Raw genomic sequence first — 72,089 nt, 5'->3', positions numbered from 1 at the left:
TGAGGTAAAGGCTCTGAAAAACCAACTAGAACAGAAAACAAATCAGGTAGAAACTCTGCAAAACCAACTAGAGAAGGAAAGAAATCACAACTATTTGCTACAACTATCACATGCCTCACAACATGCAGATACACCTAATGACACAGAAGAAAAGGAAACATATCACATAAAGCAGATATACCCACAGAGAGAATTAGTACACATACAAAATTGTGGGGAAAATTGCTGCTCAAAAATGACAACTCTAATTAAAATGGAATATAGATACCTGAATGACGAGGATTTTGATCCCCATATAACCTCCAAATAAATACCATACACTGCTACTGAATTGGCCAAATGAAAGAAAGAATACTCACGTCTCCCACAAGAATCTGAGACCGAGTATGTTTTTAGAGTTTCACTCACTAGAGGAGATCAAATTGAATTAAGTGAACAAGAAGCCAGTGGATACTGGGGGCCTTTAGCCATAACTGGAACCCCAGGCCAACTCCTAGAAAACATTCAAAAAGCTGCCTGCTTGCAAATTATACATTAAATACAATTCACTGCTGGCCATAAATCACCTATGCAATTACCTGTAAATGTAAAACAATACCCTCTTACCTCTGGTGCCAAAGAAGAGATCAAACCGGTTATACAGGACTTGCAAAACTCCCCCGTATGGCCAATCCAAAAACCCAAACCTGACACTGTAGCTGTGTACCAATACATAGATGACGTATTGATAGGAGGAGAAGAAAAAGAAGAAGTGAGGGATGTGCAACAGAAAATAATTTCCCACCTAGAAAGCCCTTACTTGCAAATTGCCTCAGATAAAATTCAAAAAGCTTCCCAGGAAGTGAAGTTTTTGAAGACAGCCACTACTGGGACTGCCGCGATGGGGTGGCCCAGAAATCCTCAGTAACAGAAGGAACTGTAAAAAATCTGGCAATAACAGAAACTGAGAACTTGGGCAACAGCGATGACAAACCTGCCTCAGTAATTAAAGTAGCCTCTGCTTTCTCCCCCAAAAAATCTTTGTTCACTAATTCTTCATTCACTAATGCTTCTGCTGAGCAAATTATTGCTGGGGGACAGGGTGACTCTTGGGTTGGGGCGCTGATGGTTATTTGGGGTGTTTTAAAGCTTGAAGTGCAGAGTGCCTCCTTTGTTTGCAGCTACACTGACTCTTATGCTGTGTTTAAAGGAGGTACAGAGTGGCTTCCTTCTTGGCAGCAAAATGATTGGGAAGTTAACAGAATTTCTGTCTGCATAGTTCCATCATTTTAACCTCCTGCCTCTTTGTGGCAGATTCTGTTGTGTTTACTTTTCACAGAATAACGCCATGGAACATGAAGATTAATTGCTGAATCCCTCATCAAACCTGTATACAGTTACAGCACAGGACCTTACAAATGTATTTTATTTTGTGAAAATTCAAAATCAAAGTTGAACTGTTGTACAATTTTCCCATAAAATTATGTGTGGGAAAAACAATACAAAATATAAAGGAGAAATTGATGTCAATGTTGTAACACCTACTACCCAACCACCAGTTATACTGAGCCTGAAAAATTTTAAAATTCGACCCTATGTAATTAAGAAAACTGGCCAACAGCAAATATTGTTTAATTCGGCATGGTCTTTTAAACAAGTCAAATTGCCAATGTAAAACAATGTCTCAGTAATTCAGCCAGCTTGTTCACCTTTTCTTGGGGTGGACAAACAACCTGGTTGCAAAACCAGGAGGATCATTTCAAGAAACAAACAAGTGACATAACAGGTGTTGCAGGAACAGGATTGGGAATTTTAAATAGCATTGATTCAGAGGTATTAATGAACAAATTGGCTGCCACCACCAGAGACCTAACCAAATTGAAACAACCTCTGCAATCCTCTTTAACAGCCCTGGGGACACAACAGTGGTTATTATCAAACATTTTACCAAATTGGGAAAAGGCAAATGTAAATTATCACAAATTGATAATTGATGCTCTTGGTACTGCTCAAAACAACATATCCTTAGCCCTCAGCTGTATCCAGGCACAGCTTTGGATGCAAACAGTTGTTGCCTCAATTATAAGGGAAGGGGAAGAAGGCATCTTCCCTACTGAAATCCAGACAATAATTTGGGACAATGCTAATGATTTTGAAAGGAAGTTTCAGTCCTGGTGGAATTTGGAAAACTTTACCTACAACCCCAGTACAAACACAGCCACAGCCTTTGTGTTGACAATACGCAATGCTTCAGTGCATTTGATATACCCCATCATTGCATTAGGATTGAATCACAATGGAACTATTCTCTATCCTTTCGAGCATAGAGAATGGGCCCGTCAAATTGGTGAGAAATGGGAAACTGTTAATTTGGAATCTTGTGTTGTTCGGGAGCAACAGGGTTTCATTTGTGAAAGCAATGCCATTGTGGCCCAAGACATCTGTTTAGACACAGAGCAAAATATCTGTCATTTTGAAATGCACCTTGATGAGACTCCTGCAACAGTGCTGGTGTACATAGGAAATGGATGTGTGTGTGTAAGAACTGCTTGCAACTTAGTGTTTGTAGAAAATGTAACAGTGGATCTAAAAAATAATTTAAATTTTTGTGTTTGTAATTTTACCGCGATCATGGGCTGTGACTTTTCCTATACTGCTCCGGTTATGTCTTATCACCTTTTGCAATCCAATTTTGCACTGATTCATCAGTTAGTGCCTGCCCCCATCGGGATGAACCTCACTTTGATTAAACAATTGTTGCTTCACCAGGACTTAATTGGGATCTTAGGAAAGATCAAGAAAAATGGGCAGAAGACCCTGGTGACAGTTCATCACGATGTGAAAGAAATACATCGGGTTTTAGAAAGGGTAAAAGGGGATGCTGAACCCAGGTGGTGGGATACTCTTTTTGGGTGGTCACCTACTGCTACCGGCATCCTAAACAAATTGTGTCATCCCATCATTGTGCTTTTGATTTTGGTTTTAATCAGTTTTGTTTTGTCAGTCATTCTATACATCCTGAATTGGAGAATGGTAAAACGGCTGACACAATTGGCATCAACAATGGAAGCACATAATTTGATCACTACTCCATCTGCTAAAGATACCCCTAAAGTTATTGACACCAGACAAATTACACGAGCAGTAAAAGTCAGGCCTTTAACAGCAAACTGATTAGAATTGTTTGTTGCTTGTTATGATTGGTATGATTAGTTTTAGTAATGTTAAGCTTTTGATTGAAAATGGTTTTGGAAAATAATTGTTTTAATCATAAAAACATATTATAATGGATACTGATTTGTTTTAATTTTAATTGTTTTAATTTTAATTGTTTGAATGTTATTTCATTGATTAATTTTGATTGTTTGAAAGTTATTTTACCTAATATGATTGTGATTTGTTTGAAAAATTATTTTAATCAATTTTGTTGTGATTATTTTGCTTTATTATTTTTCTGTTTATTTTCCTTTTCCTTTTCCTTTTCCTTTTCCTTTTCCTTTTCCTTTTCCTTTTCCTTTTCCTTTTCCTTTTCCTTTTCCTTTTCCTTTCCCTTTTCCTTTTCCTTTTCCTTTTCCCTTTTCCTTCTTATCCCCGGTTTTTTGTTTTCCCTGTCCCTGTTCTTGGGATGTGCTACCAAGAGCAGGTCCTGAAGATGCTGCAACATCACAAGATAATGCTGATGGACTTTCTCAGCGACGCTCGTTGGTCACGGGGTGATGTGAGAGTCCATCTGAGCCTCTCGTGTGTTTCTGCCCAACGACCCTCGCCTGAGGCCTGCACTGCCCAGGGATGGGAGGAACGCCAAGTGACTGTTCCGCAAGTGATGCCTACCAGGACTGGTTTCTCATGACAACTAGTCACGGAGCACTTACTCAACAAAGCTCCCACAGATGGAAGAACAATGGACTGGTCAGTATGGGCTACCCTGTGTGTGTTCATAACAACAAAGATGGTTTGGTGTTCCTTGAAGCGTCCTGTTTCCACCTGTTCCTCAGCGTAACGATCTCCACATACAATAGTCCATAAATCTTCCCACCTTTTGCCCAGAAACCACTCGCTTTGGGAAAAGACTATATAAGTGACTTTCTCAGAGGAGACCCCCTGAGATCTCCGCAGACAACAACAGACATCTATTGGCTGGCTCCACGAGGATTTGTCTGCCCGTCTTGGTAGCTATAATCCCGACCCCCCTTTCTGTCTCTCTCTCTCTCTGTCCCACTATCGCATTTTGGTTGGCACTAAATAAAGTGCATTTCTGTAGAAGTAAACTGGTTTTGTCCCCTGCTGTGTCTTTTACGCTCTGAGATCCATAAAAGAACCAGTCACGACTCCCCCTCGGGTTGGGCGGACTGTGACAGCTCCGCATCAAGCCTCTGATCTCTAAAAACACAGCTGAGAACCAGAACCCAAATGGTGAGCAGGGAGCTTTCCTCCATCCTTCTCCTACCTGGGACACAGTGCTGCATCTGCCGCCCCTCCCCACCCACCCCCCCCGTCCCCCGCACCCTTCCCCATCACGTCTGCTGCCTCCACAGCTGCGTGGGCCCTGCCCTCCCTTTCACCACTGGGACTTAATGCAGGCAGAGTGTGTCTGCAGATGAAAAAAGGGACTGGAACTAAGTTATTTGCTCTCTTTTGTTGTTCATTTTCATAGCTGCTGTTATTTCTGTTTGTCCGATTAGATATATTTATAAACAGCTGTTATTCCTACCCCCTTATAACTGCCTGAGAGGACCTGATTCAAAAATTATAGTACTCGGGAGGGAGAGGGTTTAAATTCTCTATTTCAAAGAGAAGCTGCTGCTTTTATTGGCAGATACCTGTCCTTCAAATGAGGACAGATTTTGGCAACCCAGATGTGGGGCAGAGGGCATTGAGGGGAGGGTAAAGAAAGGAATAACAGCTCTTGAGCTACCTAAGGTTTTGTGTGTTAGGTGGCAGCATGTTGTCCAGCTTAAATCTGGCTTGGGCTCCATGTGATCACAGATATATCTCTTCCATTTGAAAGCCCTTATCTGAATATGGGTCCCTTCACCAAAATTGCTGTAGCTATTATCCGATTCATTTGGTGGGTTGATTATGTCAAGAATTCATGGTTTTTCAATTTTTTCTGAAAAGTAGCCATATGGATCCAGAGCTATCGAACTTTGTGTGTTTCTGGGGTTACTTCAGTAATGCTACTTACTGTGAGGAAGTGATGGCAGGGGAAATTTTCTCCCAACCCATCAACCAGTTTTTTAATTCACCTCACCAGTTTTCAAGGAGTTAAGATGTGTTTTAAATGCTAATGATATCATACAGTGGCTGGTGTTGCTGATAGGCCTGTTCTACTTAGCATTCAGAAAAAGGGAATATTGGCTTGGATAACAACTCTGATACCTACCCCAGGAAACAGAGGTGCTTCCCCAGAGCCTGACCCTGCCCCATGGACTAGAGATGCTGCACCAGAGCCTGATGCTGCCCCACAGCCCACTGCAGAAATGAACCACCCAAAGTGGGTGGGGGCTCTAGGGAAGGATATAGGCCAGATGTTGAAGGAGCACTTTTCCCCAGCTGGTGAGAAACCCTCCCCCTGCCCTAAAGAGGGAGAGTCTGATGCTGCTGTAGTGGAACCCGTAGATGTTACACCTGTACAGGTTCCAGCTGGATCACAGGGGCAGCCACAGCCAGCAGCAGTCGCCCCTGTGGAAACCAGAAAATCTAAGATTAAAACCAGGCACCTAGATAATAAGGATCAGCAAGAAGGGTCCTCACAACCAGCAAGGGAGCCAGAGGTTGAGATAGTTACCGAGTCCCTCTCATATGATAGTCTCTGTAACCTGCGTAAAGACATTGCATGGCCGGGCTGTGAGCCTTTTACAACTTGGTTACAACGGGTCTGGGACCTTACGGGAACAGGTGTACAACTGGATGGAACTGAGGCCAGGAATTTGGGACCCTTGACCCAGGATTCAGGTGTGGACCAGATATTCATAAGGGAGTAAGGCCTCCTTTCCTTCTGGCTTTTAATGAGTGCAAGAGAGAGGCTTGTCAATAAAGAGAGAATGCAGGAGCACCACCATAGAATGCACTGGAAGTCTCTTGAGGAAGGGATCCAGCAGCTGAGAGAAGTAGCAGTATTAGAGATACTCTTTGGGAGGGATGGACAGCATGACAATGACCTTGATAAGGTCAGGTGCACAGGGCAGATGCTGTGGAATCTCCCAAACCTGGGGCCATCTCAATATACCACTTCTATTGCAATGATTAATGCTGATAACCACCCAGAGACAGTGGGTTCTGTTGCCAACAAGCTCAGAAAATTTGAGAGCATGATGAATGGCCCAATGCAGGCTAATGTCTCTGCTGTGGTCAAGAGCCACCAAGAGGAGGTGAGGAAGGAGGTGAGGAAGATCACTGCGGCACCAGTGTGAGTCACAGGCCCCAAATTTAGAGCATAACTCCCCACAGCTAGGGAGAGAGGGTACACCCCACAAGTTGGCCTGTGGTTCTTCCTTCTAGACCATGGGGAAGATATGCAAAATGGGGATGGGAATCCCACTTCTGTCCTGGCAGCAGAGGTGTGTGAACTCAGGGAGGGAAACACTAACTGCAGGAGCGACACAAAAGTGAAGGTAGCCTCAACCTACCATGACCAAGGTGCAGGGTATTACAGAAGGGAGGATGATCTGTCGGATCCCCTGCAAGGAACCTCCACTATGTATGCCCAGGAAAGGAATAATAACCAGGGCTTGAGGGGCTCTGCCTTTAGCCAGGGACAGGCATAGGATAACAGAGTCTATTGGATGGTGTGGGTGCGATGGCCTGGCACATCAGAGTCACAGAAACATAAGTAATTAGTTGATACTGGTTCACAGTGCACCGCAATACCATAAGAACATGTGGGGGAAGAGCCTGTTTCCATTGTTGGGGTGACGGGGGGATCACAGGAATTCACTTTGCTGGAAGCTGAGATTAGCCTGACAGGGAAGGGGTGGCAGAAACATCCAATTGTAACTGGCCCAGGGGCACCGTGCATTCTAGGCATAGACCTCCTCAGGAATGGCTACTACAAAAACCCAAAGGGGTTCAGGTGGGCTTTTGAAATAGCTGCTGTAGCAACAGAGAGCATTAAGCAGTTGAACACCTTGCCTGGACTGTCAGAAAAGCCATCTGCAATGGGTCTCTGAAACGTAACCGACCAAGAAGTGCCAACTGCCACCTTGACACTCACCACCAACAGTACTGGACAAATCGAGATGCTGTGATCCCCATCCACAAGATGATCCGTGAGCTGGAGAGCCAAAGGGTGGTCAGCAAAACCCACTCACCCTTCAACAGTCCCATCTAGCTTGTGTACAAGTTTGATGGAGAATGAAGATTGAATGTGGACTACCGTGAGTTGAATGAAGTGACTCCAGTGCTAAGCGCTGCCGTTCCAGACATGATGCAAATCCAGTACGAGCTGGAGTCCAAGGCAGCAAGGTGGTATGCCACCATTGACATTGCCAATGCATTTTTCTCCATTCCTCTGGCAGCAGAGTGCAGGCCTCAGTTTGCTTTGACCTGGAACCAAGTGCCCCAAGGGTGCAAACACAGCCCCACCATCTGCCATGGACTGATCCAGGCTGCACTGGAGAAGGGTGAGGCTCCAGAACATCAGCAATGCATCAATTACATAATTGTGTGGGGTAACATGGCAATGGAGGTATTTGAGGACAGAAGATCATCCAGATTTTGCTGGGAGCCACCTTCACCATCAAGAAAAGCAAACTCAAAAAACCTGCCTGAGAGATCCAGGTCCTGGGAGTGAAGTGGCAGGATGGACGGCACCAGCTCCCCACTGAGGTCATCAATAAGATCACTGCAATGTCTCCACCAACAAGCAAGAAGGAAACACAAGCTTTCCTAGGTGCCATAGGCTTTTGGAGAATGCACATCCCTGAGTACAGCCAGATTGTGAACTCTCTCTACCTGGCCACCTGCAAGAAGGACGATTTCCACTGGGGCCCTGAACTACAGCAAACATCCGCCCAGATCAAACAGGAGATTGCTCATGCAGTGGCCCTTGGCCCAGTCAGGACAGGACCAGAGGTAAAGAATGTGCTCTACTCTGCAGCTGGGAACCATGGTCTGTCCTGGAGCCTTTGGCACAAGGTGCCTGGTGAGACCCGAGGCCGACCCCTGGGATTCTGAAGCAGAAGCTACAAAGGATTTGAAGCCAACTACACTCCCACAGAGAAGGAAATCTTGGCTGCCTATGAGGGAGTTCAAGCTGCCTCAGAGGTGATTGGCACAGAAGCACAGCTTCTCCTGGCACCCCGACTGCCAGTGCTGGGGTGGATGTTCAAAGGAAAGGTTCCCTCTACTCACCATGCCACCGACGCCACATGGAGCAAGTGGATTGCCCTCATCACGCAGCGCGCCCGTATTGGCAACCCGAATCGCCCTGGGATTTTGGAGATAATTACAAACTGGCCAGAAGGTAAAGATTTTGGTCTCGCTGATGAAGAGGAGCAGAAGCAAGTGACCCGGGCTGAAGAAGCTCCACCGTACAACCAGCTGCCAGCAGATGAAACACTCTACGCCCTTTTCACCGACGGTTCCTGCCGCATTGTGGGGATGAACCGGAAGTGGAAAGCTGCCGTATGGAGCCCCACACGACAGGTTGCACAAGCTACCGAAGGAGAAGGTGGATCGAGTCAACTTGCTGAACTCAAAGCTGTTCAGCTGGCCTTGGACATTGCTGAGAGAGAGAAATGGCCAAAGCTCTACAACATCCCCAGTCCCTGGGGCAAAGGCAGGTTCTGGGGCAGCATCCCTAGTCCCAGGGGCAGGTTCTGGGGCAGCATCCCTAGTCCCTGGGGCAGAGGCAGGTTCTGGGGCAGCATCCCTAGTCCCAGGGGCTGGCTCTGGGGCAGCATCCCTAGTCCCTGCGGCAGAGGCAGATTCTGGGGCAACATCCCCAGTCCCTGGGGCAAAGGCAGGTTCTGGGGCAGCATCCCTAGTCCCAGGGGCAGGTTCTGGGGCAGCATCCCTAGTCCCTGGGGCAGAGGCAGGTTCTGGGGCAGCATCCCTAGTCCCAGGGGCAGGCTCTGGGACAGCATCCCTAGTCTCTGGGGCAGAGGCAGGTTCTGGGGCAGCATCCCTAGTCCCTGGGGCAGAGGCAGGTTCTGGGGCAGCTTCCCTAGTCCCTGGGGCAGAGGCAGGTTCTGGGGCAGCATCCCTAGTCCCTGGGGCAGATATCAGAGTTGTCGTCCAAGCCAATATTCCCTTGTTTTTGAATTCTAAATAAAACAGGCTTATCAGCAACACCAGCCATTGTATAATAACAGTGGCAATTAAAACAGATCTGAAATCCTTGAGAACCGGTGGGGTAGCCTCAAAAAACTGGGTGATGGGTTGGGAGAAAATTTCCCTTGCACTCGTTATCTCACAGTAAGTACCATTACTGAAATAGCCCCAGAAACACGCAGTTAAAGTACTATAGCTCCGGATCCATGCAACCGCTTCCCAGAAAAAATTAAAAACCCATGAATTCCTGACATAATCAATCCACCAAACGAATCGGATAATAGCTACAGTAACTTTGGTGAGGGGGCCCAAATTCAAAAAAGGGCTTGCAAATGGGAGGGAGATGGCTGTGACCACATGGAACACAAACCAGATTAAACCAGACAACATATTGCCAGTTAAGAGAGCTGTTATTCCTGTCTTAACTCTCAACTCAGTGCCCTCTGTCCCACGTCTGGGCGCCAAAATCTGTCCTGGTTTGAAAGGACAGGTGTCTGCCAGTAAGGGCAGAAGTTTCCCTTTGGAATAGAGACTTTGGTTCCACTCCCCTCCCCCAAGTATTATAATTGTTTGAATCAAGGACTCTGAGGCAGAGATAAGGGGGGTGGGAATAACAGCTCTTTTACTAATATATCTAACTGTACAGGCAGAAAACAATAACAGTTAAAATTGCTAACAGAACGAAATAGATAACTCAGTGTCAGTTTCTTGAGATGCAAGCACGCTGTCTCTGTGCTTAGTCCACAGCCCGGATCTGCCGAAGGGCAGGCGGGAACGGAGGCAGGAGGGAGGGGGGTGGGGCGGCAGTGGCCACGCCGGTCTCAGGTGGGAACAGGCTGGAGCGGTGGCTCCTCGCTCACCGTGTGTGTCCGGGTGATCAGCTGTGTCTGGAGAGGCAGGAGGCTGGAACGGGGCAGATGCAGGGCAGGTGATCACAGAGGGTCTGGCTCTCCTGTGCTCGGCCACGCGGCTGAAGATCCCAGGCGTCCTCCTCCGAGCTCGCTGGAAACACGAGTGCCCTCCTGGAAGCCTCAGAGGCCCCTCCGGGAGCCGTTCCCACCCACCCCTTTTGTCTGGAGTCATCAGAGATCCTGGGTGTAGCCCGGCCAGCTCCATTGGCATGATAATGGGAAAAATTCTTTCAATTGACACAGTAACAGAAAAACACTCAACCCCCAACACCCTTGCATCTGGCCTTGAAATAAAGAATGCCTTGCTCCGTTATACTAAAATTATAGTTTACTTTCTTGACATTTTTGGTAACAAATGTCCTTATACAAGTGGTTCAGCTAGGAAAACTCCCCTCCAGGGAAGTACCTGGACATACTCATGTAAGCCTAAAGGTATTAATCCCTTCTGATGTGCCTTAATTGTCTCAACTGCGCTGACCTAAGAGGCACTTGTAATGTTTTTGAAGGTGTCTAAAGTTTCCCGGAAGTGCCCCGTGATCCACAGTATTACATCATCCAGTGTAAAACTCCCTGCCCTGGGGGAGGTACCTAGGCATTCCCACGTAGCCTCAGTGTATATTAACCCACTGGACTTAGTGTTTCATGGGTTTTCCCCCATTTCCAATGGGTCAAGACTGTGAGCACCACTTTGACCAATGAACATCGAAATCGCAACAATCAAGTCTTGTCACTGGATCCACAGGTAGTGATTATGTGTCTTTCTAATCTTATACGTTCTTTTCCCTTATATATTTTCTTAAGTGTTATTTTTATGTTTTTATATTGAATTTCTAACCAAAATGGCTACATTTTAAAATTTGCCAAGTACCTTATTCTACCTTAATGTTCTAAAGATTGCAAGCAAATGTTTGTTATGGAACCTCCTGACAATGTTGCTGTTTCTCCTGTGCACCGCCCAGAGTAAATCAACCTACACCTAAACCTGCCAAGCAGACTGGGGCATAACAGTGCCTTACAGGGATTAGCCTGCAGCACTTTTTAAACTATGATGCAGGCACCTTTTGGAAAATTTAGAGCTAGCATGAGGGGAGAGTGGGAGAAATCTCTGCAAAGGAAGAGCTTTACTCACTGGAAAATCAGCATCAAGAAAGCACAAACAGTTGATGATTATAAAATATTAACAGCATACTTCACATACTTTGTTTTTTTAAAACACAACAAAGAAGTTTTGTTTCTCTTGGTATAAATAATTATCAATATAAAAGTTCTAGGATTAAAAGACCCTAACCAACCCCACATCACACACTTCTTTGTTTATAAAGAAAATTTTTAAAGCCCCTCATTCAGGGTTCATAATGTTCTGAAATATCAGCCTGCTGATTTTGGTTGAATGAACAATTTCTTTAGCCTCTGATGGCAGGGAGAAGATAAAGGTACTAGGAGCTACCTTTGAACCACACCCATGGATCTGAAGGCAGCACAGTGCTTTTTTGACAGCATGCCACAGGACCCGAGGAATTTGAAAATTCTCCAATCAAAATCTAATTCCAAGTTGCTTCTCTCCAAGCCTTTTGATAAAAGCACTTACCAAGTAATTTCTTATGGGAGTGTTACTAAAATATTTTTAATTGTCAACAAAAGTTTAACAAAAGTATACTCTATTTCAGAGTTTAGCAAATAAGTTGCTTTTTCTGATTTATGCAATTATTTTTGCAAAACTGACTGTGCAGCATGTGATCACAGATGCCATGAACACTGCCTCACCAGTAAGCTGGAGGTGCACAAGAAGTGTGGGACAGCTGACCCCAACTGATCAAAAGGGATATTTCAGACCATATGGCTTGTGCTCAGCAATAAAACTAGGGGGAAGGTTGGTGGGGGTACTGCTGCTCAGGGACTGACTGGGCATAGGGCAGTTGGTGAGCCATTGTTTTCATCTGCATCACTTGTCTTTCTTGGTTTTTATTTTTCTCTTTCTGCTATTTTTTTCCTTTTCCTTATTATTAAACTGTCTTTATCTCAACCCTCAAGTTTTCTCCCTTTTACTCTTCTGATTTTCTCCCCCATCTCACTGGGGAGGAGTGAGTGGCTGCATTGGTCTTAGTTGCTGGCCTGGGTTAAATAAGTGTCAGTCATGGAGGTAAATGAAATTTATAGAAGTGAGCATCTCTATTCATAGACAGCAATAATATACATGGGAAATAATTCCACCAAGGAGAAAACAAAACTTTATACATCTATTTTCTAATTGCTCATATTCTGCTTTCTCACAGCTAGGCAATGGCTGAGATAAAAACTGAACCAACAAAGATAACAGTGAAAACCATAAACAGATTTTAAATCAAATATTAACAGAAGACGCTGTCTTTAAAGCAATTCTTAAGGAACATAACTTTTAATCTATACATTTCCATCCAGACAGGTTTCAGTTAAGGGGTCACAGGTCCTGCTAGCAAACCTGCTTCAGCACAGGCTTCTCTCTCCACAGGTCCTGCCAGAAGCCTGCTCCAGTGCGGGCTTCCCATGGGGTCACAGCCTCCTTTGGGCAATTGCACTTGTTCCAGGATGTGGTCCTCCATGGGTTGCAGATGGATTTCTGTTGCCCCATGAACCTCCATGGACTGCAGGGGGAGAGCCTGCCTCACCCTGGGCTGCAGGTGCCTGGAGCACCTCCTCCCCCTCCTTCTTCCCTGACCTTGCTGTCAGCAGTTATTTCTCTCACATAGTCTCACTCCTCACTCCTGGTTGGTGTTGCCCAGCTTCTTCCCCCCTTCTTAAATTTGTTGTCCCAGAGGTGCTACCACCATCACTGGTTGGCTCGGCTTTGGCCAACACCAGGTCTGTGTTGGAGCCGGCTGACATTGGCTCTGTCAGACATAAGGGAAGCTTCTGGTGTCTTCTCACAGAAGTCACTCCTGCAGCTCCCCCAACCTTGCCACATAAACCCCCTACAATCATAAAGTAGTTGTAGAATACAGGTCTCTTTCTTAAATTCAGTAGATTACAAAGTGTCTTAGGAACACAGTGCATGTGTTCTGACCCACAAACAGTAGGAATTCACCAATTAAGTCTTATATGGTCCATTATGCATTGAAAAATTTTTTAAAAGCCAGTTTTCTAACAGAGCAAAAAGGAAGATGCTCTGAAAAAAAAGCAAGACTTTTTATGATTGCTTAATAGTTATGGTAAATTTATTTTCTTGCTTTTCTGACAAAAAGCCACACTAGAAAGTTAATTTTATATTCTTTATTGTATGCCAAAGTTCATTAAAGATGGGGTTTTGCTTGTATACAAATTGCTCAAAATTTGTGTCTAGGTAGAGATTCATCAGCAATCTGACTTATTTCAAAGCATAGGCTTGTTAAACTAGGCCACAAAAACAATACTGTGTACAAGCAATAACTGAAGAAGAGCTGCAGGTTCAGGAGTTTCCAAATATTACACATCTTGTGATCTCATCAGGAAATTTAAAAAAAAAAAAAAATAAAAGCAGTCACAATATAAAATAGCAGCTCCATGTAGCTTTTTCAAGTTTTAATTTTATTCACAAAGTGTTAGTTCAGTTTGCCTCATTCTTTGAAGCTTCATCAAAGTTTTCAACAAGATCTAGAAAAAGAAAAATGTTGAAATTCAAGTCTGACCTACTTCAGCTTTGCCAATTTCCTCACCCCCCCCCAAAAAAAAAATGTTCCCAGTCATATAAAGTGGTTACATGGCAAAAAAAAAAAAAACAAACCAGCTTATAAAATACAAACCAAGCAACATTTTAAAGTTTCATGGTTCATTCTTCTTGTTCAAATAAGCAAGTTTGAAAATGTTAATTATAAAGCACAATTTTAAGAGCATTTAATTTCACCATATCCACAACAGAGCAGTGATACTGAGAAGGCAGTTTCTTAGCACTCTTCCTATTGACTATTAAATAATTATCTTAGCCATAGCTATTATTCCTACATGGGACAAAAATGCTAGCTCAAACCAATAATACATCTAAGTCTCATATGGTATTTGAAAACAATGCCCAGAGAAATTCTATAAAAGAATCACAGAATGACCTGAGTTGGAAGGGACCTTAAAGATCATCTCATTCCAACCCAGACATGGGCAGGGGCACCTTTTACTAGACCAAGTTACTCCAAACCCCTTCCAACCTGGCCTTGAACACTTCCAGGGATGGGGCAGCCACAGTTTCTCTGGGCAACCTGTGCCAGTGCCTCACCACCCTCACAGTAAAGAATTTCTTCCTAATCACATAATTACAGAATCGTTCAGGTTGAAAAAGACTTCCAAGATCGTTGGGTCCAATGTTTGACTGAACACCACCTTGTCAACTAGACCAGAGCACTAAGTGCCACGTTCAGTTGTTTCTGGAACAATTCCAGGGATTGGGACTCCACCACTTCCCTGGGCAGCCCGTTTCAATGCTTAACCACTCTTTCTGTGAAGAAATTCTTCCTGATGTTCAACATGAACCTCCCTTGGCACAGCTCGAGGCTGTATCCTCTCATCCTGTCATTTGTTACCTGGGAGAAGATACCAACCCCCACCTTGCTACAACCTCCTTTCAAGTAGTTGTGGAGAGTGATAAGGTCTCCCCTGAGCCTCCTTTTCACAAGGCTGAGCCCCCCCAGCTCACTCAGCCACTCCTCATAAGACTTGTGTTTCAGACCCTTCCTGTTATGGGTTATGTTTTGACTAGCTGCTCTCCCTACCCCCCACCAGGGAGCTGCCGGCCCCTCCCCCGGGCTGTTTTATCTAGGCGGGTGTTTTTCGGCTTTTGGGGGCTTTTCGCTGCTGCTGCTAGCTGCTCGCTGCTGCTCGCTGCTTTCGCTGCTGCTTCTGCTGCCCCCCCCCCCCCCCCCCCCCCCCCCCTCCGCTGCTTCTGCTGCTTTCCCCCCGGCTGCCTAAACGGCCCCTCTCCCTCTTCCCCCTCCTCATCCCTAAGATTTGCACCGGCTCCAGAGGAAACGGATCTGAACTTCGGAGACCACCTCTGGAAGTCTGCCAAAGAAGCTCTGCTGCCCTTCCCGGCAAAGATCTGCCGAGTTCATCTCATCTGGGTCTGTGCTAGGAAGTGTTTCTTTTCTATTTTGTTAATAAAAAGTTTTTTCCACTTTCCCCTGAAGAAAATTCTTTCCGAGCTTGGTGAAGGAAGGAATTGTAAGGGGGGGAGGGGGCCCTTTGGAGGTCTTTTTCCTAAAATTTGTCCTAAACTTGGACACTTTCCCAGCTCCATTGCCCTTCTCTGGACACTCTTCAGTACCTCAATGTCTTTCCCATATTCCCATATCCCCTTATCCTCTCATTCCATGCCCTTGTAAAAAGTCCCTTTCCAGCTCTCTTGCAGCCTCCCTTCAGGTACTGAAAGGAATGATTAGTCAATACTCTTACTGTTCTTGGCCCAATCTTATACTGCATATTTATGTTTCAGCAAAATTCACTTCCTTTTCTTCCACAGCATGCTTGTTCTTACCTGGAACTTCGTCATCATCATCACCACCAGTAGCGAGTGGTGCTTTTCCATCCATAGCTGCAAGAGTAAGAAGTTCAAAAGCATCAGTCAAGCTCATCATAAGCATCTTGATTACAAAGGTGCTTTACTTGTTTTTTTGAAAATATTATCAAAGTCTGAGCTAAATTGCAATTCTCTATTCAGTTCCTCTGCTGAATAAAAATCTACAACTAATTATATGTTACTAATAATGCTCAAACAGACCAGCTGAAAAATGAGAAGATGCATGCCAAACAAGTTTACTAGTCACCATCTTGGTTCTAGATATACAGAGTGCCTTTCAGAGTAATAATTTTTAGCTAAAAGCAGAGACTGATTTTACCATTTTCTCTTAAAAGCAGCTTGGTTTATTGATTACTCAGTAGTCCTTGAGGCTTACATATTTTACAACATTAGTAAGTTATAATAAAATCTTAGGATCTTATGATCCTAAGCCTTCAAGAAAACTAAGGTACAACTGTGAAGCTGCAAGTAGACACATGACTAGAGGCAATTAAAATATTGTTCCCTGGCAAAGCCAGAAGAATATGGAATAGGATACACAATTTTATACTTCAGTGGTTAAGGTAACCACATGTCCTGGTCCACATCTCTACTGACTCAGTAATTTCTTAACTATTCCCATTATATTTGCCAGCACTAGTGAGACTTAACCCTGTCTGTTGTAGAAGACCAATGAGCATCTGTGAAACTGAAGCAGTATAATGCTAAGAATAGATATCTCAAGTCCTGGGGTGCCCATGCTACTACTTTTACTGCTAATTAACTGTATTACCTTGTGAATATGAGACATCTTAGCCCATGACCTCCATTTAATCCTAATTAATCCTTCTCAGTTTTCAAGAAAAGCATGAGCCAAGAGATGGGTTTATACTAGACTTCTGAAATTGCTGTATCCCAATTTATAGAGAACGAAAATAGATGAATGCATAAACTTTGTTCTGAAAGGGCTTAAGGACAAGGTCACCACTGTGAGTGACCCATGGACGTTTATGGTGGAGCAGATATCCACCTGCAGCTTGTGGAGGACCGCACACCAAAGCAGGTAAATGTCAGAAGGAAGCTGTGACCCTGTGAAAAGCCTGTGCTGGAGAAGGCTCCTGGAAGGATCTGCAAAGAGAGGATCCCATGCTGGAGCAGGTTTGCTGGCAGGACCTGTGACCCCATGGGGGAACCATTCTGGAGAAGCTTGTTCCTGAAGGACGGTACCCCATGGAAGGGACTCACAATGGAGCAGGGGAAGAGTGAGGAGAAAGGAGTGATAGAAACACAGCATTAGGAACTGACCAAAACCTCCATTCCCCATTCCCTTATGCCACTCGGAGGTAGAAGGTAGAAGAGTTGGGAGTGAAGTTAAGCCTGGGAAGAAGGGAAGGGTGGGGGGAAGGGGTTTTAAGATTTGTTCTTATTTCTCATTATCTTACTCCAATTTGACTGGCAATACATTCAATTAATTTACCCAAGTTGAGCCTATTTTGCCCATGATGGCAATTGGTGAGTGATCTCCCCTGTCCTTCTCTCAACCCACCAGACTTTTATTATATCTTCTCCCCATCTTGCTGATGGATGGGATTGAGAGTACATCTTGGTGGGTACCTGGCAGCCAGCCAAAGTCAACCCACCACAGCAATCTGCAGGCAAGCTTAATATGGCAGCATTTAGCCAAGCTTTTAGCACAGTTGAAAAATGGGCAAGCATGGGAATGTTTTTAAAGGAAAATGGACATGTAGTAAACAAGCTAGAAAATGGATATGAACACTTTCATGAGCCCGAGCTAGGCCAGTAGCTTTGCCCTTGAAGTCACCTTCAAGGAGAGATAAGAACAGCTGCTGCTTAACAAGAAAACAAGGGATGAGACAAGAAGTGTTGTAACCCAATACCAGAGGTATAAGAAATGCTTTAACCCTTTCCTCCTGTCCCTATCCTATTGGCAGACAGCCAAATTCCCCTCCCTGACTCTTTCCTAGAAATGACCGTTATATGAGATCCTCCTCCTCTTTTGCCCTGGGACCATGTGGAGAGTTAGGGATATGCGAGCGGAAGAATTCGAGCTGTACGGTCAGTTAGGACCCCTTCCCCCCTCGCAGTGAGACCTTTGCTCCGTGCCTGGCCTCACCCAGCCGGACGTGAGCAGAAGGAAATGACACTAACAGCCCAAGTTATAAAAACCCCTGTGACCCTTCAATAAACGCCATTTTGCTGTACACTAAGTTGGTGTCTGGAGCATATGGACCGAGGGGACCTGGGGTTTGGGCCGCCGTGCCGGGCTTAATCCAGAACCAGGTCACCACAACAAGTGGTGCCAAAACCCGGGAGACCGCCTGGGGTTTGGGGATCGCCTGGACGAGGACCCGGCGGCTGCACAGCTGGTCTAGTGCAGTGTGGGGAGACGTCCCCGGAGCAGCAAGGGGCATGGAAGCTGTCACAAAGGTCGTGAGATCCACACGCAGTGGGGCATAGAGTGTAAACTTAAGGATTTTATTCTCGCAGTGCAGAGACTGACAAAAATAGGGGCTATAGAAAGCCCGGTAGAAATTCTCCATCCAGAGATATGGGATAAATGCACGAGGACTCTGGCCGAGGAAACCATGTCATGGGCTCAGGGAAAACCCTCAAATCATGGGGCAGGGTTCTCTAGGCTCTGCAAAAGGCTCGACAAGAGCAGGAGACCTGGAAAGGAGATTTATTAGCCGCGCCGCAGCTGGGGATCAGGGCAGCCACGCAAACCGCAGAGGAGTTTGAACCGATCGAGAGCGCGGACCCCGGAACCCCCTCCGCTACCCCTGGGACAGGACTCACCACCATCGGAGGGGGGGGAGCGCGCGCGCACATTTTGGCAGGGGCTAGCAGAGGAGGCGCGGAACGCTGTTATAATCTCAGAATCTGAAACAGTTGATAAAAAGCCACCCCCGCTATATGCGTTTGAAAATGGCGCCAGAGCGCGTGATGGGGGCTGGACCAGTGATGCAGGGGGCGGACATGCAGAAGGCTCACTAAATGGCGCAAGTTCGGGCGAGTAGGGAGAAGGGGTGGCCCCCGAGAAGGAGCTTAAGACCAGTCAAAGAGCTAATTTTAAATCAGGTCCTTATAGGGAAAGAACCTCTCCCAGCAGGAGGTGGGGGGAGCACAGAAGGAGGGAACAGACCGACCCCCGGAAGAAGGTGCGGGGGCGCAGCCCTACGAAAAGGCTCAGCAGCCCGGAAGTGTCCAGTCAGTCGGCTTTCAGCTCGGACTCTGACTCGAGCTGGGATGGGCGGCTGGGAAGGTGGTCAGAGGATGACTCTGACACCGATTCAGACTGTAACAAAAAGAGAGCAGTGGCATATAAAATCACTAGCAGCAACGCTCTTGTGTGGGTTAAAGGGATATCAGAGAAAGATCGAACCCCATTTACAGAGTAGAGGAAAATAAAAATAGCTTGCGCAGAGTTGACTCGGTCGGCCACTCTTGTGTTCCCAGTTCGAGTGGGGGGGGGCAGGCGGAAATGAAAGAACCTACTCGCCGGTAAACCCGAAGGACGTGCAGGCAATTGTCAAAGCGATTGCGGACAGGGGAATTAATTCAGCTATGGTTTCCACACTCATTGATAGCGTTTCTGGAGGCGATTACATGCTCCCCTTTGATATCAAACAGATTTGCAGGCTGATTTTTGATGGAGCGGGGATGATAGTTTTTAAACAAGAATGGGAGGACAACTGTGTAAAGCAGCTAGCCTTAGTAACAGAGGCAGACCATCCACTGCACAGCTCCATCATACAGAGGCTAATGGGCACAGACCCAACCATGATCACCCCACAAGCACAAGCAGAAGGCCGGCAGGCCCATGAGGTCATGACAACAACCTGTGCTGCCCGAGAAGCCATCCGTGCTGATTCTAAAGTAATAGCCAAACCATCGCCATGGTCCACTATAAAGCAAAATGAGAGTGAGAGCTTCACTCAGTTTGCGGACCGTCTTCAGGCAGCATTAGATTCCTCTGCATTACCTTCAGAGGTGAAGGGTCCTGTGCTGGCAGACTGCCTACGCCAGCAATGCAATTCAGCCACCCAAGGACATTTTAAGATCACTTCCATCTGGGTCCAATCTCACAACCATGATCAGACATGTTGCAAAGGAAGAACACCTAACTCCCATCCAAGCAGCAGTTCATACTGCAATGACCAGTGTGATGGCATGCTTCAGGTGTGGCCAGGCAGGCCACATAGCAGTAAACTGCTCCCAGTCAGGACGCCCACCAGCAGCTGCTCCGCCACGCCAGGGGAAGCTTAGGGGACCGTGCTGGGCATGCGGAAAGAAGGGGCATTTAGCTAAGGAATGCAGATCCAAGCCTCAGGGAAACGGGAAGGGGAGGGGGCAGCCGGGCCACACCCAGCCCCTCCCTCCTGGAATACGCACCTGCCCAGCTACAGCAACCCTCAATGGGGCACGGGGCTTCCACACCCATTACCCCCTCAAGATATGACCAACTTTGTCGCCCAACCAGTAGCTCAATCAAACCTATCTGCACCTCAGGAATACCCAGAACAGCTCCCTGGGGATGAGGCGTCTGGGTGGCTTTGGCCATGAAAGCAAAGGAAGCGAGACCCATGGGTGGCCTTTGCTGTGAAGGTGGGTAAGCACCCACTGATCGTGTGGGCAGTGTCGTCTCCACAACAGCTTCGACAACTCGGCCCTCTGCCTTCCCTTTTGGGTGGACACAGGATCAGAAGTCACCGTCATCCCAGCCATACACTGGCCTCTAACATGGAAGTTAGAAGAAGCCCCCATGGTGAGCGGAGTTGGAGGGATGACCTGAGCCCGCATAAGAACCCAACCAATAGCAATAACACTCTGCACCGAGAGAGGACCAGGAAGGACTATCATCTTTACGACATAGGTTATGTCGGACTGCCCACCCTTGTTGGGGAGAGATGCCCTAGCCATGCTGGACATTGGGGTGATAAATTTATTCTAAGGGCCACTGTCACATACCCGCCATTGCCCATCAAACTAACTTGGAAATCAGTCAATCTGGTTTGGGTCGCACAGTGGCCCTTGTCCAAGCCTCGAATGACTGCTCTCCTTGAGCTAGTTGGCCGTGAGCTACACAAGAATCATATAGAACCCTCCACGAGCCCATGGAACACCCCAATCTTCGTAACACCTAAACGGTCCGGCGAAGGCTTTCGTCTCCTGCATGACCTGCGAGAAGTGAACAAGAGAATCCAGCCGATGGGCCCAGTACAAACTTCACTGCCCATGAACTCCATGATACCGAGAGGGCAACCTTGCTCAGTGCTTGACATCAAAGACTGCTTCTTTTCTGTTCCCCTTCACGAAGATGACAAGGAGAGGTTCGCCTTTTCCATTGTCTTTCCAAACAGCGAGCGGCCCAACCTACGCTTTCATTGGAAAATGTTACCCCAAGGAATGATCAACTCCCCTACCATCTGCCAGATCACAGTAGACCGAGCGCTAGCACCAGTCGGGCAGAGTAATCCAGCTGCGACCATCATCCAGTACATGGACAATATTCTGGTCGCTGCACCATCAACAAGCCAAGTGGACCAGCTGGTGTCAACCATCTCCAAGACCTTAAAGACAAATGGCTTCGAAACATTGAGCGCAAAAATAAAAAAGGGGCCGTGCGTAACCTTCCTAGGAGTGGGAATCACAAGCTCCTACGTAACCCCTCCCCAGATAAAAATCCGCCGAGACATCAGGATGCTCCATGACGTGCAAAATCTAGTAGAGCCCTTGCAGTGGCTCTGCAACATCGTCCTGATTCCTCCCGAGGTCATGGACCCTCTAAACAACCTCTTGAGAGGAAAGAACCCATGGGAGCAGAAAACCCTGACACCAGAAGCGATAACCTGGCTCAACTTTATCGAAAACCAAATGTCAGGGAGCACACTCACCAGATGGGATTCAAGTACACCGATCGATCTGTATGTCCACTTTACAAAAAAGGGGGGAGTGGGATCCTTAGCCCAAGGACTCCCCCGACAAAGCCCAACCAATACAATGGGTGGTCGTGGGGAAACCGTCACGCGCTTTTTCCCCGGGAGTCCAGTGCCTCAGCAGCCTCATCATGAAAGGCAGGAAATGCTCCCTAGAACATCTGGGCATCGAACCTGCCACGATATACTTGCCCTTCTGCAAACAGCTCTGCACAGTCGACAACAGTATTCAAATACCTAGTCATGGCCCTTGCAGGCTTCGGAGGAGAGATTCGCTACGCGGCAAAACCCCCTTGGACTCAGCTGCTCGCAATCATCGACATCGACCTCTCACCAAAGGTAATCAACCGACCGCAGCCAGGACCGACCATTTTCACGGACGCATCGTCACTGACCTCTACCGCAGTGGCAGTATGGCAGTCAGGAGAACAATGGCAGTGTGTCAAGACAACTGACCCCACGCTTTCAGTCCAACAACTTGAAGCAGCTGCCGTAGTGCTAGCATGCAGACTGTTCCCAGAAGAACACCTTAACATTGTGACTGGCTCCATATTTGTGGCCAAGCTCTGCCTAGCCATGTCCGGACCAGGTGTGTCAGTGTCCGTGGTGGCAACGATGCTAGAAGAAGCACTCTATTCTTGGAAAGGCACCATACCTCTCATCCACGTCCACAGCCATACCTCGATCAAAGGATTCTACCAGATTGGCAATGACAAGGCTGATGCTGCCGCAAAAAGCGTATGGATGCTGAAAGAAGCCCGTCAGTTGCACGAATCCCTTCACATTGGAGCAAAAGCACTTGCAAAGAAGTGTGGAATTTCTGCCGCGGACGCAAAGCATGTCGTCACCACGTGCCCTCACTGTCAGAAATCACCACTGTGGTCAAGCGGCGTGAACCCCAGGGGCCTCAAAGCCTTAGAAATATGGCAGACAGACTTTACACAACCTCAGCTGTTAAGACCCAGAGCGTGGCTCACAGTTACCGTGGATACATACAGCGGCATGATTGTGGCGACACAGCACCTCAAGACCGATTCCAAAGTGACCATCCAACATTGGCTGACAGCCATGGCATGCCTTGGAGTTCCAAAACAAATCAAAAAAGACAACGGCACAAACTTCACCTCAAAGACAGTCCAAGCGTTCATCTCAAAATGGAACATCGCCTTGGTACATGGCATCCCATACAACAGCACAGGACAAGCCATCGTTGAAAGAGCAAATCAGACTCTGAAAACCAAACTGGAAGTACTAGCAAAGACAGAAGGTTTCGCCAATGCCATTCCCCCGAGTGACCAGGCGCGCATACTAGCAACTGCGCTGCTAGCGTTAAATCAGTTCCCTAGGAGGGATGGAACAAACAGTCCTGCCCAGAGACACTGGGCCACTCGAGCGCTAGAGACAGGCCCACGGGTTGTGATCAAAAATGAACTGGGAGAGTGGGAACAAGGTTGGAGACTAGTGCTCACAGGGCGGGGATATGGGGCCGTTAAAAGAGATGGGGCCATCAAATGGTGTTCACTCAAATCGATCAAACCAGACCTTCAGAGTGGAGCTAATGAGAATTGTGAGACTTTGTTTGCCTGATAAGTTCCTGCAAATTAAGTATATTCCCCACGGCTGTCTTGAACCAAAATTTGATATGGATGGGTACGTGATCTTGCCCCAAGGCCGGAAACAGCACACCTGCACAGGCTATATCATGACAATCCTGCAGCCGACCCATGATAGCTGGGCCACGGGCAAAGCGTGGACAGCGTTTGTTCACCTTTCTCGCCACATTTGGGCGAACATACAAATTATCAGATTCCCACCTCCAACATTCTAATCAGTTGGACCCAACCCAGATCTTACAATGAGTAGACCCAGGAAAGAGATCGCAGCTAACCATAGCTCTAGCCACAAAACACAGATGCTAAAATCTACCTCCTCCCCATCCGATCTCTTAGCCAAACCAACCCTCTCCAATCCATTCTTAAGCGTGTTAAATGCTACCTTTTTATCGTTAAACCAATCCAACCCGAACCTCACAGAATCATGCTGGTTATGCTATGACACACAACCCCCTTTTTACGAAGGTTTTGCCCTCGATCTCCCATTCATCTTTTCAAAGTCAAACAATCCACACCAATGCAGATGGGACACCCCCTGGAGAGGCATTACCCTAAGCCAGGTTACGGGGTAAGGCAAATGCTTTGGCAATGCAACCTTGGCAAAGCGGATGGGAAACGTCTGCCAGGAATTCATCAAACTTAAAGGGGGGAAGTTCCAGTGGGTGATCCCAGCTGCATCAGGGATGTGGGTCTGTCAATGATCTGGGGTAAGCCCATGTGTACCCCTTGACAAATTTGATCATTCTACCGACTTTTGTGTCCAAGTTTTAATTGTCCCCAGAGTCCTTTATCACCAGGAAGAAGAAGTGTACCGCTTGTTCGAGGAACCCGACTGGCTCCACAAGCGAGAAGTGATAACGGGCATCACCATCGCGATGCTCCTCGGTTTAAAAGCTACCGGCGCTGCCACAGGCGTCTCGGCCCTTGCAACACAACATCAAGGACTGGCCCAACTGCAGATGACTGTTGATGAGGACTTGCAGAGAATTGAGAAATCCATTTCTTCCCTAGAAAAATCTTTTTCCTCACTGTCAGAGGTCGTCCTCCAAAACAGGCAAGGACTAGACCTTCTGTTCATGCAGCAAGGAGGCCTGTGTGCCACCTTGAAAGAGCAATGCTGCTTTTATGCGGACCACACTGGAGTCGTTAGAGACTCCATGGCCGAACTGAGACACAGACTGAACCTGAGAAAAATGGACAGAGAAGCTCAACAGGGCTGGTTCGAGTCATGGTTCAACCGGTCCCCATGGCTCACCACCCTAATTTCTACCCTAATAGCCCCACTCACTATAATCTTACTAACACTAATCTTCGGGCCCTGCATGCTGAAAAAATTGTTGCTATTCGTTAAAAAGCGTTTAGAAACGGTTAACATTATGTTTGTCGAACGCCAGCAATTGCTTTAAGACATGCCAATTACTAAGACATTAACAATTCTATACTAACTTTACTAACCCATGAAATTTTATAATGTCTACATTTTATAATTTTATACGATTTTTACTAATCATGAGGGGTGGGGGGGAGAAGTGGAGAGTTAGGGATATGCGAGCGGAAGAATTCGAGCTGTACGGTCAGTTAGGACCCCTTCCCCCCTCGCAGTGAGACCTTTCCTCCGTGCCTGGCCGCACCTAGCCAGATGTGAGCAGAAGGAAATGACACTAACAGCCCAAGTTATAAAAACCCCGTTGACCCTTCAATAACCACAATTTTACTGTCCACCAAGTTGGTGTCTGGAGCATATGGACCGAGTGGCCCTGGGGTTTGGGCCGCCATGCCGGGCTTAACCCAGAACCAGGGCGCCGCAACAGGACCACCATGAAATAAACTTATGAACATTGAGAAAGACAAGGAGCCTCTTTTGAACCTTTTTTTATCCTATGCAGTGCCTAGCTCCTTTTTAGATATTATCACAGTAAATAACTAGGAAGGAGTTACAGCTTACTGCAGTTGGCACCCAACATGGGGCTTGAAATTAAGAGCCCACATGTAGCTATAATCCCCTATAATCCCACTTTGGGTATTTTTACGCTAGTTAGCTCGATCAACTACCCTTCACACTTGGCAGCTGTTTTTATACAGCCTCAGGCAGGGAGGATTGAGCTGGGAACTCTAGTCTAGTGCCAGAGTGATCCGGCTCAAGGATAAACACTTTCTACGAACCACACGACAGCTGAGGTCAGCAGGAGAGGTAAAAAAACCCTCGTGGGAGGCAGGGACCCCAAAATTTGCCCCTAGTGGCGGGAAGGAGGTTCCCCAAGTGGACCAGCGGAAACGCAACAGTGGGAACGGGAACTAGGACCCTGTGCCGCAGCAGCAGCTGTAGTGGTTCTGGCGGAGCGGCTCCTGCAGGTGCGCATGGGAACACCAAAAATAAACCCTGCTCGGAGCGGCGCAGCTCGCAGCTCCTAATTACAGCAAAGGCCAAGGAGAAAGTAATAACCCAGCGGCTGCAGGAAATGGGGGAGGAGAAGGTTCAGCTAACAGAAGGTGGGGAACACACTCTGTCGCTGCAGTACGGGTGAATGCACAATCTCCCATGCTGCTATATAAAGAGACACCTGGCCCTAAAGCTCAAAACTTAGAAGAAGACTACATACCATCAGCTGCACCTGTAGTCTATGTTGGCAGGAGAAACGGCAAGAGAGGTTACCAACCTCTATCATACCAGGATAAAAAAGAAATTTGCAAAGTACAAAGAGAATTTGGTAGAAGCAGTGAAATTTTTAAAGGCATGATGAAAGCAACTTTTACTTCAAATGAGATGATACCTCATGATTTACAGGATCTTTTCAAGTGTTTGCTAACTCCCTCAGAATGTAATTTATGCTTTAATATTTGGAAACGTTCTTTAATGGTTCTTTTAAGAGAGCTTCACCAAAGCCCTGACAATTCCAAAGATTCTGAAGATAATGATATTACACTTGATCATTTATGTGGTGAAGGGACTTGGCATTGCCCTGAAAAACAAACTCGAGTTCTATCTAAATTTGTTTTAGATAAAATTTGCAATATAGCCGAAAAAGCTTTTAATCAATTACCAACAGTTGAAGTAACTGGTAGTTATATTCATGTTAAACAATATGATTCTGAGAACTTTTTAAGATTTGTAGATCCTCTGCACACACAGGCGGAAAGACAAGTACACGATCCAGCAACCCAGGCAGAATTGATAAAAGAAATGGCACAAAGAAATGCCAATAAAGTGTTTCGCAGAGTTATTCTAAGTCTTCCTCTGTATCCAGAACCAACCCTAGCACAAATAACAGAAGCCTGCACCAGTAAAGCAGAACTGTTCAGTGCACCAGAAAGGAATCCAAGGCCAGCACCATCCAAGCCTGCAGCAGCTGAAACACCATGAGCAAAGAAGCAACCAGTGCCACCTGAACAGCTGCAGCATATCACCCACTTCCAGTGTAAAAAGAGAGGACATTTCACTAGGGAATGCCCTCTTAACCAGAAACAAAAGAATTCCAACAAACAAAAAACCTGAATTTACAGCGCAAGCCCGCTATTAACATAATAACGCACAAAGATATAAATACTGCGGGCACTACTCTGGCAAAAGCCTCTCTCTTAAAAACAAAGGGGGAGGATGGGATAAAAAGTGCGGGTATATGAAACAAATTAAATGTCAAATGTTCTATTAACCAGGGTTGGCAGCCTTGCGGCTGTTTCAGGCTGGAGACTACCAAAGGTTTTCATTTCAAGTCTACTGAATGGACAATTTATACAGTGGACCTGTCAAGCAGGCTTGTAGAGGTGACCATACTTCACATGGAAATGGAGAGTGAGTATTGTGTTGTTGGAAACACAGCACACACACCCTTAGAAATTTAAGTAGCTCCCATGATCATGAAAGGAAAAATAACCTGCCTCATAATATTAACACGCTGTTCTCAGCCACCATTCTACCTGGGCGAGGGGCAAATCCTAGCCCAGGCCATTCCCATTCCAGCAGAGGTCACAGCAGATGGAAAATCATCTCAGGCCTACTGGGTAGAAATGGTGGGTAAGAAAAAACCTTCTTTGGTATGCAACTTAACACTTGGATCAGATAATCTCCATGTGAAAGGAGTGCTTGACACAGGGGCAGATGTGACAATCATGCCGAAAAGGATATGGTCGTCACAGTGGGAACTGCAACCTGTGGCTGGAAAAATTCAAGGTATAAGAGGAATTAAATTGGTAAAAAATATTGAAAAGCATCGTGCAAATTGAGGGGCTGAATGGAAAATTAGCTAGTGTCCATCCATTTGTTATAGATTACAAGTGTCCCTTATGGAGGAGAGACACCATTCCCAGTGGGGAATTAGAATGATTATCCCTAAAACTCCTTGGGATTTTTAGAACTGGCCACTGTGGAGCACCCTGCCCAGAAATTAACATGGCTAAATGACACCCCAATTTGGGTAGCACAGTGGTCAATGAAAAAGGAAAAGCTTAAGGCACTTGAAGAACTTGTGGAGGAGCAATTAGCAAAAAAACACATTGAAGAAACAACAAGCCCTTGGAATTCCCCAATCTTTGTAATAAAGAAACTGGGGAAGGACAAGTGAAGATTGTTACATGACCTCAGAGAAACAAACAAAATAATTCAGGATATGGGGTCTCCTCAACCTGGGATGCCCTCCCAACAATGTTACCTCGAGATTGGCAATTGGCTGTAATAGACATCAAAGACTGTTTTTCTCAAATCCCCCTACACCCTGAGGATGCCCCAAGGTTTGCCTTCTCAGTTCCTTCGATAAATCAAGAAGCCCCAATGAAGCGGTACCACTGGAAAGTACTTCCACAAGGTATGAGGTGCAGTCCTTCCATCTGCCAGTGGTATGTAGCCTCATTGCTGTCCCCTGTGCGTGCACAGAGAAGGGAAGCCATAATCTTACATTACATGGATTATGTGCTTGTGTGTGCCCCCAATAACCAATACTCCAACATACACTTGACCTAGTGGTTAAATTTTAACCTCTGCTAAATTTCAATTGCAGGAAGACAAAGTTCAGAGGATGCCGCCTTGGAACTATCTGGGCTTAAAGATTACTGCATGGACCATTGTCCCACAGAAATTGGAAATCAATTGTAATCCCAAAACCATAGTAGAACTTCATTCCCTGTGTGGTTCTTTGAATTGGGTAAGGCCTCACTAATGAGGACCTACAACCCCTTTTTAATATATTGAAGGGGGAGAGAGATGGTTTCTCCCAGGGAACTGACCCCAGAGGCAAAAATTGCAATCAAAAAGGTACAGAAAGCATTGGCAGAGAGGCAGGCTCACCGTTATCAGCCCCAGCTGCCTTTCAAGTTCATTGTTTTGGGGAAACTGCCACACCTGCACAGTCTAATATTCCAGTGGATCGAGTGGCAGAGAGACACACTCAATCACAGAATGGGTCTTCCTCTCCCATCAAAGATCCAAAACCATCACACAGTCACAAGACCTGATGGCTCAGCTGATTCAGAATGCAAGGATGAGACTGCGTGAGCTGGCTGGTTGTGACTTTGCATGCATTCACCTCCCGGTCAAACTTTCTGAGGAGGGAAGGAACTCACCTGAAAGGCTGACCAAAGGGATGTTTGAGCACTTGCTCCAAAGCAATGCCAGCCTCCAAATATATCTAGACAGCTACAGTGGACAAATATCAGTCCACGGCCCAGCTCATAAGTTGTTCAATGACGAATTCCACCTCATTCCTCGTCAGAAGAGGAGTCGGAGACCACTCGAAGATCTCACAGTGTTCACAGATACATCAGGGGCTTCTCACATGTTGGTGATGACTTGAAGAAATCCCCAGAGTCAGCATTGGGAAGCTGATGTTAAGTTTGTGGAGGGTTTGCCCCAAATAGCTGAGCTGGCTGCAGTTGTGAGAGCCTTTGAGAAGTTTTCAGAGCCATTTAACTTGGTAACCGACTCAGCTTATGTTGCTGGAGTAGTGTCTAGAGCGGAGCAGGCAGTTCTCAAATATATTGATAACGAGCATCTCTTCAGGCTGCTCTCAAAACTAATCTATCTAGTTTCACATAGAGAGCATCCTTTCTATGTGATGCATGTAAGGTCACATACCGAGCTGCCAGGAGAAATCGCAAAGGGAATCGAGTGGCAGACTCCCTTGCAGCCCCAGCTGAGAAATCACGCCTCCCTGACATCTTCCAACAGGCAAAGCTGAGCCACCAGCAATACCACCAGAATGCTCCAGGTCTGGTCCGTCAGTTCCAGCTAACACGGAGTCAGGCTCGAGCCATTGTGGCCACCTGTCCTAGCTGCCAGCTCCAGGCCATGCCATCACTGGGTATGGGGGTTAATGCCCTCGGCCTTGGCAGCTATGAAGTGTGGCAAACAGACATCACACACATTCCCAGTTTTGGTCGCTTTAAATATGTCCATGTGAGTATTGACACATATTCAAGTGCAGTTTATGCCTCTGCCCATGCAAGAGAAAGGGCTGTGCATGCCAAACAACACCTCGTGCATGCCTTTTCAGTGTTGGGGTTCCCTAGGGAAATCAAAACAGATAATGACCCAGCATACATATCCAAGGAGTTCCTGGAATTTGTCCAGCAGTGAGGAGTGGAACATAAAACTGGCATCCCCCACTCCCCCACAGGCCAAGCTGTGATTGAGCGTGCGCACCAGATGCTCAAGCAGGTTCTGGCTAGACAGAGCAGTTTCACTGTGTGGATGTCTCCACAGCAATAGCTGTGTAAAGCCCTGTTCACTGTCAATTTCTTGAATTGTTCATTCAAAAACATGAGTCCACCTGTGGTACGTTAGTTTAACAGCAGCAAATAGTTCAAATTGTCTCAGCATCCACCAGTTTTGATTAGGGACCCAGAAACATGGGAAACCAAAGGTCCCTATGAGCCTGTTACCTGGGGATGTGGTTATGCATGCATATCCATTCCCTCAGGCCCTTGGTGGATTCCCCAGAAGTGGGTCAAACCTTTTGTTCTAAAAAATCCAGCTCCAGCAGAAGGACATGAGAAGCAAGTAGCCATTCCTTAGAAAAGAAGACGCTGCCGGAAGGAAGAGAAAAAATCTTCATAAAGGAGTACATTCCAGCAGACAGAGACTTTTAATGTGTTTTAAAATGTTTGTTTTTCCTTTTAGAGAAAACCTACCCTCCACTCAACCCCGTGAAGAACCCCTTCCAAGTTGTCTTCTTGTTAACACTGAACAGTTTGGCAGCGGCCTGGATCGTCCCTCAACCATGTGAAAATGTTTGGGTGACCCTGGCATGGACCCTCCAACAGGAAAACATATGTCTGTCCACTGCAGCAGCAAAAAATCCTATGTCCACCTGCCTGGTAGGAGTCCCATTGAAGGCTGGAGAATATTCCGCCAGCTTTGAAATACAGAAGCCCAATGAACTTCCCGAGTCACACACCATTCCATTTTACAAAAATCCTAGGCAGCAGGCTATGCGCAAAAATCCCATAGAGGAGTTGCTGTCCAAGTTGCCCAAAGCAGCTCAGGAACCCCAAGAATTGGAGTTATTGGGTTCCTACCCAGCACAATACTGCATTCATTTTAATATCGTCCCAAAATCTACTAACACTAACGAGTTCCTTTTCATACGACAATTTTGTAGAGAATTCATGGACAAGAATTGATGTAATATTTTAAAACGTATTGCAATGGATACCCCAACTTATTCAAGTCCCAAAAGTCTCCCTAAGGGATTGTTTTTAATTTGTGGAGACCGGGCATGGGCAGGGATTCCTTCCCGGCTTCTAGGAGGGCCATGTACCTTCGGGCGGTTGTCCCTGTTAGCACCCAACAAAACCTTAATTAGTGACTGGACTCACAAGAACAAGTCAGCTGACAAAATACAAAAGAGAAGTGCTGACAATTTAGATCCAAACTGTAATGCTGATATTTTCCATTGGGCCAAATCAAAAAGAATTGCTGTGTCCTTGTTTCTTCTGTGGGTTGCAGCAGCCAAAATTCTAGGTGAATTAGGCCACCTAGAGTGTTGGGTTGTTAAACAGGCAAACTTAACATCAACCACCATCAGTTCTCTCCTAGAAAATGAGGAAATTAGCAGGCAGGCCACACTCCAAAATCGTGCTGCTATAGATTTTCTTCTGCTACTGCATGGACAAGAATGCCAGGAATTTGAAGGACTTTGCTGCATGAATCTGACCTCAAAAGCTCCTAACGTCCACGCTGCCCTCCAAAACATGAACAGCTTGATCAGACAAGTGAAGCAAGAATCAGAAAATTGGTTCAATGAACTGTTCAAAGGCTGGGGGTTCTTGGGGTGGTGGACTTCTATAGTTAAAACAATTTTGTTATTCTTTATTATTCTTTTCCTTGTAATAATGGCGTTTGGGATCCTATGTCACTTAGTTTTCAAAGCTATTAATGGTATCATTCCTTCTACCTCTGTAGTCAATCACATAGAAATGAAAAACATAGAACAATCTAATTCTCCCACCAATTACAAATGGTGGGCAAGATCATAATTCAAATCAAAATAAATCTAATATCTTTCCCCCACTTAATAAACAGAAAACGGGGAGATGTTGTAACCCAATACCAGAGGTATAAGGAATGCTTTAACCCTTTCCTCCTGTCCCTATCTTATTGGCAGAGAGCCAAATTCCCCTCCCTGACCTTTTCCTAGAAAAGACCGTTATCTGAGATCCTCCTCCTCTTTTGCCCTGGGACCACCATGAAATAAACTACGAACGTTGAGAAAGGCAAGAAGCCTCTTTTGAACCTTTGTTTATCCTATGTAGTGCCTAGATCCTTCTTAGAGACTATCACAGTAAATAGCTAGGAAGGAGTTACAGCTTACTGCAAAGAAGAGCTGAAGGTGATAAGTTAATGCCAAGAAACTCTGAACCAAATGAAAAGTAGAAAAGTCTGCATGTTTGCCTCATGCAAGAAGGCTTCTACCAATGATAAGTTGCGTAATCGCGTGTAGGGGTAGAGAAATTGTATATTAGGATTAGAAGAGAGCAATAAAGTGGCACTTGCTTTATTCCTATTAAAACGTGCAGCATCCAGTTCTTTATCTTTGCAGGCAAGCTATGGCTAAACCCTATAAATCCCTGCAACTGCATTTCTTGCCATTAAGATATACCTAGTTTATCTTAAGCATTATAACCTAAAGGGCTCAAAAAGCAGCTGCTTCCAAAAATGCACCACAAAAGCAGCTCGCCTAGCTAGTCTGCATCTGTGGTATGATGTCTATCATTAACAGGCATAATAACATTGCCACTGTATCCAAAAAGGCTTTTGTTTAAAAGTGTTATGTTTCTTTGCTTACATAAAATGACAAGGCTTCAAGTAGATGTGCATCCTCCTAGAAAAGATACTGGTGCATTTTTGTGCATTAATAGATACATTTTGAAGCCACAAGTCCCCCTTGGAATTTAACTTACAATCTGCTAACATAGTTTATCAAATATATTCTATTTCTTAATGAGAATAGAGAACTACAGAAGTGGGACATAACTGAAAAAGAAAAGGTAAAAGCCATTCCATGTTTTGAAACAAATCAGTGCCTAATTTACAAGGTACAAATAATTTAAATGCTTTATATGTGGAGCAAATATAATGGGAGTAGAGGGTCTATTCTATGCGAGCAGGCTGACACTAAAGCAGAATGATAATCCATCTAGTCGACAGTTCCTGACAGAGGTCTGCGTAGACACCAGTGTAGATGTGCACGAAGTCACATCTAAGGAAGTCTGAATTTTGTATGCTGGTCGAAGAAGAGGACTCAGTGAATCCTGAAACCTATAGACTACTCCAGCTTCTACCAACTGTAAAAACACATACAAAACATCTTTAAGGCTATCACTCTTGTGTAGGAATTACTGGAGCGTGAAATACTGCAGATGTGCATGGGGATTGTTTATCCAAATGCCACCCCCAACATATGCTAATGGCAAAGCCTGACTGCATGAGCTAGCTAAAATGGTTTTACACTGTTCAGAAACTTCCCTAAACCAGAAAGAACTGCACCATCTCCTGACATCTAACATTAAAAGGTCTAAGGCAGCCAGAAGGGGAATAAATGAATTTTCATGGGGCTCAAATAACCAAGCAGGACAAGAGTATCCTGAGTAATAAGCCAGCTGGACTTACAAACAGAGCTTTAAACTAGATTTATTGGGGGAAGGACACGGTTTTCTAGGCACTTGAGAAGAGCCAGGGGCTGCCACAGCATGAGGAATAAACAGAAAACACCTGTGAATTGCCTCAAGGGAATTAGGGTGAGTTCCCCTCAAAAGGGGATGTGGCTGACAGCCCAGATGAAGTGCCTCTATACCTGTGAATGAAGCATGGGAAACAAACTGGAGGAACTGGAAACAGCTACCCAGATGGAAAAACATGACCTGATTGCTATCGCAGAAATTTGGTGGATTGAATCGCATTATTAGAGAGCTATGACTGATGGCTATAAACTGTTCAGAAGGGACAGACAAGGAAGGAGAGGTGAGGGAGTTGCTGTCTAATGCCAAAACCAGGATTGATTGCATGAAACAATCTTTGAAGAACAGCAATATGCAGGTTGAAAGCTTCTGGGTGAAAATTAGAGACCAAGTCAAGAAAGGAAACTTTGTGCTTTAACTGCAGCCTTCAAATAAAGATCCCCTTTTATATTACCTCCTTACTAAAATTATATCGAGTTTCATTTCCAGGTTAAGAAAAAGGCAACAGCAGGAAGCTTCATGCTCGCATGCCCTGATCCTGATAGGGAACTTTACCCTCCCAGATATCTGCTGGAAAAATGTGTGCTGGTTCCACATGGAAGGGTAAGGGGTGGAGCTGCCGGAGGGAACAGAGGGGCTGTCCCCCCTCTGGGAGCTTCCCCTGTGGGATGCGGGGACCAGTCGGAGGGATGATTAGGTGGGTGGCATCCCAGGTGGCCAATAAGAGAGTTGTTTTGTTTTCATAAATAACATTGGTGAGGGGTGGGCCACTCTCTTTCAGCTTTCGGCCTTTCCAGAGGTAAGGCGGCTCTGGCCGGGTCCCAGCCCCGGCCGCATGGCCCCAGGCCCCGGCCCCCGGCTTGGGCTCAGCTCCAGCACGGCCCTGGCCCCTGTCCTGGCAGCCCCTGGCCCGGTGGGGCCGCAGCTTGGCCTTGGCCTGGTGGCCCCCCGGCCCCACGCAGCTCCCAGCTCTACTCAGATTGGCTCCCCTCTCCACATGGCATGGCCGAGCAGGGGGATTAGGGACCCACCAAAGGCTCTCCCTTCTCCCCCCCCCCCCCCCCCCCCCCTCCCGTTCTGAGAGAAGAGGCCTCCAGCTGACCACGTGGCTTCTTCATGTTCTGGATGCAATTTTAACCCTTTTTAATGCCTCGATAACATTCTCAATCTCCTGAGCTCCCCTGAATGAGAAGAAATAAAGCATGGAGTCTACAGAAGTCAGCAGAATGAAGATAAAGTTCCTGATGGGAAGAGATTGAAAAGATGCAACTGCTAAGTAGCTGAAAACCTTTTTTGTGGGGCTAAAAGGGAACTGTGACTGATACCGAAATAATGAGAAAAAGGACTAATGTAGATATAGTAGTAGTCATGCTAAGGCTTAGAAAACTGCAGTTTTTGGACAGGCCCTGAGAACCTACCTTGTGAAACAATAGTGAAAAGAATTAGTAGAGCATATAGAACATTTAGAACTGTGAAAACAATAGTGAAAAGAATTAGTAGAGCATATAGGACATCTAGAAACTTTCAAGTTAAGGCTAAAGTATAATAATAAATAAAGGGTTCTGGTGATGGGCAAACATACAAGGGGGATTAAGGGGGGGTAGCCTATAGTTCTGAGTAGACAAGCATGCAGAATTTATAACTTTTAGGAATGATACCTGCAAGATTTATGTATCTGTATTGTTTTGAAGAATGTGTATTTCTGCACGTAGACCACTTTGTAAAAGGTATAAAAACCTGATGGAAAAAGGGAACTGTGGGATCCTGACTTTGGACGCTAGTCCGCAGGTTCCCCGGGCCCTGAATAAAGCACCGCATAAACTAACTCTGTTAGTTTGTGTTCTGTTTGGGGCATCGGGCAACAGTTTTCTGGCGACCCAGATGGGACTCCGGAGGTGCCTGGGGCAGTTCGTGGGTTGATCCACTCCACGCCGGCACCAGGTGATTTCTGGGGAGAACATCAACCCGTGCCCGACCCCGCGCCTGACGGACGACCTGGAGGTAAGCCCGAAGGTGCTTTATTCCTTTTATCAAGGGGAAGGGGGGCCTGCCGATTAAGTCGGAACGGCGATTCCGCACGGGGGTCACAGACGTCTTTAAGGTTGTGGAAAAGCCTAGGCGCTGACCGTCAGACGCGGCAGTGACTGCGCAGGTTCAGCACTTGCCACTCGCGGCGACGAGAAAGGCAAGATTGGTGGATTGGTGGAAAAGGGTGTGAGTGTTGTGTGTGGTGTGTAATGTGGCAAGGTTTGTGGAAAGGGTGTGAGTGTTGTGTGGTGTGTATTGTAAAAAAAAAAAAAAAAAAAAAAAAAAGAGGTGAAATGATGTCTTTAAAAATGTTTAGAACTATGGCAAGTTCTGGGATAGAAATCCCGGACGATTCGCCTTTGGGCTGTTTATTACAACATTGGAATGTGGGGAATTTTGGTCAAGAACTAAGTAAAAGGAAATTGATTGATTTCTGTAATCATGTATGGCCTTTATATGAACCCGATGCTATGCAATGGCCTAGGAACGGTACACTGAATCCTGACATTATTACACCTTTGATGCATTTTCTGCAAAGTAATGAAAAATGGGATGAAATACCGTATCTAGACCTCTTTTATTATTTGAAAGATAAACCGGAGTGGCAAAAGGAGTGCGGGATAATGGTTTTGAAAACATTAAGGCAGAATTGTGACGGATGTAAGGGTTGGCAGAAAGAGAAGGAATGCTCGGTTAGGTTTTCAGAACCTGAGGAGGATGTTTCTTTGCTGATAGCCCCTAGTGCCCCTCCAGTGGAGGAACGTGGAAAAAGTATGCCAGAGGTAGAAAGGGAGGATCGGGAAGCAAAAATAGAAACCACTGATATACCACGGACCCCCTTATGTGAAAGAACTTGGAGAGGGCGGTGGGAGGTGGAAAGGAAGAAAAAGGAAGAAGGTGCTCATTTAATGGTTCCGCTACGTGAAGCTGTCGGGCCACAGGGGGAACGGGTCATAGTGAAAGTTCCCTTCTCTCCGAATGATTTACTAATTTGGAAACAATCAGCGGGGGCGTATCGGGAGGATCCTGAACGAACTGCGCGGGTGGTAAAAATGGTAATTAAGACTCAGAAACCAGATTAGAATAATTTACAAGTTTTGTTAGACACAATAATAGATTCTACTGAAAAGGAAATGGTGTTTAAAGCTATGACAAAGAAAGCACGAGAAATGATTAGGTTGCGGCTTGTGGATGGTACAGTAAATGATTTAGTACCTAGGGAAGAACCGGAGTAGGACCCCAAATCGACGGGCGGGTCTCGGAGACTTAAAGTTTATCAGGATTTGTTAACAGAAGGAATACGGAATGGAATACCAAAAACTTTGAATTGGTCTAAGTTGTATTCGGTCAGGCAGGAAAAGAATGAGTCTCCGTCAACCTTTTTAGAGTGGCTTAAGGAGACAGCTCATAGATACACTAATTTAGAAGTTGAAGGGGAATCGGGAAAATTACAGCTAGCATTAATTTTTATGGGGCAGTCTCAGGAAGATATTAGAAAGAAATTACAGAAATTGGAGGGAGAGGATACTCGGAATTTAGATAAACTATTGGAAGTTGCGTGGAAGGTATATAATAATAGGGAAAAAGAAACGGCCAGGAAACAACAGGCTACTATGTTGGCGGTGTTACAGCAAGCGGCTGGAAATAATATGAGAGGGGGGAGTCGTGGACGTGGACGAGGAGGGGGAAGGGGAATAGCAAAGGAGGGAATGCCAATGGGTGCGGGAGGACTTATGGGTCAATTGAATATGGGAAGAGGGAGAATGCAGCTAGGGATAAATCAATGTGCTCTATGTAAAAATAGAGGACATTGGAAAAATGAGTGCCCTCTCAACCAAGGAGTGGGTTTTGGGGGAGGAATTATAGCCAGTGGGAATAGAAATCAGGGATTGATGAATAATACAGGTGCTTTCCCGGGAAATCCCCAAGGTGTCGCCCAAGCCCTTATGATGGGGAATTACCAAAATCAGAGCTGACTAGACCAGGATTTAAAGGTAATAATGGAAGTAGATGGGGAACGATTAGAATTTAAAGTAGATACGGGGGCATCATATTCAGCTGTTAACACTAAGCTAGGATCTTTGAGTGATTCTACTATCCAAGTACTGGGGGTTACGGGACAAGTTAAGGAACGAACATTTTTGCGGCCATTAGATATAAAATTTGGGGGGAAAGAATTTGATCATCAATTTTTATATATGCCAAATAGCCCAGAATCGCTATTCGGGAGGGATCTATTGTCAATGTTAGAGGCAAAGATAATATTTGAAAAAAGGTAGAGTAAGATTGGAATTTCCTGAGGAAAATATTGCTAAGTTGTTTGTAGTAAAAGAAGTTGAAGCAGCAGAAATAGCACAAGAAATAGAACAAGCTGTAGTACCATGGGTATGGGAAACAGGAGTACCTGGAAAATCAAAAGCGGCACAACCGGTTGTAATAGAACTAAAGGAAGGAGCCTCCCCAGTAAGGGTAAGACAATATCCTTTGAAATTGGAAGCACGAATAGGAATAGCACCCATGATTGAACAATTTCTTAGCTTGGGAATTTTACAGGAATGTGAGTCAGAATTCAATACTCCGATATTCCCAGTCAGAAAGCCAAATGGTAAGTATAGATTAGTTCAAGATTTAAGAGTAATTAATAACATCACTAAAGATATACACCCAGTAGTAGCTAATCCGTATACATTGTTGACAGCTGTGTCGGAAAGGTTTAAGTGGTTCACAGTGATTGATTTGAAAGATGCATTTTTCTGTATCCCCTTGGCACTTGAAAGCAGGAGAGATACTTTGCCTTTGAATGGGAGAACCCAGACACGGGACGCAAGATGCAGCTCACCTGGACGCGTCTACCACAAGGATTCAAAAACTCACCAACTATTTTTGGAAATCAATTGGCTCGAGAGTTAGAAGAATGGAAGACGACTCAGGTAAAAGAATCACCTTTCTTATTTGTTCTCCTACAATATGTTGATGACATCTTTATAGCCTCCACAGAAAAGGATGTTTGCCTCAGACTCACTATTGGATTACTTAATATGCTGGGACAAGCTGGATACCGAGTATCGAAAGAAAAAGCTCAGCTGGTAATAACCCAAGTAATTTACCTAGGCTGCGAAATTTCACAAGGGGTGCGAAACTTGGAAGTTAATCGAATACAAGCAATTTGCACCATACCCACACCACGAAATCCACAAGAGTTAAGATCCTTTTTGGGCATGGTAGGGTGGTGCCGCTTGTAGATCCCAGAATTTGGACTAAAAGCAAAACCCCTGTATGAGGCAGCCAAAAGCCCTGTGTTTCAGTGGGGACAAACTCAAGAAAAGGCATTCCAGAGTCTGAAACAAGCCTTAAAGGAAGCCCCAGCACTAGGATTGCCAGATCTTACAAAACCTTTTCAACTATACGTAAATGAGAGACAGGGACTGGCAATAGGGGTTCTCACCCAAAAACTGGGCTCATGGAAACGCCCGGTAGGGTACTTGTCAAAGCAGCTAGACACTGTAAGTGCCGGATGGCCAGGTTGTCTTAGAGATGTGGCAGCAACAGTGCTTCTAATTCGGGAAGCCAGAAAATTGACTCTGGGAAAAAGGATGGAAGTATTTGTTCCCCACATGGTCATTGCAGTTTTGGAACAAAAGGGGGGCATTAGCTCTCGTCAAGCCGCATGTTACAATACCAGGCACTTCTCCGAGAACAAGATGACATTAAATTAAAAATAACTAATCATCTCAACCCAGCAGAATTTCTTAGGAGCAGCAGCCAGGGAGAAGGAGGCGAATTGACACATGACTGCGTAGAAATCATTGAACAGGTGTATGCCAGCTGGAAGGACCTGAAAGACGAGCCTTTGGAGAATCCGGAATGGGAACTGTTTACAGATGGATCCAGCTTTGTGGAAAACGGAACCAGGTATGCGGGATATGCAGTAGTGACTTTGACACAAATAATAGAAGCTCGAGCTTTAACCCCGGGAACTTCAGCCCAGAAAGCCGAGATACATGCTCTGGTGAAAGCCTTAGAATTGAGTCAAGGGAAAAGAGTAAACATTTGGACTGATTCAAAATACGCCTTTGAAGTAATAGATGTACATGGAGCACTTTGGAAAGAAAGAGGACTGTTGAATTCTCAAGGATCAGAAATTAAGCACAAAGAACAAATATTAGCACTATTGGAAGCAGTGCATAAACCTCAGGCAGTGGCAGTGATGCATGTAAAAGGACATCAAAAGGAAGAGGGAAAAGCGTTCCAAGGAAACCAGTTGGCTGACAGAGTTGCCAAACAGGTTGCCCGAGAGGTATGGACACAATTAGCTTTATTGCCAGTGCGAATTAACCCTGCAACTTCTTTTCTTAAGCAGAAACCATGGTATACACATGAAGATGAGAAGCTTGCTCAATTTCTCCAGGCCCAGAAGAATAAAAAAGAATGGTATGTCACAGCTGTAGGTCAGGTTGTACTGCCAACAAAAGTAATGAAAACAATTTTAGAAATCGAACATAACAAGTGCCATTGGGGAGCAGACGCATTGGTACAATTTTTAAAACATGAGGTGATTTCCAACCAGATGTTAACAATGGCAAAACGGATTAACGCCACGTGTCCAGTCTGTATTAAAAATAACCCAGTGACACGAAGGCAAATACAACTAGGAAAGTTACAAGTAGGGCCGCAACCAGGAAACTATTGGCAAATAGATTTCTCAGAGCTACCAAAAGCACAAGGGTACCATTATTTACTGGTGTATGTGTGTACTTTTTCAGGGTGGCCAGAAGCTTTCCCGTGCAAGACTAACCAGGCAAAGGAAGTAATTAAAACCTTACTACGAGAAATCATCCCTAGATTTGGGATCCCATTAGGAATGTCCTCAGATAGGGGACCTCACTTTGTAGCTGGAGTAGTCCAAGAGGTAGCCAGAGTATTAGGGATAGCTTGGGATCTCCATACGCCCTGGAGACCACAATCTAGTGGCCAGGTAGAACGGATGAATCAGACATTAAAAGGGCAGATTAAGAAAATTTGTCAGAAAGCAAAGATACAGTGGCCTCAGGCACTACCTCTAGCCTTGCTAAGAGTCAGGATTAAACCCAGAGAAAAGATAGGAGTAAGTCCATACGAAATTTTGTATGGCAAGCCATATCATGCTGCAACCTACAAAGGGAACCCTCACTTAGTAGGAGATCAAGTATTGTTGAGTTACATTTTGTCTTTAAATAAAGTCCTTACAGCACTGCGGGGAGCATTGCAGTGGAACCGGCCGCTGCCCTTGGAAAATCCTGTCCATGACATCCAGCCAGGAGATCAAGTATATGTGAAGAACTGGAATACAGAACCCTTGAAAGAAGTATGGGGCGGTCCTCACCAAGTGATCATGACTACCTACACGGCAGTGAAAGTCCAAGGGATCAACAACTGGATTCACTACACTCGAATCAAGAAGGTCCCGTCAAGATGAGAAGTACAGCCTCTGTCAGCAACAAAGCTGGTGTTCAGGGCAAAGACTTAGTTCTTTTAACATTAGTCTGTATAATGCAGGTGGGAAAAGCATTTGTTAAAATTACAGTTCCGGAGCCAGATGTAATGGTGCCAGAAGGTGCGGGAATAAATTTAACCTGTCTGTTTTCTGACAACCAGAGAACTGGATTAAAAGAAGTAAAGGTAGCCTGGAGACAAATCACCACAGACGAAGTATTTACAGAAGGAATTGTGACATTTTGGGATATGGAACAGCAAAAAGGTAACACCACATTGACAATATCTCATATGCAAGCTGATCAGGTAGGACAATTCTCATGCATTGTGTGAATTAGAGAAAACTTTGATTATGGAGACATAAATGTAGGTATTTTAAAGGAAAATAAAACCCGAAGGGGGTACTCGGTGCAAGTAATACCAGTCAGTGCACAGGTAAATATGTGGAATGGATTGAGAGATACAAGCCTGGCATTACAGAGAAACCAGGAACAACAAAATTTAGTAGTAGTGTTAATTCGAGATTTTTGACAAATACAAAACGTATCAAAAATAACGGCATGTTTACCTCTGCCACAAGCTGCAAGGGAACCAATCCCTTAGGGAGTGATTCCAGTAGGAAATTTACCCCTAATAAAAAAAAGTAAGAATGGAAGTTGTGAATTAAAATTACAAAATAAAATCGAAATTGAAGAAATATGGGAAAAGGTTGGAGAAACATTAAGAATATTAAGCTATAAAGATTGTCTAATTAGCCACGGAAGGTTAGGACAAATTAGGAATTGGAGAATTCAATTAGCGGCAGGGGGAAAAGTAAAACCTAAAGATGCTGCTAAGTGGGAATGTTTTATACCACATTGGCAAAAGAAAAGAATACCTAAAAATGAAAGCTATTATGAAATGATATGCCAGAACTCGTCCCGGCAGGAATTCTCGTGGGACAGTTGGAAAACGGTATGGGGCTCCAGCATATTAGAACATTATAGTTACATTGGACAAGTTAATTGGTGTGTCCAATGGACGGGAAGCAGGAATGCCACTCACACAGAAGTATCTTAAACCAGCACTTCTACAAAAACTTTGAGCGCCACAAAAGAAAATTAGAACTGCACCCAAATTCTCACCTGTGACACTCCAGAGAATCAAATTAGTTTGGCACCGGTCAGAATGCTTATAAAATGGGGTTGTGAGTGTAAAAAACTTAACCATACAATTCCAGGAAGAGCTTTCCCGCAGGACCAGAAGGGTAAAACTTTAAGCTGTAAGGATACAACTATCAGGAGTCCAGGAAATTTAGTATGAATTATGGGACATGGACAATAGACAACACATTTACCATTAGACGGGCCAGTAACACAAATTACCTTAGGAGTTCCCACATTATGTCCTTTTTGGAAACAGTCTAAATTAACGCAGAAGGAGATGCAGTCACGAGCAAAGAGAGAAACAAATAAAGTAGCAGAAGAACTAGGACAGGGAGATGAAAATAAATGGCATGAACCCTCATCAGGAGTTAAATTTGGGTAGGTATTGAAATCCTTGTTTGCACCAATTTCTACATATAGAAACCGGGAGATGCTGTACAAATTACTAGGACAAACTGAGAAGCTAGCTACAGTTACAAAGAAAGGATTTAAGGATCTAAATTTACAATTGCAGGCAACAACAAGAATGACAATCCAAAATAGAATGGCATTAGATTTGCTTTTATTAAAAGAACATGGAGTCTGTGGATACCTCCAAGGAAAGGTTGATCATTGCTGCATACATATCCCAAATGTCACAGAAGAAGTAGAAAAGGACATAAGTCAATTGGAACAAATTGAAACAAAAGTGCATGAAGTCCAGGAGGAAGCTGAACATAACTGGGTAGGAGCACTGTTTAGCTCCCTAGGAATCCAAGTCTCTGGTTGGATATCATCAATTGTACAATATGTAATAATGATTGTATTAATTATTGTGGTATGCATGATTATGTATAGATGTCTTTTAGAAATAATTGCCAGAAAAGAAACTTATACTCGACGTGTTATGAGAGCACTGACCCGAAAGGAAGTAATCCTGCCAACTCGAAAAGAAGACTCACCGTTCTACATAAAAACCACAACTTGAAGAATTGAGCATCCTTGCAGAAAATCTGAAGAAGGCTCAAAAGGGGGAAGTTGATACCGAAATAATGAGAAAAAGGACTAATGTAGATATAGTAGTAGTCATGCTAAGGCTTAGAAAACTGCAGTTTTTGGACAGGCCCTGAGAACCTACCTTGTGAAACAATAGTGAAAAGAATTAGTAGAGCATATAGAACATTTAAAACTGTGAAAACAATAATCAAAGGATTTAGTAGAGCATATAGAACATCTAGAAACTTTCAAGATAAGGCTAAAGTATAATAATAATAAATAAAGGGTTCTGGTGATGGGCAAACATACAAGGGGGATTAAGGGGGGGTAGCCTATAGTTCTGAGTAGACAAGCATGCAGAATTTATAACTTTTAGGAATGATACCTGCAAGATTTATGTATCTGTATTGTTTTGAAGAATGTGTATTTCTGCACGTAGACCACTTTGTAAAAAGGTATAAAAACCTGACGGAAAAAGGGAACTGTGGGATCCTGACTTTGGACGCTAGTCCGCAGGTTCCTCGGGCCCTGAATAAAGCACCGCATAAACTAACTCTGTTAGTTTGTGTTCTGTTTGGGGCATCGGGCAACATGACTACACTAAAATCCCTTTAAACTGTGAAATATACTTGGGGAGGTTTAAGTGCTTGAAAAGAAGACCTTTTTGCTTTGAGGAAATGGAGCTCTCTGTTTTGGGACTGGAAATATGGACAGAGACATTTAATAGAAAAAGAGATGAAGAGAATTTTGTCTTTCAGCAGCCTGCCTTTAAAAGTCTCACCCCAAGTGTGCAACATAACCCATAGCACAGCTCTGGAAGGACTGTGGAGATGAGAGGAGAGTCACAATCTGCAATATTTCCCGGGTGGATGTAGATTGTGAAGGTGAAGACACCCTCTAAGCCTAAACCAAAAAAGGGACTTTTGTCTCTAGAGTGAACTGAAATGATTATTTAAGTAGATAACTGACTGAAGTGTTTTCTGTATGTTGTTGTTAAGAAATGTGGAACGAAGGGAGGGGGAGGAGGGAATAATCTAGAAATCTTATTCTGAATTCTTTTTGTGTTATTAATAAATTTCTTCTTCTATCTTTTTAAGTTTTAAGACTGCCTTGTCTCTGCTCCTGAATCCTATCTCTAAAGGAAAGTGAATATATTAAAATTGGCAAACCCAAGTCACACCATGACAATATGGCACGGTGAATTGCAAGCAGTCCAAGAAATTAGTGGAGTGCTGAAGTGAGTTGACTGTGGCCAGACACCAAGCGTCCACCAAACTGTTCTATCACTCCCCTCTTCAGCAGGACCTGAGAGGGGAGAAAATAAGATGAAACAAAACTCATGGGTCAAGATAAAGACAGATTAATAAAGCAAAAGCAAAGGAAGACAAAAGATTTATTCTCTACTTCCCATCAACATGCAATGTCCGACCACTTCCTGGGACAAGGGCTTCGGTATGGGTAGCAGTTGCTCCAGGAGACAAATATCTTAATAATGAATGCCCCCTCCTTCCTCTTAACTTTTATTGCCGAGCAGATGTTAATATCCCTTTGGTCAGTTGGGATTAGCTGTCCTGGCTATGTCCCTTTCAAAGATATTTGCCTACCACCAGCCTACTGTCCTTGGGGGTTGAAGAGGGGGTATTGTTGGAGAGACAGCCTTGATGCCAAAGCACTGGTATGTTATCAACACCTTTCTAGCTACCAATACACAGCACTGTGAGGGCTGCTTTGGGGAAAGTTAACTCTGTGTCAGCCAGACCCAATACAAGTGCTTTGAGGACAACTTCCTAGTACAGGTGATAGAGAGCCCAACCAGAGGAGAGGCATTGCTGGACCTGTTGCTCACTAATGTGGAAGAACTTATGGCCTTAACCTGAGACATGAGATTCAGATTAGATATTAGAAAAAAAAAAAAAATACTGTTAGGGTGGTCAGGCATTGGAATAGGTTGCCCAGGAAGGTGGTGGAGTCACCATCCCTGGAGGTATTTAAGAGGCATCTGGATCTGGCACTGGGTGATATGGTTTAGTGGTTTAGGCATTACAGTGGTAGTGCTGGGTTGACAGTTGGAGTTTATCTTAAAAGGTCTCTTCCAACCTTGATGATTCTAAAGTCTCTCTAACTTATTGGAGAGGTCAAGATTGAAGGCAGCCTGGGCTGCAGCCATCATGCCTGGATAGAATTCTCAATTTTGAGGGGTACTGGATGGGTAAAACAGTAATCAGGCCCTTAAACCTCATAGAGGCAAACTTTCAGCCATTTAGAGCACTATTGCATGGGATTTCTTGGAAAACTGTCCTCAGAGATAACAGAGCTGGGAGATATTAATGTAATGTTTATATCAGATTGCTGCCTTAATTCAAACCACAGTTGTATAACCTGAACAAGTTTCTCCATTCTTTCCCAGCAGCAATGTCTTCTACCATGACAAACATGCATGTCAAGTCAGACAAGGCCTCACCCTTTCCCAGACACAAGGACAATTTTGTAATAACTATAGCAAAACTATTATTTGGAACGGTATTATTCCACATATAAAAATGTGATGAAATAAAAAAAAAATAAAAAAAAAAAAGAACAAATGTAGCAGAAGTGTGGCAGACAAATTGATTTGAAGCATCTGTTACAAGTGTTTGTCTCTGGGACAGGTAGCATCCAAAACAACAGAGAGGAATTAACATGAATCATAGAAACAGAATAGTTCAGGTTGGAATGGATCTTAAAGACCATCATGTTCCAACCCCCTGACATGAACAGGGATACCTTCCACTAGACCAGGTTGCTCCAAGGCCTGTCCAACCTCACCTTGAACACTTCCAGGGATGGAGCAGCCACAGCTTCTCTGGGCAACCCATGCCAGTACCTCACCACCATCTGAATAAAGAATTTCTTCCTAATATCTAATCGAAACTTGCCCTCTGTCAGTTTAAAACTGTTACCCCTTGTCCTATTATACATTCCCTGATAAATAGCTCCTCCCTTAAATAAATAGTTGTCTCACCTGTTTATAAGAAGAGAGATCTTAACAGGTTCATGTTAAATCCTTCAAGTTTTCTTTCTTTCAAGCCCCACTTCTACCACAAGGAAGCCACACAGCTGACACTAGGAAGGAGGGACCCAAGCTTCATTTGGAAAGCAGTTTACCTCACCTTCTGAACACTACTTTTAGCAGATTTTTTTTCAATGGGAAGTTGGGAGAAGAGAAGCATCATCAGCTTTAGGAATAGAGTCTATCTTTGCTGGCAGCAAAGCACAAAAAGAAAAACCATAACAATCAAGTTCATAACTGCCACAACAAGTGGAAAGTAAGTAGGAAAATCCTACATGCAGGACATGAAACATGGTCCTGATGCCTTGGAGTGGCTACCTAGAACAGAGGCTAGACAGAGTTAAAAGAATAAAGTGGTTATTTATTAAAGGCCTTCAATAGGTACACCTTGGACAGTGCAAAAGCCTCGCAGAGGCTACACCCAAGATGGACGAAGGTCATGAGTTTTTCAGACAGATGAAAGTTTGGTCTATTTGCATATCAGAGGTTAATTCTCCAATTATAGCTATAGGTAATGAAGCCATATTCCCCTGGTTTGCTCCCCCCCCCCCCCTTCCCCCCCGATTCACTTTTGTTTATACTTTTTGGAGCCTGAGGCAGAGGGTATCCTTGGTTCTCAGGCCTGGAAGGATTGTTTTCTGACAAAAATGTGAAGAGAGCTTACTAACACTCTATATGGAGTTCAGAGTTATAAACTAATGCAGTACAGTATCTGAAAAATATAAACTATAAAACTTAAGGCATCAGTCCTAGTATCAACAAGCCTGTCTCCTGCTCCCAATTCTTACCCTGTAGCAGCAGCACCTTTTCCAAACACCAGATACTTAGATCCCTCCTCTACTTTTCTCACATAGTTTTAGGGATAAAAAGTGTTCAGGTTTTTTTAGTGATTTAAGGATATAATACAAAATTGGTGTATCTAGCTTACTGATCATGCCAGTACTGTTTGTTACACTATTCTACACACACAGAAATTATATTTCCTTACAAATGCTGTATGAATGCCTCAGCTATCAAAAAGCCCGTGCAACAAATAATACCTTCACCACACCTGTGAGGGAACAAAGCAGTAGCAAGATGTCTGTCCTCAAGGCCCTCTCCCTATTGTTTGTTTCTATTACAAGTGTCAAAACAGACATACCTTCTTTTAAAACCTAACTTTCTCAGAGTAACTCTATCTAGCTTTAATGAACTAGGTATGCCAAAATATGGTAGCCAAAGCAAGTAGTAAACTAACATGAAATAAAATCTGGCTACAACTTTCTAGTCCTAGACCAGCTGCAAGATATGCTGAGAAACAGGTGCCTCTGCTTTATTCTGTTATATTCATTGTTGGATTCGAGCTATAAATAAGATTTAAGTGTCTCATTTCTTTAGCATTTTATAATATTCTTGCAGACAGTAGGAGTGCACTGAATTTCACTGCAGCTATACAAATAAGCCCCATAGCCCCCAGAAGGAAATGCATTCAAGTTTTAACTTACATTGCTTGGGTAGGGCTTCTGCCAATCTCCTCAGGCTAGTCAAACTGTCAGCTCCAAGCTGATTTAAGATGCTAGGAAGCATTTCTGCCAGCTGTTTTGTCTCAGCATGGCCAGTGATAGTGAAAGTGTTAGCAGCCAGGGATGCCTGAACTTTAGGGTTATTGAAGTGAATGACTGTTCCTTGGTTGGTGAACATATTTACCTGCAAGGGAAAAAACCAAAACCAGTATTTCAAGTAGTTTAGCATAATTTTTCAATTTAACAGGAACTAGTTAAAGTTCCTAAAGCTCAATTAAACACCTATAGATAATTTACAGGAAAGTTTAAGATATTACAAGGAAATTAAGTTCTATATAGAAAAGCATTTTCCCCTTTCAAGCAATTACCTCTTCAATTCCAGAAATATTGTTGACACCCAGTTTCTTCAAAGAAAACTGAAGTTTCTTGTCATCTGCTGTAGCTGTTCTATGGACAACCTTCTTCTTTCTGCGGGCAGTACCCTTTGCAAAAAAAAACAAAAAAAAAAGTTATTAATTAATATTTAATTAGTTCTTTGCAAACTCTAATTCTTGTGGCCATATAACTACTCTTCAGCCATCTACAAATCAACTTTGTATGCAAAGTTCTATTCCTGTGTTACAGCACACACAACCCCACTCCAACTGCACTGTAGCAGTCTTTTCCTTGCTAAAGCAAGCTTTGCACATTTGAGAGAAGTGTGAGATTTTAGGATGCAATGCACCAAAGAAGCTTTATTTCATGTCTCATGGGGATTCTGCAACATCGTACTTAGGAAAGAAAAACTTCAAGTGTATCCTTGTCTGCTACTATAGGCATAAAATTGAAAACCGATCATTTCCTGAAGACTGACATACTCTACGGTCCTGTATGCCTAAAGAGTTGCTAGCTTAATTAGGTGAGAAATCAACCTCTACAGAAAGATCTATCCAGACATCATTCCTAGGACTAATCCCTAACAATATCTTTGATCTTTAAAGTTCCAAGTTACTGAATTCTTAATTCACCTGGTTATACATTCATTGCCAGACAGGGCAGTGTAATTCTTGAAAGTATATGTACTGCACAGCAGGTATGTGCAAGCGTAACTGCTACAGCAATACTAATGATGATCAGTGTAGTGACAGGCCATGTCTGCAGTCCAGTAACTTATACCATTGCTGTAAAGGGGGGGAAAACAAGTCTACAATGGTCAGGAAAACCTTTGCTGGAACGCCCCTAACCATCAGCTTCCTATTGAAGAATGCGCAACAGATTTTAGTCTACCATCCCAGCAAATACAAATGTTCTCTCTTTTTTTTCTATCCCTTATTCTTCACAGTGTCACACAATATGGAGTTGCATCTGGTTTATGTTAAGGATTACCAAGAGCTGTGAATGCCAACTGTTTAGGTGAAACAAGTTACCTAGAATTAGGATGAAATTTCATTGTTGCTCTACCTCTGACATTTTGGTTCCAAGAAGTAATGAAACAGTTGTGAAAAATAAGTAGCAGTTCTGGCCACAGTTTACAGCTGTCTTTTCAGGCTGCAACGTATGCAGCATCATCAGGGTTTAAAGAAATGAGCTTCAGCATTGCTTAAAGGTTACTGGAACAATGTAAGACAGCTTTGAAAATCCAAAATGGGTGCATGACATGAGTAGAAGTTTGGACAATGTCATTTCACAGCCAAATAAGAATCAAGTTGAACAGCTGATTCTGATACTGAAAAGCCAGAGTTTGCCTCTGGTGCCATAGGGGAAACACTTCTGAGCAGTTTTCAGTAATTTCTAAAGCCCATTAATTTTTCCTTAGACAATCTTAAATTGTAGTCAAATTTTGACAGTAAAGAATCAGAGACCATAAAGCTATCAAAAATATAATTAACAAATTAAAATGAGAAAACCCAAAACACTATTTTTTATTCCAAATAGACATCTCGATCTGATAGACTTACACATTTGTGTAAAATTTGAATAACATATATTTTTCCCAAAATATTTTATGGACATGATCTTAAGAGATATTTTCAAACAAATTATTTTATTAAATATATCTTTTAAAAATACTTCAACATAATATACCAGACCACTCCTCTTTAGAAAGCAAAACAAGCAAAGATTAAGTTCCCCTGCAGACACAGAGCTCTAGATTTCTCCAGGAAAAAGGTTTGTAAGAATCAACATGACATTTAGCTGTATCAACACCCTACACAAAAATGTCAAATTCCGCATAATGAAGTACTACAATAGCCTTCCACCTAAATATAATATTTATCTTCTTTTTAAGGTCTGCAGGCCTGCAATGTAATGAAAATCTTTCAGAGATAATGTGCAACCTGTCCTCACAAGAGGGAAAAAAACTCCAAAACAGTAGTGATAAAGGTTAAAGCCATCTATAGGCAATACACACATGCTAGTATTATGCACATAATCATCAGTATAATACAGCAGTCCTCTGCTTAATTAGTAATCCATATAAAGAATACACAAACTCACCAAGCCAGTTAATTACTGGATTAATCCTGATTTAAGGCTGCTTAAATATCTATTTAAAGGCAAAAAGCTTCAACACATGAATAAATGCTACTGGAAACTGCCAACAAGAGTTCTGCTGAATAGAATCACAGAGTAGTTTGGGTTGGAAGAGATCTCAAAGATCATTTAGTTCCAACCCCCTGCTGTGGGCAGGGATACCTTCCACCAGACCAGGTTGCTCCAAGCCCCATCCAACCTGACCTTAAACACTTCCAGGGATGGGGAAAACACAACTTCTTGGGGCAACCTGTGCCAGTGCCTCACCACCCTCTGTCAGGGACTGAAATGATTCAGGCCTTAAACATTGTTGTGAAGGAGTTTTGCCCATTATAGCAAAAACTGTAAAAAGAAGCTACAGCCACAGAAACCTTACTGAGGAACTTTGCACTGTGAGTTAAGCTGCCTAGATAAGATAAAGGGGACACTATAGTTCAATCATCTCAGGTCTAAGGAGAAACAAACAAGGCTGAGGGAAAGGAATGCATTCACGAGAAAGCCAAACCCAGTAGCTGTGCTGAGAATCATCTGTCTGGGTTTGGGGTGGGGGAGACCACAGCCCACAGAAGTCAGGTTTACACAGACTCCCCCTGAAACAAGGGCCGGGGGAAGGAGGCTTCAGGTGTGTGGCATAACCTCTGGTCAGAGACAGTGAATACCCATCCTCCTTTACACAAACTGGCTCAGCTGTAAAACCCCCAGCCCCACAGGCCACATCCATGGGACATTCACGTGAGAGGCAGCTGAGACCATGTCATAATCCATCATAGAACCCCCCAAAGTGTTCCCCAGAGGCCTTGCACCACAGAACTGCATGTGATGCAAAATTATGCAACAGATCCCAAGTCTGCTGCAAGAGACTGTGTCAAACTGCTCCCCCGGGGGGAGGTACCTGGACATTCCCACCTGGCCTGAGCCTATATTAACCCATCAGATTCTATGCTTTTGGGGGGACATTCACCACCAAGAAGACTAGCTGGAAAGGATCAATGGAACATCATTGGGATCCACAGATGGTGATATTTTCCTTATTCTGTCTCTTTCACTCTCTTTCTGTCCTTCCACCTATTTTCTATTTCTTTGTCTTCTTTTGTCTCTCTCTCTCTCTCTCTCTGTCATATTTACTATTAAATAAAGCTCATACTATTGACTTTGGCATATAGTCTCATTTGCACCTTAATTCGGCCAGAGTAATTTCTAAATAACTTTAAAACCAGATCATAACACCCTCAGTGTGAAAAGTTTCTTATGTCCAATCTAAATCTACCTTCTTTCAGTTTAAAACTGTTGCCCCATGTCTCATCACTCCATGCCTCTGTAAAAAGTCCCTCTCCAACTCTCCTGGAGTCCCTTTAAGCACTGGAAGGCCTCTAAGGTCTCCCTGAAACCTTCTCCAGGTTTAACAGCTCCAACTCTCTCAGCCTGTCACCATAGCAGAGGTGCTCCAGCCCTCAGAGCATCTTCATGGCTTCCTCTGGACTCACTCCAACAGGTCCACGTCCTTCTTATGTTGGGGACACCAGAGCTGGATGAAGTACTCCAGGTGGGATCTCACAAGAGTGAAGCAGAATCACCTCCCTTGACCTGCTTGTCACACATTTTTGATGCAGCCCAGGATAATGTTGGCTTTCTGGGCACCAAGCACACATTGCCAAGTCATGTTGACCTTCTCATCAACCATCACCCCCAAGTTTTTCTCCCCAGGGCTGCTCTCAATCCATTCTCCACCCAGCCTATAGTCATGCTTGGGATTGCCCTGAGTCACGGGCAGAACCTCATGTGGGACAGTGTCAAATGCTTTGCACAAGTCCAAGTAGATGACATCAGTCACTCTTCCCTCATCCACCAACACTGTAACCCCATCATAGAAGGCCACCAAATTTGTAAGGCACAATTTGCCTTTAGTGAAGTCATGTTGCCTGCCACAAATCATGTCCTTATTTTCCATGTGTTTTAGCATAGTTACCAGGAGGATCTGTTCCATGATATTGCTGGGCACCAGATAGGTGAGACCAACGGGCCTGTAATTCTGTCTTCCTCGTTTTCCTTTCTAAAAACATGGGTTATATTTCCCCTTTGGCAGTCAGTGGGAACTTAATTGGACTGCCACAACTTCTCAAATATTATGGATACTGGCTTAGCCACTTCCTCTGCCAGGTCCCTCAGGACCTGTGGATGCATTTCATCAGGTTACAGGGACTTGTGCACCCTCAGGTTCCTTAAATTGTCTCAAACTTGGTTTTCTCCTAGAGTGGGTTATTCTTTCTTCTCCCAATCCCTGCATTCACCTTCTACAACTCAGGTGGTATGCTGGTGAAAACGGAGGCAAAAAAGTCATTGAGTACTTCAGCCTTCTCCATGTCCTGGGTAACCAGGTCTCCCATATCCTTCCAGAAAGAGCACACATTTTTCCTAGTCTTCTTTTTATCACTGACATACCAATAGAAGATTTTCTTGCTACCCTTGACATCCCTGGCCAGATTTAATTCTATCAGTGCTTTTGCTTTCCAAACCTGTATCTCTGGCTGCTCAGACAATCTCTCTGTATTACTCCCAGGCTACCTATCCTTTCTTACATCCTCTGTGGGCTTCCTTTTTCTGTTTGAGCTTGTCCAGGACCTCCTTGTTCATCCACACAGACCTCCTGGCATTTTTGCCTGACTTCCTCTGTTGGAATGCACTGCTCCTGAGTTTGGAGGAGGTGATCCTTGAATATCAACCAACTTTCTTGGACCCCTCTTCCCTCCAGGGCCCTATCCCATGGCACTCTACCAAGCAGATCCTTGAACTGACCAAAGTCTGCTCTCCTAAAGCCCAGAGCAGTGAGATTGCTGTGTACACTCCTTGCTGCTCCAAGGATCTCAAACTCCACCATTTCATGGTCAGGGCATGCCAGGCTGCCCTTGAGCTTCACATTCCCCACCAGCCCCTCCTTGTTGGTGAGAATAAGGTCCAGCATAGCCCCTCTATCACTTGGAGAAGGAAATCATCAACCCATTCCAGCAACCTCCTGGACTGCTTGTGCTTTGCTTTGTTGTCTCTCCAACAGTTATCAGGGTGGTCGAAGTCCCCCATGAGGACTAGGGCTTCTGAATATGAGGCTGCTCCTATCTGTCTGTAGAGGGCCTCACCTACTCAGTCTTCCTGATCAGGTGGCCTGTAGCAGACTCCCACTATGTTACCTGTCCCTGCCCTCCCTTTAATCCTGACCCATAAACTCCATCAGCTCCTCATCCATCCCCAGGTGGAGCTCCATGCACTCCAGCTGCTCATTGACATAAAGGGCAACACCACCTCCTTGTCTCACCTGCCTGTCCTTCCGAAAGGACCTGTGTCCTATTTAAACACTCATCACAGGAGCCATCCACCATGTTTCTGTGTTGCCAATAAGATCATAGCCCTGCAGGCATGTGCGCATCCTGTTTATTCCCCATACTGCATGTGTTTGCATAGAGGCATTTAGGTTGGGCCCCTGATGAAGCTGATTTACTGGCTGGAATTCCTTGATACTGCTCTTCAGAGGCTCTCCTGTTGATCTGTGATCCCTCTCCAGGCTTTGCGCATCTCTCCCTGGCCCTGGCAACTAGTAGGAGTGGGATAGACTGAGTTTCCCCTCTCTCAGCAATTTTGGTTTAAAGCCCTCTTCACCAGCTTGGCAAGCCTGTGACTGAAGATGATCTTCCCCTTCTCTGACAGATGGAGCCATGAGCCCCTAGCAGACCAGGTTTCGCAAACCAAGTCCTATAGCCTAGATAGCCAAACTCCCAGCTGTGGCACCAGTACTGTAACTATTTGTTGATTTGCCAAATTTGACTAACACTTTCAAAACTCCTTCCTTTTGATCAGGAAGACTGATGAAAAAACTACCTGCACTCCAGCATCCCTTACCACTGCTCTCATTGTCTTATTTTAGAATAGCTTGTATTCTAAATACTGTGTGCACATTTCTCAGGTATAAAAACCAAAAAATTGCTAACAAATTCTTGCCTTAAAACTGAAACTGTAATTAACATGTTTACTAGCATACAACTATACTCAACATACTTTTTTATTTTCAGATTATAAGTAATCACAAAACTACATAAATTTAGATGTTATAATAAAATAAAAGGTCTTCCAAGCATATTATTCTACAATGACAAGAGTATGAGAAACACAGAAACTCCAGCTTTGTTCTAAAACGCAAGAAAACAGTCACAGGCATCTTAAAGATTTGTGATGAGAATTTGTAGTATAGTCCTCTAGTCTATTATGAAAACTATACCCAAGATCATTTACTGTAAGGTCTACTTACTTCAAATCTTAATCGCAGAATATCCTGAGCTGGAAGTGACCCACAAGGATCATAGAGTCTAACTCTTGACTCTGCACAGTACAGCTCCAAGATTCACACCATGTGCCTGAGAGCATTGTTCAAATGCTTCTTGAACTCAGACGGGCTTGGGGCTGTGACCACTGCCCTGGGGAGCCTGTTCCAGTGCCCAACCACCCTTTGGGTGAAAAACCTTTTCCTAATATCCAACCTAAACCTCACCTGACACAGCTTCAGGCCATTCCCTCGGGTACTATCAATGCTCACCAGAGAGATCACTGTCTGCCACTTCACTTCCCCTTGTAAGGAAGTTGTAGACTGCAACTACAGTTGTAGACTGAGGTCTCCCCTCAGTCTCCTCTTCGCCAGTCTGAACAAGCCAAGTGGCCTCAGCTACTCCTTGTATGGCTTCCCCTCTAGACCCTTTACCATCTTTGTAGCCCTCCTTTAAATGCTGTCTAATAGCTTTATATCTTTATGTAGTGGTGCATCCCTCCCCCTTTTTGCAGGCCGCATTGTGATCTGAGAAATGCTTGTTAGGCCTTGGCCTTAACAAACAGCACATGGGCCCAGCTCTTCTTGAGCTTATCAGAAACGCTGTCTGCTCCTAGGAACTGCTGCTGTCTAATGAGCTCCTGTTCTCTTTATGGACAGCCTTGGAAGCTGTTTTCCTTGCCTGAATGGCATAATATCCCTGTTCTCACACTTCCAAGGAAAGTGCCAATCCAAACTGTGGCCAGGATGAAACAGTTATATTATGACTAATACCCACTCTCTAGTGACCCTATAAACAGCACTCCAAAATGAGACCCTTTGAGCTCTTCTGGACTGCTGTGACCATCAATCTCCCTCTGAGTGGGGCCTCTCAGAGCCAGCAAACTCTCATGTTTGCTGTACTTAGAGGACTGCTGAACAACAACGAGTCCTGGGACAATACAATACTCCCACTCCTCGAGGTCTGACCCTTTACCCCCTGAGGAGATGCAAGAAATGAATATTTCACTGAAATGAATATTTCACTTACCCTTGAGGGGAATTTTTCACAGATAACTTGCACTGACTCTTTATGTCTGTGTGCATACACGTGCAGGTATGCTATGGAAATCTGGGAGAAATGCTGCTTTCTTAGATGCTTAAGTATGTTAGATATCTAAGTAGGTTAGGCCTGTAAGGTTAAGTCATAAGTTATAAGCTAAGTTAAATGCTGCTAAGTGTTGTTCCTCTGTTGTTATGGCTAAGGTATAAGTTAAGTGCTGTAGCTTTGTTAAATTCTTAGGTTTAAGTTAAGTTAAAGTACTGTTGAGTGCTGTTAAGCTTTTAGACCTTTTATCCTTGCCCGCTATTCTTTAGTCACACGTGCACACACAGGCACACCCCCACACCTCCCCTAGACAGTTCTCAGCTCATTTCTATTTTGATTGCCTGGATTTTGTTTGGTTTTGTTGTTGCTTGTTTTCCTTGGTGTGCCTTAACTGTCTAGTAAGTAGTAGAGTGAATCTTGCCAACAAACTTTGTCATGCTGTAGCTTAATATTAAATCTGTTTTTTACCCATACCCTTGTTGCTGATTTTTAACCGATCTCAAACAGTTGTTCGAAACACTTTCTTATATTGTGGTGCCCAAAACTGCACACAGTAGTCGAGGTGATGCTGCACCAGTGCAGAGCAGAGCAGGACAATTGCCTCCCTTGACTGGCTGGCAATACTGTGCCTGATGCACCCCAGGAGACGGTTGGCCCTCCTGGCTGCCAGGGCACTGCTGACTCATCCAACTTACCATTGACCAGGACCCCGAGGTCCCTTTCTGCAGTGCTGCCCTACATTTAATTCCTTAGTTTGTACATACATCCAGGGTTGCCCCATCCCAGATGCCTTTTAATATAGCCTATATAAGAATATAGGCTACAAGTCAGCTATAATATAACAAATCCAAACAGAAAAGGCTGGAGGTTTAACTTCTACATTCTGCTTCTACTGAACTGACTAGAAATCCTTGCAGCAGTGCAGCTTACCCCAAGAACAGTCCAGCCAAGGCAGAAGTCTTTAAGGCTGCTCCCCACCCGAGTTTTCAGGATCCCACATCAGAGGCCCAGTGTATGGACCGTGACACACAATCCTGAAGGCAGAGATGGAAGACAATTCCTACCTTACCACCAATGCGCACTTGTGCCTGGAGCTTGGCAAGCTTTTCTTGGTTCATGATCGTTTCTTTCATCTGTGGAAGCAACAAGAGCACCCATGCAAAACAGGCCAGGAAGCACTCGGCGGCTCAAGCCACTGCCTAGGCCCGGTAGTAAGGTTCCGCACAAGGGGTTCCGCAGCTACCCCTCACTACACTCGCACACCCGACGGGAAGATGTCCAAGCCCTAACGGGGCGGGGGGCTGGAGGGGGCGGTCAGTCTGCCACACGGTACCGCCGAAGCTCAGCTCAGCTCTCCTGAGGCCCTGCTCGTAACTGCCTTGCCTTGCTCCAACCACAGCCGCCCACTAACCCGCAGCCCTTGGTCGCGCAACAAATTCCACCCTAATCCCTCCCCGCCGTCTTCTTTGTACCTTCTTAGAGCAGAAGCAGCGGTGCCAGAGCGGAGGGAGACAAGGGTTGTGGGAGCGGGATGAGGACCGAGCAGAACACGCGAGATGGCGGCCGGAAGGGAGGCCAGGCACGCCGCTCCACCACTGCCTAAGCCAGGAGAGTGCGCGCTATGCGGCAGTGAAATCTGGAGAGGAGGAGCCACCACCGCGGGAGGAGTTAGAGGCATGAGATAGGGAGTGGAGGTTACCCTACTTGAAGGGAGCGATGGACTCTAGCAAGCGTGCTGTGCTGCGCAATGTAAATTTATTTGTGTGGCTGAGCGGGAATGCAAGGTAAAGCCTACGCCTCTTCCCCGCCCCCCTTTTCTCTTCCCCTCTTCCCCCCTCTTTTCGGGTGTGTTCGTTTCTGTTTACGATCTGGTTTGGTGTGTGTGGCCTATCTCCCTTCCCTCTCTGCTTCCCCCACCTTCTCTTGCTTGCAGCCTTACCTGGCAGGGATTTTTTTCCATTATTGGATCTGTCCCTGGTTTGGCTTTTTTTTTTTTTTTTTCCTAGAAGATATTTAAATGTTGTATTTTCTCTCTTGATGAAAAATTCAAACCTTCTCCCCATATCCATGATTTTTCTTTTAGATCCAGTTCTTCATGAGTTGCTCCAGTGTGGGTCTCCCATAGGGTCACAAGTCCTACCAGCAAACCTGCTCCAGCGTGGGGGTCATCCTCTCCACAGGTCCACAGATCCTGCCAAGTGCCCACTCCAGCACAGGCTTCCCATGGGGTCAAAACCTTCTTCAGGTGCATCCACCTACTTAAGCTTGGGGTCTTCCACAAGCTGCAAGTGGATCTCTGCTTCCCAAGGGACCTCCATGGGCTGCAGGGGGACAGCTGCTTCACCATGGTCTTCACCGTGCACTGCAGGGGACTCAGCTCTGGTGCTTGGAGCACCTCCTCCCCCTCCTTCTCTACTGACTTTGGTGCCTACAGGGTTGTTGCTCTGGCATATTCTGTCCTCTCTTCTCTGGCTGCAATTGCTTTTGTGCAATAACTTCTTTCATTTCTTAAATATATTGTCCCCGAGGTGCTACTACCATCTCTGATTGGCTTGGCCTTGGCCAGTGGTGGGTCTGTCTTGAAGCTGGCTGGCATTGGCTGTGCCGTACATGAGGGAAGCTTCTAGCACCTTCTCACAGAAGCCACCCCTGTAGCCCCCCTGCTACCAAAACCTGGCCTTGCAAACCCCATACAATTCTTTGGATTCACAGCCTGACATCAGTATAAAAGAAAGATTTCAGAATTACAAGGCAAATTGATAATTACAAATGTACGAAATGTTTTAATAGGCTGAAATACTGAAGTGAAAATGAATCACAGAAAGATTATTCCAAGATAGAAGTTGTAAAAAGTGCAATCCTAGCTGTCAGTCTAGGATTCACTGGCTTGAAGGTATATCATATTCCCTCATGTGAGGTTTTGAAGACAAATTATGCTGAAAACCACATCACTGACTTGTATCAGGAATCAACTGATCCAATTAAAGAACTACAGTTTAAGGGAGTCTGTAAGATTTGGTTACATTTCCTGGAACTAACAGCAGACCTTCCAAAAGCAAACTTTGCGTCAGAAAAAAAGCATTTTAGAATGTTACAATACTATTGGCTTCTTTTCTCCAGTCCTTTTTGTGTAATGGCATCATAGGAAACATAAACCTAAAATTGTTTTTACTTGTATCTGAAGAACTTCTGGTGAGAAATTAAACATCCAAAGCCTGTAGTACTGAAACACTGTGAGCTCAGGAAGCATCCTTTTAGTTCTGAAAAAAAGATGAAACTTAGGATCTTAATCCTCAAAGAATATACATTGTTGAAGCAAAGTTCATTAGCTGCAGAGAAGCATCATAGAAATGGAAAAAGACAATTAAAATGGTTAGTCATGAAAATTGTCTCCTAAATTATGTGAAAGGCAGAATAATGACAAAAGTTGCTGTTAAAGTGCCAGTGGAAAAGCTCTCCTGAAAGACATGCCCAGTGCTGTGTAAGTAATAAATACAGAATGTTGAGGTGTTAAGTTAGTATCATATTCAGGAAACGAAATCACAGATCATAAACATAAGTGGTTGGGCTAAAGGGGAGAGATATAACTCACTAGCTAGAGAGAACTCACTACTGAACACATCCAGCCTGGATTATCTCATCAATTCATGTGAGGGGGAGAATGCCCAGAATTATCGAGCCAGCTGATAAAACAGATAAGCTCTTCTGTGGTAGGGTGAAACGTCCTGCCACAGAGGTGAAGTGGGATACTTGACTCTCCAAAATATTTCACCAATTGAATAATGATATGGATCCACGGGGAGCCCAGTGAGTAGAGCATTCTTTGCAAAAGCTGAACATGTTGCTCCACCTTCCAATGAAAAAGAAGTCCAATTATATTACAGCTAGGACAACCTGTTGTGGTAAACTTACCGCAAATTAGAACTGTGCCTATGACTCTAATGAAACCCTGTGGCCCAGTTACTTGGGAAGCTACTGATAGCAGTGGGGAAAAACAGAGAATTAGTGCATGGTGGACTTTTCCTTCTTCTTAATGGGGTACTGTCTTGGTTTGAAAAGACAGGTGTGCTAGGGAAGAGCAGGGCCTTCCCTCAAAATGGAGCTTATAAATCCTCCCTCTGAATTAGTATAATTTTGGAATTAACAGGGCTCTCAGGCAAAGATATGGGGATAGGAATAACAGTTCTTTACTGAGATATATATATATATATGTATGTATATATAGCAAAGGAAACAAAACAACAACTACAAAATTGACAACAAACAGAACAGGAACCTGGTAACAGTTCTTTTGATTGTGGACACCTTTCCCCTGTTTTGCAGTTACCGTCACAGCTGGAAGTCAGTGCCATCTGGCTCCCGGTGGGCAGGGGACAGATGTTCCCCCTCTTCCCCCCCTTCCCCTGCCCCCCCCCACTCTGCAAGAGAAACTCCAAAAAGGGACAGGGAGCCTCCCCCTATCACTAGCCATCTTAGCATGTCAATAGGAAAAAAATCCAGACAGAGAGGAAAGGGGAAAAAAGAGGACAAAAAAAAAAAAAAACCAAAAAAACAACAGGTACCCTGTCTGGAAAAATCCCAATGAGACCAGTCTGGTTTACCTTTTTATCTTGCAACCTCCTTTAAGATGAAAGTGGAATACATTACCCTCTGCTATGGAAGATATTGTTAACACTTGCTTACCCACAAATACCCATGTCTCAATCTAATTGACAATCAGAAAATCATCTGTGATTCGGGTCAATACAGATAAGACACCTATCTTAATTTTAACCAGCTGACAGAAATGTGCCTAGAGAAACATGACCACCTGTTGAAGGATATATATATATATATATATATGTTATGATTATTCACAACAATTTTTATACACCATGTAGGGCACGTCATAATATAAATTGTTGCTCAATACATGACATAGTATAGGCAAATTATATTAAAAAATTAAATTATATATAATTATGAATTATTAAATTATATTAAAATATCATGCAGATGGAACACTAAGGGAGCACAATATAATCCTAGGAACAGTACCTCTCAGAATAACTAAAACTTTCACAATGGTTTTGATGCCTTGGGTTTTAGCTTTTATATTTTTCAGATTCTCTGCTGCTTGGTGTGTAACACTGAAACTTCATATTGGGTGTTAGTAAGTTCTCTTCACAGGGTAGTTAGACAAAACAATCTTTTCCCAGATAGAGAATCAAGGACTGTTACATGGGGGGGTCGTGGGTGGGAGACACAGACATCACGACTCTCAGAGATCCATATGACAAAAAGCCTCTGTTGTTCTGAACTCTTCTTAAATAGAGGATTTTAATTTCCCGGCTCATGACAGCTGATTATTTGGGAGTTCGGACTGCACAGCTCTCTGACCAGTGAGGTGTCTGCAGCTTAGGATGGAACATCACTGGGTGAAATCTCTGTTTAGGTTTGAATATATCCTATCATTGCTCACCTAGGGGCCTGTTTATCAAACCAGGCTAATCAAACTGAATTTCTTATCTATGGCCGAATTAATTGCCTAACTACAAGCCAGCTTGTGCTGTGACAATTCCCTGTTTCTTTTTTTATTAAAAAACATGCAACTTGTTCTCTGTCATTTTACTTGCAAGGGCCCTTTGCAGGTAAGATGATACAGACAGCATGAATTTAATTTGAATGAGGCTTTTAACCTAATTTAATAAATTTAGCTGTCCCAGTTGGCGATATGTTCCATGTATCACTGGAGCTGCAGTACATATGTTCAGGAGCTGTCAGGTGAAACCACTAACCTTTGGGCTAACATGTCACAATTTAACTGCTTAAAGTTAAAAATTACAACTTAACTCTATAAGCAAGAAAACATTTAACCTATTCAACTGAAATTATAGCTTGACTAAAAGTAGAAACATTCAACTTTAGAGCCGTGAGAAAAAAACAACTTAAAAGAAACAATTTGCAAACAGGAAAACAAAATTTGTAAGCAAATCTTAAAGTAAACTGTTATTTGAAAAGTCCTGGAATTCTGTGAGGTAGGTGAACGTTATTTCAATCATTGTTCTACACATAGCTCCACCACATCCGTTGAGGAGCTATCAGGGGGATGTTGCCTGTGGTCCTGGGCAGGACAAACACATCTGGCAGGTACCCAATGCATCCCAATGTCTGTGGAAACACATGCATATTCTTGTCCCCAGGTAATAAGATCCCAAGGACCTCCCCGTGTATTGGTGAGAAGGTCTCTCACCATTACCTTGGGCTTGGGCAGCTGAACATCTCAGGATGGTTGTAGTGATAGGGAGTGATTTTAAATGACTGGGTTCTGGGACTTTTCTAATATTCTCAAATGATTTAGTGTATAGATAGCTTTAGCTATCCTGCTCTGTGGGGTCTCACCACCCATTCCTCCCTTTTGTTTCTCAAGTTTACATTTTAAAGTGCCACATTCTCTTTCCACTATAGCTTGTCCTGTTGCTGATCTGGGAATACCAGTGTGGCGTGATACACTCCAGAGCTGTAGGAAAGGTCTTGTTTTCTGTGAAAGGCATGCAGGGCCATTGTCTGTTTTCATGATGTGAGGGATTCCTAAAGCTTCAAAAGCTGATTGCCAATGTGAGATGGAATCCTGGCCTTTTTCTCCTGTGTGTACTGTAGCCCATATTGCTGATGAAGAGGTATCAATTGAGACGTGTATATTTTAAACGGCCACATTCAGGGATGTGTGTTACATCAGTTTGCCAGTTTTGCAAAGCACGCAGTCCACGAGGGTTAGCTCTCTTCTGCAGTGGAGCAGTGTTGTTGCCCGATGCCCCAAACAGAACACAAACTAACAGAGTTAGTTTATGCGGTGCTTTATTCAGGGCCCGGGGAACCTGCGGACTAGCGTCCAAAGTCAGGATCCCACAGTTCCCTTTTTCCGTCAGCTTTTTATACCTTTTTACAAAGTGGTCTACGTGCAGAAATACACATTCTTCAAAACAATACAGATACATAAATCTTGCAGGTATCATTCCTAAAAGTTATAAATTCTGCATGCTTGTCTACTCAGAACTATAGGCTACCCCCCTTGATCCCCCTTGCATGTTTGCCCATCACCAGAACCCTTTATTTATTATTATACTTTAGCCTTATCTTGAAAGTTTCTAGATGTTCTATATGCTCTACTAAATCCTTTGATTATTGTTTTCACAGTTCTAAATGTTCTATATGCTCTACTAATTCTTTTCACTATTGTTTCACAAGGTAGGTTCTCAGGGCCTGTCCAAAAACTGCAGTTTTCTAAGCCTTAGCATGACTACTACTATATCTACATTAGTCCTTTTTCTCATTATTTCGGTATCAACTTTCCCCTTTTGAGCATTCTTCAGATTTTCTGCAAGGATGCTCAATTCTTCAAGTTGTGGTTTCTATGTAGGATGGTGAGTCTTCTTTTCGAGTTGGTATTATTACTTCTTCCCGGGTCAGTGCTCTCATAACACGTCAAGTATAAGTTTCTTTTCTGGCAATTATTTCTAAAAGACATCTATACATAATCATGCATACTACAATAATTAATACAATCATTATTACATATTGTACAATTGATGATATCCAACCAGAGACTTGGATTCCTAGGGAGCTAAACAGTGCTCCTACCCAGTTATGTTCAGCTTCCTCCTGGACTTCATGCACTTTTGTTTCAATTTGTTCCAATTGACTTATGTCCTTTTCTACTTCTTCTGTGACATTTGGGATATGTATGCAGCAATGATCAACCTTTCCTTGGAGGTATCCACAGACTCCATGTTCTTTTAATAAAAGCAAATCTAATGCCATTCTATTTTGGATTGTCATTCTTGTTGTTGCCTGCAATTGTAAATTTAGATCCTTAAATCCTTTCTTTGTAACTGCAGCTAGCCTCTCAGTTTGTCCTAATTTGTACAGCATCTCCCGGTTTCTATATATAGAAATTGGTGCAAACAAGGATTCCAGTACCCATCCAAATTTAACTCCTGATGAGGGTTCATGCCATTCATCTTCATCTCCCTGTCCTAGTTCTTCTGCTACTTCATTTGTTTCTCTCTTTGCTCGTGACTGCATCTCTTTCTGCGTTAATTTAGACTGTTTCCAAAAAGGACATAATGTGGGAACCCCTAAGGTAATTTGTGTTACAGGCCCGACTAATGGTAAATGTGTTGTCTATTGTCCATGTCCCATAATCCATACTAAATTTCCTGGACTCCTGATAGTTGTATCCTTACAGCTCAAAGTTTTACCCTTCTGGTCCTGCAGGAAAGCTCTTCCTGGGATTGTATGGTTAAGTTTTCTACACTCACAACCCCATTTTATAAGCATTCTGACCAGGGCCAAACTAATTTGATTCTCTGGAGTGTCACAGGTGAGAATTTGGGTGCAGTTCCAATTTTCTTTTGTGGCGCTCAAAGTTTTTGTAGAAGTGCTGGTTTGAGATACTTCTGTGTGAGTGGCATTCCTGCTTCCCATCCATTGGACACACCAATTAACTTGTCCAATGTAACTATAATGTTCTAATATGCTGGGGCCCCATACTGTTTTCCAACTGTCCCACGAGAATTCCTGCCGGGACGAGTTCTGGCATATCATTTCATAATAGCTTTCATTTTTAGGTATTCTTTTCTTTTGCCAATGTGGTATAAAACATTCCCACTTAGCAGCATCTTCAGGTTTTACTTTTCCCCCTGCCGCTAATTGAATTCTCCAATCCCTAATTTGTCCTAACCTCCCATGGCTAATTAGACAGTCCTTATAGGTTAATATTCTTAATGTTTCTCCAACCTTTTCCCATATTTCTTCAATTTCTATTTTATTTTGTAATTTTAATTCACAACTTCCATTCTTACCTCTTTTTATTAGGGGTAAATTTCCTACCGGAATCACTCCCCAAGGGATTGGTTCCCCTGCAGCTTGTGGCAGAGGTAAACATGCCGTTATTTTTGATACGTTTTGTATTTGTCCAAAATCTCAAATTAACCCTACTACTAAATTTTGTTGTTCCTGGTTTCTCTGTAATGCCAAGCTTTTATCTCTCAATCCATTCCACATATCTACCCGTGCACTGACTGGTATTACCTGCACCGAGTACCCCCTTCGGGTTTTATTCTCCTTTAAAATACCTACATTTATGTCCCCATAATCAAAGCTTTCTCTAATCCACACAATGCATGAGAATTGTCCTACCTGATCAGCTTGCATATGAGATATTGTCAATGTGGTGTTACCTCTTTGCTGTTCCATATCCCAAAATGTCACAATTCCTTCTGTAAATACTTCGTCTGTGGTGATTTGTCTCCAGGCTACCTTTACTTCTTTTAATCCAGCTCTCTGGTTGTCAGAAAACAGACAGGTTAAATTTATTCCCGCACCTTCTGGCACCATTACATCTGACTCCAGAACTGTAATTTTAACAAATGCTTCTCCCACCTGCATTATACAGACTAATGTTAAAAGAACTAAGTCCTTGCCCTGAACACCAGCTTTGTTGCTGACAGAGGCTGTACTTCCCATCTTGACGGGACCTTCTTGATTCGAGTGTAGTGAATCCAGTTGTCGATCCCTTGGACTTTCACTGCCGTGTAGGTAGTCATGATCACCTGGTGAGGACCGCCTCATACTTCTTTCAAGGGTTCTGTATTCCAGTTCTTCACATATACTTGATCTCCTGGCTGGATGTCATGGACAGGATTTTCCAAGGGCAGCGGCCGGTTCCACTGCAATGCTCCTCGCAGCGCTGTAAGGACTTTATTTAAAGACAAAATGTAACTCAGCAATACTTGATCTCCTACTGAGGGTCCCCTTTGTAGGTTGCAGCATGATATGGCTTGCCATACAAAATTTCGTATGGACTTACTCCTATCTTTTCTCTGGGTTTAATCCTGATTCTTAGCAAGGCTAGAGGTAGTGCCTGAGGCCACTGTATCTTCGCTTCCTGACAAATTTTCTTAATCTGCCCTTTTAATGTCTGATTCATCCGTTCTACCTGGCCGCTAGATTGTGGTCTCCAGGGCGTATGGAGATCCCAAGCTGTCCCTAATACTCTGGCTACCTCTTGGACTACTCCAGCTACAAAGTGAGGTCCCCTATCTGAGGACATTCCTAATGGGATCCCAAATCTAGGGATGATTTCTCGTAGTAAGGTTTTAATTACTTCCTTTGCCTGGTTAGTCCTGCATGGGAAAGCTTCCGACCACCCTGAAAAAGTACACACATACACCAGTAAATAACGGTACCCTTGTGCTTTTGGTAGCTCTGAGAAATCTATTTGCCAATAGTCTCCTGGTTGTGGCCCTACTTGTAACTTTCCTAGTTGTATTTGCCTTCGTGTCACTGGGTTATTTTTAATACAGACTGGACACGTGGCGTTAATCCGTTTTGCCATTGTTAACATCTGGTTGGAAATCACCTCATGTTTTAAAAATTGTACCAATGAGTCTGCTCCCCAATGGCACTTGTTATGTTCGATTTCTAAAATTGTTTTCATTACTTTTGTTGGCAGTACAACCTGACCTTCAGCTGTGACATACCATCCTTTTTTGTTCTTCTGGGCCTGAACAAATTGAGCAAGCTTCTCATCTTCATGTGTATACCATGGTTTCTGCTCAAGAAAAGAAGTTGCAGGGTTAATTCGCACTGGCAATAAAGCTAATTGTGTCCATACCTCTCGGGCAACCTGTTTGGCAACTCTGTCAGCCAACTGGTTTCCTTGGAACGCTTTTCCCTCTTCCTTTTGATGTCCTTTTACATGCATCACTGCCACTGCCTGAGGTTTATGCACTGCTTCCAATAGTGCTAATATTTGTTCTTTGTGCTTAATTTCTGATCCTTGAGAATTCAACAGTCCTCTTTCTTTCCAAAGTGCTCCATGTACATCTATTACTTCAAAGGCGTATTTTGAATCAGTCCAAATGTTTACTCTTTTCCCTTGACTCAATTCTAAGGCTTTCACCAGAGCATGTATCTCGGCTTTCTGGGCTGAAGTTCCCGGGGTTAAAGCTCGAGCTTCTATTATTTGTGTCAAAGTCACTACTGCATATCCCGCATACCTGGTTCCGTTTTCCACAAAGCTGGATCCATCTGTAAACAGTTCCCATTCCGGATTTTCCAAAGGCTCATCTTTAAGGTCCTTCCGGCTGGCATACACCTGTTCAATGATTTCTACGCAGTCATGTGTCAATTCGCCTCCTTCTCCCTGGCTGCTGCTCCTAAGAAATTCTGCTGGGTTGAGATGATTAGTTATTTTTAATTCAATGTCATCTTGTTCTCGGAGAAGTGCCTGGTATTGTAACATGCGGCTTGACGCGAGCCAATGCCCCCCTTTTTGTTCCAAAACTGCAATGACCATGTGGGGAACAAATACTTCCATCCTTTTTCCCAGAGTCAATTTTCTGGCTTCCCAAATTAGGAGCACTGTTGCTGCCACAGCTCTAAGACAACCGGGCCATCCGGCGCTTACAGTGTCTAGCTGCTTTGACAAGTACCCTACCGGGCGTTTCCATGAGCCCAGTTTTTGGGTGAGAACCCCTATTGCCAGTCTCTGTCTCTCATTTACGTATAGTTGAAAAGGTTTTGTAAGATCTGGCAATCCTAGTGCTGGGGCTTCCTTTAAGGCTTGTTTCAGACTCTGGAATGCCTTTTCTTGAGTTTGTCCCCACTGAAACACAGGGCTTTTGGCTGCCTCATACAGGGGTTTTGCTTTTAGTCAAAATTCCGGGATCCACAAGCGGCACCACCCTACCATGCCCAAAAAGGATCTTAACTCTTGTGGATTTCGTGGTGTGGGTTGGTGCAAATTGCTTGTATTCGATTAACTTCCAAGTTTCGCACCCCTTGTGAAATTTCGCAGCCTAGGTAAATTACTTGGGCTCTTACCAGCTGAGCTTTTTCTTTCGATACTCCGTATCCAGCTTGTCCCAGCATATTAAGTAATCCAATAGTGAGTCTGAGGCAAACATCCTTTTCTGTGGAGGCTATAAAGATGTCATCAACATATTGTAGGAGAACAAATAAGAAAGGTGATTCTTTTACCTGAGTCGTCTTCCATTCTTCTAACTCTCGAGCCAATTGATTTCCAAAAATAGTTGGTGAGTTTTTGAATCCTTGTGGTAGACGCGTCCAGGTGAGCTGCTTCTTGCGTCCCGTGTCTGGGTTCTCCCACTCAAAGGCAAATGGGATACAGAAAAATGCATCTTTCAAATCAATCACTGTGAACCACTTAAACCTTTCCGACACAGCTGTCAACAATGTATACGGATTAGCTACTACTGGGTGTATATCTTTAGTGATGTTATTAATTGCTCTTAAATCTTGAACTAATCTATACTTACCATTTGGCTTTCTGACTGGGAATATTGGAGTATTGAATTCTGACTCATGTTCCTGTAAAATTCCCAAGCTAAGAAATTGTTCAATCATGGGTGCTATTCCTATTCGTGCTTCCAATTTCAAAGGATATTGTCTTACCCTTACTGGGGAGGCTCCTTCCTTTAGTTCTATTACAACCGATTGTGCTGCTTTTGATTTTCCAGGTACTCCTGTTTCCCGTACCCATGGTACTACAGCTTGTTCTATTTCTTGTGGTATTTCTACTGCTTCAACTTCTTTTACTACGAACAACTTAGCAATATTCTCCTCGGGAAATTCCAATCTTACTCTACCTTTTTCAAATATTATCTTTGCCTCTAACATTGACAAGAGATCTTTCCCAAATAGCAATTCTGGGCAATTTGGCATATATAAAAATTGATGATCAAATTCTTTCCCCCCAAATTTTATATCTAATGGCCGCAAAAATGTTCGTTTCTCAACTTGTCCCGTAACCCTCACTACTTGGATAGTAGAATCACTCAAAGGTCCTAGCTTAGTGTTGACAGCTGAGTATGATGCCCCCGTATCTACTCTAAACTCTAACGGTTCCCCATCTACTTCCATTATTATTTTTAAATCCTGGTCTAATCAGCTCTGATTTTGGTAATTCCCCATCATAAGGGCTTGGGCGACACCTTGTGGATTTCCCGGGAAAGCACCTGTATTATTCATCAATCCCTGATTTCCATCCCCGCTGGCTATAATTCCTCCCCCAACACCCATTCCTTGGTTGAGAGGGCACTCATTTTTCCAATGTCCTCTATTTTTACATAGAGCACATTGATCTATCCCTAGCTGCATTCTCCCTCTTCCCATATTCAATTGACCCATAAGTCCTCCCGCACCCATTGGCATTCCCCTTTTTGCTATTCCCCTTCCCCCTCCTCGTCCACGTCCACGACTCCCCCCTCTCATATTATTTCCAGCCGCTTGCTGTAACACCGCCAACATAATAGCCTATTGTTTCCTGGCCGTTTCTTTTTCCCTATTATTATATACCTTCCACGCAACTTCCAATAGTTTATCTAAATTCCGAGTATCCTCTCCCTCCAATTTCTGTAATTTCTTTCTAATATCTTCCTGAGACTGCCCCATAAAGATTAATGCTAGCTGTAATTTTCCCGATTCCCCTTCAACTTCTAAATTAGTGTATCTACGAGCTGTCTCCTTAAGCCGCTCTAAAAAGGTTGACGGTGACTCATTCTTTTCCTGCCTGACCGAATACAACTTAGACCAATTCAAAGTTTTTGGTATTCCCTTCCGTATTTCTTCCGTTAACAAATCCTGATAAGCTTTAAGTCTCCGAGACCCGCCCGTCGATTTGGGATCCCACTCCGGATCTTCCCTAGGTACTAAATCATTTACTGTACCATCCACAAGCCGTAACCTAATAATTTCTCGTGCTTTCTCTGTCATAGCTTTAAACACCATTTCCTTTTCAGTAGAATCCATTATTGTGTCTAACAAAACTTGTAAATCATTCCAATCTGGGTTCTGAGTCTTAATTACCATTTTTACCACCTGCGCAGTTCGTTCAGGATCCTCCCGATACGCCCCTGCTGATTGTTTCCAAATTAGTAAATCATTCGGAGAGAAGGGAACTTTCACTATGACCCGTTCCCCCTGCGGCCCGACAGCTTCACGTAGCGGAACCATTAAATGAGCACCTTTTTCCTTTTTCTTCCTTTCCACCTCCCACCGCCCTCTCCGAGTTCTTTCACATAAGGGGGTCCGTGGTATATCAGTGGTTTCTATTTTTGCTTCCCGATCCTCCCTTTCTACCTCTGGCATACTTTCTCCACGTTCCTCCATCGGAGGGGCACTAGGGGCTATCAGGAAAGAAACATCCTCTTCAGGTTCTGAAAACCTAACCGAGCATTCCTTCTCTTTCTGCCATCCCTTACATCCGTCACAATTCTGCTTTAATGTTTTCAAAACCATGATCCCGCACTCCTTTTGCCACTCCGGTTTATCTGTCAAATAATAAAAGAGGTCTAAATACGGTATTTCATCCCATTTTTCATTACTTTGCAGAAAATGCATCAAAGGTGTAATAATGTCAGGATTCAGTGTACCATTTCTAGGCCATTGCATACCATCGGGTTCATATAAAGGCCATACATGATTACAGAAATCAATCAATTTCCTTTTACTTAGTTCTTGACCAAAATTCCCCACATTCCAATGTTGTAATAAACAGCCCAAAGGCGAATCGTCCGGGATTTCTATCCCAGAACTTGCTATAGTTCTAAACGTTTTTAAAGACATCATTACACCTCTCTTTTTTTTTTTTTTTTAATACAATATACACCACACACAACACTCACACCCTTTTCCACCAATCCACCAATCTTGCCTTTCTCGTCGCCGCGAGTGGCAAGTGCTGAACCTGCGCAGTCACTGCCGCGTCTGACGGTCAGCGCCTAGGCTTTTCCACAACCTTAAAGATGTCTGTGACCTCCGTGTGGAATCGCCGTTCCGACTTAATCGGCAGGCCCCCCTTCCCCTTGATAAAAGGAATAAAGCACCTTCGGGCTTACCTCCGGGTCGTCCGTCAGGCGCGGGGTCGGGCACGGGTTGATGTTCTCCCCAGAAATCACCTGGTGCCGGCATGGAGTGGATCAGCCCACGAACCGCCCCAGCCACCTCCGGAGTCCCATCTGGGTCGCCAGAAAACTGTTGCCCGATGCCCCAAACAGAACACAAACTAACAGTTAGTTTATGCGGTGCTTTATTCAGGGCCCGGGGAACCTGCGGACTAGCGTCCAAAGTCAGGATCCCACAGTTCCCTTTTTCCGTCAGCTTTTTATACCTTTTTACAAAGTGGTCTACGTGCAGAAATACACATTCTTCAAAACAATACAGATACATAAATCTTGCAGGTATCATTCCTAAAAGTTATAAATTCTGCATGCTTGTCTACTCAGAACTATAGGCTACCCCCCTTAATCCCCCTTTCATGTTTGCCCATCACCAGAACCCTTTATTTATTATTATTATACTTTAGCCTTATCTTGAAAGTTTCTAGATGTTCTATATGCTCTACTAAATCCTTTGATTATTGTTTTCACAGTTTTAAATGTTCTATATGCTCTACTAATTCTTTTCACTACTGTTTCACAAGGTAGGTTCTCAGGGCCTGTCCAAAAACTGCAGTTTTCTAAGCCTTAGCATGACTACTACTATATCTACATTAGTCCTTTTTCTCATTATTTCGGTATCAGTGTGGCCTTGGCAGTCAGTGCAGGTGTTAACAATATTACCAACTTCTGTGTTTGACAGCTGAAATTCTCACTGTAAGTCTCAAACACCTTGGTGGAAAAAAATCATGTGATGCCTTTGCTTGTGCTAGCATATCTGGTTTTGGTCCTGTCCAAGCAGGGCCAGCTAGCACATCTGCTCTGGTGTTGCCCTCTGTGATGAAACCTGGTAAATTTGTGTGACTCCTAATGTGTAAGATATAGTAAGGGCAAGTTCTGGCTTGGATAGTAAGGCATTTTAGTAAGTTTTTAGTAAGTTAAATAGTTGTGCGCTATCAATTTCCTTTAATAATGCTTGGTCTAGTCTCTGTGTGGTCAGCTGCACATGCAGAATCAGTTACAACATGTAGAGGAGTGTGGGGAAAATGTTAGAAAGCCATAGCTACAGCCTGTAGCTCTACTATTTGAGGTGATCCACTCTCATATCCCTCCAAAGTTTGCCACTCACCTTCCTCTTTCCATGTTACAATGGCCTTTCCTGGTTTTCCAGAACTGTCAGTAAACACTGTAACACCTTTTAGGGGTGTGCAGCTATTCAGAGGTTTTAGAGACAGAGTAGTTTCTTCACTTCAGCAATCTATGGCTTGGTAAATGATAAGTGATTGTCTGACCAGTGAAGTGTCTGCAGCTTAGAATGGAATGTCACTGGGTGAAATCTCTGTTTAGGTTTGAATATATCCTATCATTGTTCACCTAGGGGCCTGTTTATCGAACCAGGCTAATCGAACTGAATTTCTTATCTATGGCCGAATTAATTGCCTAGCTACAAGCCAACTTGTGCCATGACAAAGGAACACCATTACCCAAAAAGCATAAGCAACAGCGAAGGGGGCAAGCCAGGAGGTTGAGATTTCATATCCTGGGGCTGTGTTTGGACAATTGACCCCAATATGTAGATAAACCAAAACTTATAAAAGTGTGAAAACTCGTGACTGGGATCAATCTTGTATCCGACTTAGGTGTAGCCCTGGCCAGGGTCTTGCACTGCTCAAGG

At 44.1% G+C, this 72,089-nt stretch overlaps 1 protein-coding gene across 1 annotated transcript; it reads right to left on the bottom strand.

Annotated features, from left to right (window-relative positions):
• Positions 1-13,394: 13,394 nt before the first annotated feature.
• On the bottom strand, positions 13,395-57,092 carry LOC306814082 (transcription factor BTF3-like). Its single transcript, XM_079329797.1, has 6 exons — positions 56,945-57,092; positions 56,537-56,605; positions 47,934-48,047; positions 47,548-47,749; positions 15,637-15,693; positions 13,395-13,769 (listed from the first exon to the last, which is right to left on the bottom strand). The coding sequence occupies exons 2-6, from the start codon at positions 56,603-56,605 to the stop codon at positions 13,723-13,725; spliced, it is 489 nt and encodes a 162-aa protein (XP_079185923.1). The 5' UTR covers positions 56,945-57,092; the 3' UTR covers positions 13,395-13,722.
• Positions 57,093-72,089: the final 14,997 nt, after the last annotated feature.

Source organism: Erithacus rubecula, assembly GCF_903797595.1.
Source record: "Erithacus rubecula genome assembly, contig: SUPER_W_unloc_1, whole genome shotgun sequence".
NCBI lineage: Eukaryota > Metazoa > Chordata > Aves > Passeriformes > Muscicapidae > Erithacus > Erithacus rubecula.
This window is presented reverse-complemented; position numbering and strand designations above follow the sequence as displayed.

What these genes read in the sequence shown, in the direction of transcription:
- LOC306814082 (XM_079329797.1), bottom strand. Translation starts at nt 56,605, where the DNA reads ATGAAAGAAACGATCATGAACCAAGAAAAGCTTGCCAAGCTCCAGGCA. An exon ending in AAGTGCGCATTGGTGGTAAG is followed by an intron (nt 48,048 to 56,536) that starts GTAGGAATTGTC and finishes TTTTTTGCAAAG; the next exon opens with GGTACTGCCCGCAGAAAGAA. An exon ending in TGATGATGACGAAGTTCCAG is followed by an intron (nt 13,770 to 15,636) that starts GTAAGAACAAGC and finishes TTCTTTTTCTAG; the next exon opens with ATCTTGTTGAAAACTTTGAT.